Source organism: Oncorhynchus kisutch, linkage group LG22 (genome assembly GCF_002021735.2).
Source record: "Oncorhynchus kisutch isolate 150728-3 linkage group LG22, Okis_V2, whole genome shotgun sequence".
Lineage (NCBI taxonomy): Eukaryota > Metazoa > Chordata > Actinopteri > Salmoniformes > Salmonidae > Oncorhynchus > Oncorhynchus kisutch.
Window position 1 is genome coordinate 56,658,735 of NC_034195.2, and position 72,089 is coordinate 56,730,823.

Consider the following 72,089-nt stretch of genomic DNA (forward strand, 5'->3'; position numbering starts at 1 on the left):
CTTATGGCTGGGGGGATAGAAGGTGTTCAGGAGTCTTATGGCTGGGGGATAGAAGGTGTTCAGGAGTCTTATGGCTGGGGGATAGAAGGTGTTCAGGAGTCTTATGGCTGGGGGATAGAAGGTGTTCAGGAGTCTTATGGCTGGGGGATAGAAGGTGTTCAGGAGTCTTATGGCTGGGGGATAGAGGTGTTCCGGAGTCTTATGGCTGGGGATAGAGGTGTTCCGGAGTCTTATGGCTGGGGGATAGAAGGTGTTACAGAGTCTTATGGCTGGGGATAGAAGGTGTTACAGAGTCTTATGGCTGGGGATAGAAGGTGTTCAGGAGTCTTATGGCTTGGGGATAGAAGGGTATTCAGGAGTCTTATGGCTGGGGGATAGAAGGTGTTCAGGAGTCTTATGGCTGGGGGATAGAAGGTGTTCAGGAGTCTTATGGCTGGGGGATAGAAGGTGTTCCGGAGTCTTATGGCTGGGGGATAGAAGGTGTTCCGGAGTCTTATGGCTGGGGGATAGAAGGTGTTCAGGAGTCTTATGGCTGGGGGATAGAAGGTGTTCAGGAGTCTTATGGCTGGGGGGATAGAAGGTGTTCCGGAGTCTTATGGCTGGGGGATAGAAGGTGTTCCGGAGTCTTATGGCTGGGGGATAGAAGGTGTTCAGGAGTCTTATGGCTGGGGGATAGAAGTTGTTCAGGAGTCTTATGGCTGGGGATAGAAGGTGTTCAGGAGTCTTATGGCTGGGGGATAGAAGGTTTTCAGGAGTCTTATGGCTGGGGGATAGAAGGTGTTCAGGAGTCTTATGGCTGGGGGATAGAAGGTGTTCCGGAGTCTTATGGCTGGGGGATAGAAGGTGTTCAGGAGTCTTATGGCTGGGGGATAGAAGGTGTTCAGGAGTCTTATGGCTGGGGGATAGAAGGTGTTCAGGAGTCTTATGGCTTGGGGATAGAAGGTGTTCCGGAGTCTTATGGTTTGGGGATAGAAGGTGTTCCGGAGTCTATGGCTTGGGGATAGAAGGTGTTCAGGAGTCTTATGGCTTGGGGATAGAAGGTGTTCAGGAGTCTTATGGCTGGGGGATAGAAGGTGTTCCGGAGTCTTATGGTTTGGGGATAGAAGGTATTCAGGAGTCTTATGGCTGGGGGATAGAAGGTGTTCAGGAGTCTTATGGCTGGGGGATAGAAGGTGTTCCGGAGTCTTATGGCTTGGGGATAGAAGGTGTTCCGGAGTCTTATGGCTTGGGGATAGAAGGTATTCAGGAGTCTTATGGCTGGGGATAGAAGGTGTTCAGGAGTCTTATGGCTGGGGGATAGAAGGTGTTCCGGAGTCTTATGGCTGGGGGATAGAAGGTGTTCAGGAGTCTTATGGCTGGGGCATAGAAGGTGTTCAGGAGTCTTATGGCTTGGGGGATAGAAGGTGTTCCGGAGTCTTATGGTTTGGGGATAGAAGGTGTTCATGAGTCTTATGGCTGGGGGATAGAAGGTGTTCAGGAGTCTTATAGCTGGGGGATAGAAGGTGTTCCGGAGTCTTATGGCTTGGGGATAGAAGGTGTTCAGGAGTCTTATGGCTGGGGGATAGAAGGTGTTCCGGAGTCTTATGGCTTGGGGATAGAAGGTGTTCAGGAGTCTTATGGCTTGGGGATAGAAGGTGTTCCGGAGTCTTATTGTTTGGGGATAGAAGGTGTTCCGGAGTCTTATGGTTTGGGGATAGAAGGTGTTCCGGAGTCTTATGGCTGGGGGATAGAAGGTGTTCAGGAGTCTTATGGCTGGGGCATAGAAGGTGTTCAGGAGTCTTATGGCTTGGGGGATAGAAGGTGTTTCCGGAGTCTTATGGTTTGGGGATAGAAGGTGTTCCGGAGTCTTATGGCTTGGGGATAGAAGGTGTTCAGGAGTCTTATGGCTGGGGGATAGATGGTGTTCAGGAGTCTTATGGCTGGGGGATAGAAGGTGTTCTGGAGTCTTATGGTTGGGGATAGAAGGTGTTCAGGAGTCTTATGGCTGGGGGATAGAAGGTGTTCCGGAGTCTTATGGCTTGGGGATAGAAGGTGTTACGGAGTCTTATGGCTGGGGGATAGAAGGTATTCAGGAGTCTTATGGCTTTGGGATAGAAGGTGTTCCGGAGTCTTATGGCTTGGGGATAGAAGGTGTTACGGAGACTTATGGCTGGGGGATAGAAGGTGTTCAGGAGTCTTATGGCTGGGGGATAGAAGGTGTTCAGGAGTCTTATGGCTGGGGGATAGAAGGTGTTCAGGAGTCTTATGGCTTGGGGGATAGAAGGTGTTCAGGAGTCTTATGGCTGGGGGATAGAAGGTGTTCCGGAGTCTTATGCTTGGGGATAGAAGGTGTTACAGAGTCTTATGGCTGGGGGATAGAAGGTATTCAGGAGTCTTATGGCTTGGGGATAGAAGGTGTTCCGGAGTCTTATGGCTTGGGGATAGAAGGTGTTCCGGAGTCTTATGGCTTGGGGATAGAAGGTGTTCCGGAGTCTTATGGCTTGGGGATAGAAGCTATTAAGGAACCATTTGGACCTAGACTTGGCGCTCCGGTACCACTTGCCGTGTGGTAGCAGAGAGAACAGTCTACGGCTAGGGTGGCTGGAGTCCTTGGCAAATTTTAGGGCCTTCCTCTGACACCGCCCTGTATAGAGGTCCTGGATGGCAGGTAGCTTGGCCCCAGCGATGTACTGGGCCTTACGCACTACCCTCTGTAGTGCCTTGTGGTCGAGGGAGATTAGTTGCCGTACCGTCAGGATGCTCTCAGTGGTGCAGCTGTAAAACTTTTTGAGGATCTGAGGACCCATGCCAAATCTTTTTAGTTTCCTGAGGGGGAATAGGCATTGTCGTGCCCTCTTCACAACTGCCTTGGTGAGAATGGACCATGATAGTTTGTTGATGATGTGGACACCAAGGAACTTGAATCTCTCAACCTGCTCCACTATAACCCTGTTGATGAGAATGGGGGTGTGCTCAGTCCTCCTTCTCCTGTAGTCCACAATCATCTCCTTTTTCTTGATCACGTTGAGGGAGAGGTTGTTGTCCTGGCACCACACGGTCAGGTCTCTGACCTCCTCCCTAAAGGCTGTCTCATCATTGTTGGGGAACAGGCCTACCACTGTTGTGTTGTAGCCAAACTTAATGATGGTGTTGGAGTCGTGCTTGGCCATGCAGTCATGGGTGAACAGAGAGTACAGGAGAGGGCTTGTACTCCTGTACACTTCCTGCATCTGTGTCTGTGTTCCTGTACTCCTTTCTGTCTGTGTTCCTGTCTGTGTTCCTGTACTCCTTCCTGTCTGTGTTCCTGTACTCCTTCCTGTCTGTGTTCCTGTACTCCTTCATGTCACTGTTCCTGTACTCCTTCCTGTCTGTGTTCCTGTACTCCTTCCTGTCTGTGTTCCTGTACTCCTTCCTGTCTGTGTTCTTGTAGTCCTGCCTGTCTGTGTTCCTGTCTGTGTTCCTGTACTCCTTCCTGTCTGTGTTCTTGTAGTCCTGCCTGTCTGTGTTCCTGTCTGTGTTCCTGTACTCCTTCCTGTCTGTGTTCCTGTACTCCTTCCTGTCTGTGTTCCTGTCTGTGTTCCTGTACTCCTTCATGTCACTGTTCCTGTACTCCTTCCTGTCTGTGTTCCTGTACTCCTTCCTGTCTGTGTTCCTGTACTCCTTCCTGTCTGTGTTCTTGTAGTCCTGCCTGTCTGTGTTCCTGTCTGTGTTCCTGTACTCCTTCCTGTCTGTGTTCCTGTACTCCTTCCTGTCTGTGTTCCTGTACTCCTTCCTGTCTCTGTTCCTGTACTCCTTCCTGTCTCTGTTCCTGTACTCCTTCCTGTCTGTAATCCTGTACTCCTTCCTGTCTCTGTTCCTGTACTCCTTCCTGTCTGTAATCCTGTACTCCTTCCTGTCTCTGTTCCTGTACTCCTTCCTGTCTGTGTTCCTGTACTCCTTCCTGTCTCTGTTCCTGTACTCCTTCCTGTCTCTGTTCCTGTACTCCTTCCTGTCTGTAATCCTATATTCCTTCCTGTCTCTGTTCCTGTACTCCTTCCTGTCTGTAATCCTGTACTCCTTCCTGTCTCTGTTCCTGTACTCCTTCCTGTCTCTGTTCATGTACTCCTTCCTGTCTCTGTTCCTGTACTCCTTCCTGTCTCTGTTCCTGTACTCCTTCCTGTCTCTGTTCCTGTACTCCTTCCTGTCTGTAATCCTATACTCCTTCCTGTCTCTGTAATCCTGTACTCCTTCCTGTCTCTGTTCCTGTACTCCTTCCTGTCTGTAATCCTGTACTCCTTCCTGTCTCTGTTCCTGTACTCCTTCCTGTCTGTAATCCTGTACTCCTTTCTGTCTCTGTTCCTGTACTCCTTCCTGTCTCTGTTCCTGTACTCCTTCCTGTCTCTGTTCCTGTACTCCTTCCTGTCTGTAATCCTGTACTCCTTCCTGTCTCTGTTCCTGTACTCCTTCCTGTCTGTAATCCTGTACTCCTTCCTGTCTGTAATCCTGTACTCCTTCCTGTCTGTAATCCTGTACTCCTTCCTTTCTGTAATCCTGTACTCCTTCCTGTCTGTCTCCTCTGGGTACCTATAAATATCCCATCTTCTCCTCTTGAAAAAGCTGATTCTCATTGATTTAGTGATCTATATACACATCACCTCCCTCTCTCTTCCCTCCAGGTCTCTCCATCCCTCAGCTCCTTTCCATCGTGGTCCCTGTCAGTCTCTCCATCCCTCAGCTCCTTCCATCGATGGGTCCCTGTCAGTCTCTCCATCCCTCAGCTCCTTCCATCGATGGTCCCTGTCAGTCTCTCCATCCCTCAGCTCCTTCCATCGATGGTCCCTGTCAGGTCCTCTCCATCCCTCAGCTCCTTCCATCGATGGTCCCTGTCAGTCTCTCCATCCCTCAGCTCCTTCCATCGATGGTCCCTGTCAGTCTCTCCATCCCTCAGCTCCTTCCATCGATGGTCCCTGTCAGTCTCTCCATCCCTCAGCTCCTTCCATCGATGGTCCCTGTCAGTCTCTCCATCCCTCAGCTCCTTCCATCGATGGTCCCTGGTCAGTCTCTCCATCCCTCAGCTCCTTCCATCGATGGTCCCTGTCAGTCTCTCCATCCCTCAGCTCCTTCATCGATGGTCCCTGTCAGTCTCTCCATCCCTCAGCTCCTTCCGTCGATGGTCCCTGTCAGTCTCTCCCAATTCCCTCAGCTCGCTTCCGTTCGATGGTCCCTGTCAGGTCTCTCCATCCCTCAGCTCCTTCCGTCGATGTCCCTGTCAGTCTCTCCATCCCTCAGCTCCTTCCATCGATGGTCCCTGTCAGTCTCTCCATCCCTCAAGCTCCTTCCATCGATGGTCCCTGTCAGTCTCTCCATCCCTCAGCTCCTTCCATCGATGGTCCCTGTCAGTCTCTCCATCCCTCAGCTCCTTCCGTCGAATGGTCCCTGTCAGGTCTCTCCATCCCTCAGCTCCTTCCATCGATGGTCCCTGTCAGTCTCTCCATCCCTCAGCTCCTTCCATCGATGGTCCCTGTCAGTCTCTCCATCCCTCAGCTCCTTCCCTCGATGGTCCCTGTCAGTCTCTCCATCCCTCAGCTCCTTCCATCGATGGTCCCTGTCAGTCTCTCCATCCCTCAGCTCCTTCCATCGATGGTCCCTGTCAGTCTCTCCATCCCTATATTCCCTCCATCATTTTTTCTCTTTCAGCTCCTCTTACTCAAACTAATTTTTCCCTCTCTCCCCCTCTCCCCCTCTCCCTGTCTCCCCCTCTCCCCCTCTCTCTGTCTCCCTCTCTCATTCTCTCTCTCCTTCCCTCTCTCTCTCTCTTTCTCTATCTCTCTCTCTCTGTCTCCCTCTCTCATTCTTTCTCTCTCTCCTTCCCTCTCTCATTCTTTCTCTCTCTCCTTCCCCTCTCTCTCTTTCTCTTTCTCTTCCTCTTTCTCTTTCTCTTTCTCTTTCTCTTTCTCTTCCTCTTATCCCTTCTCTTTCTGCTCTCTCTTCTCTCTCCTCTCTCTCTCTCTCTCTCTCTCTCTCCCTTTATCTCTCCCTCCTCTCTCTCTCCCTTTCTCCCTCTCTCATTCTCTCTCTCCCTTCTCTCTCTCTCTCTCTGTTCCCTCTCTCATTCTTTCTCTCCTTCCTCTCTCTCTCCTCTCTCCCCCTCTCGCTCTATCCCTACCCTTTCTCTCTCTCTCACTTCCCTTTCCTCCCTCCCTTCCCTTTCCCTCCCTCCCTCCCTCCCTCCCTCCCTCCCTCCCTCCCTCCCTCCCTCCCTCCCTCCTCCCTCCCTCCCTCCCTCCCTCCCTCTCTCCCCCCTCTCTCTCTCTCCCTCCCCCTTTCTCTCTCTCTCTCCCTACTCCCCCCTCTCTCTCCCTCTCTCATTCTTTATCTCCTTCCTTCCCTCTCTCTCCCCCTCTCTCCCCTCTCTCTCACTCACTCTCTCCTCCCCTCTCTCTCTCTCCCTCCCTCTCTCTCTTTCTCTCTCCCGCTCTCTCTCTCTCCCCCTCTCTCTCTCTCTCTCTCCCCCTCTCTCTCTCTCTCGCCCCCTTTCTCTCTCTCTCTCTCCCTCTCTCGCTCTCCCCCGCTCTCGCCCCCTCTCTCTCTCAAGCCAGGTTAATAATAGTTCATGTGGAGACAAAGTAGAGTTGCAATTCAACGGCTCAGACACAAGAGGTATTACAAAAGAAAACCAGCCCCATCGCGGACCAGGATGTTTCCCAGGCAGACGAAATAACTTTTTTGCCCGCTTTGAGGACAATACAGTGCCACTGACACGGCCCGTGAGTAAAACATTTAAACGTGTTAACCCTCGCAAGGCTGCAGGCCCAGACGGCATCCCCAGCCGCACCCTCAGAGCATGCGCAGACCAGCTGGCTGGTGTGTTTACGGACATATTCAATCAATCCCTATCCCAGTCTGTTGTTCCCACATGCTTCAAGAGGGCCACCATTGTTCCTGTTCCGAAGAAAGCTAAGGTAACTGAGCTAAACGACTACAGCCCCGTAGCACTCACTTCCGTCATCATGAAGTGCTTTGAGAGACTAGTCAACGATCATATCACCTCCACCCTACCTGACCCTACCTAGACCCAATCCAATTTTCTTATCGCCCCAATAGGTCCACAGATGACGCAATCGCAACCACACTGCACACTGCCCTAACCCATCTGGACAAGAGGAATACCTATGTGAGAATGCTGTTCATCGACTACAGCTCAGCGTTTAACCTGTTGCGTCAAGCAATCCCGTATCCGGGAGCGTAATTATAGCCTCAAGCTCATTACCATAACGCAACGTTAACTATTCATGAAAATCGCAAATGAAATGAAATAAAAATATTGGCTCACAAGCTTAGCCTTTTGTTAGCAACACTGTCATCTCAGATTTTCAAAATATGCTTTTCAACCATCGCAAGCATTTGTGTAACCAAGCATTTGTGTAATAGTATTGATAGCCTAGCATAGCATTAAGCCTAGCATTCAGCAGGCAACATTTTCACAAAAACAAGAAAAGCATTCAAATAAAATCATTTACCTTTGAAGAACTTCGGATGTTTTCAATGACGAGACTCTCAGTTAGATAGAGACTCAGATAGCAAATGTTCAGTTTTTCCAAAAATATTATTTGTGTAGGAGAAATCGCTCCGTTTTGTTCATCACGTTTGGCTAAGAAAAAGAAAATGATAATTCAGTCATTACAACGCCAACCTTTTTTTTTTTTTTTTTCAAATTAACTCCATAATATCGACAGAAACATGGCAAACGTTGTTTAGAATCAATCCTCAAGGTGTTTTTCAAATATCTATTCGATGATAAGTCATTCGTGGCAGTTTGGTTTCTCCTCTGAAGCAAATGGTAAAATACACGCAGCTGGAGATTACGCAATAATTGCAACGGAGGACACCAACTGGAGCACCTGGTAAATGTAGTCTCTTACGGTCAATCTTCCAATGATATGCCTACAAATACGTCACAATGCTGCAGACACCTTGGGGAAACGACAGAAAGTGTAGGCTCATTCCTTGCGCATTCACAGCCATATAAGGAGACATTGGAACAAAGCGCATTCAAAATCTGGGTCATTTCCTGTTTGAAATTTCATCTTGGTTTCGCCTGTACATTAGTTCTGTGGCACTCACACATAATATCTTTGCAGTTTTGGAAACGTCAGAGTGTTTTCTTTCCAAAGCTGTAAATGATAGTCATATGATAATCATAGTCATAGTTTTCGTGACAAAATATCGCGCTTAAAACGGGAACGTGCGCCATCGTGCGCCACCGTGCGCCAACGTGCGCCACCGTGCGCCACCGTGCGCCACCGTGCGCCAACGTGCGCCACCGTGCGCCATCGTGCGCCAACGTGCGCCACCGTGCGCCATCGTGCGCCAACGTGCGCCACCGTGCGCCATCGTGCGCCAACGTGCGCCAACGTGCGCCACCGTGCGCCATCGTGCAAAAATGTATTTTGTCCCCCCACACCAAACACGCAGATTAATATATAAAAACGAAATCTGACCCAATTATATGGGGGCAGGTTGAAAAGCATAACCTCTCTGGGATATGTGGGATGCTAGCGTTAGCCAAAAGCCAGGGAAAATGCAGAGCGCCAAATTCAAATGAATTACTATTACTTTCATTAAATCACACATGCAAAATAGAAAATTAAAGCTACACTTGTTGTGAATCCAGGCAACATGTCAGATTTCAAAAAAGTTTTTTCAGTGAAAGCAAACGATGCTATTATCTGAGGATAGCACCTCCGTAATCAAAGAGAGAAAACATATTTCAACCCAGAAAGGCGCGACACAAGACGCAGAAATAAAAATATAATTCATGCCTTACCTTTGACAAGCTTCTTCTGTTGGCACTCCAATATGTCCCATAAACATCACAAATGGTCCTTTTGTTCGATTAATTCCGTCGATATATATCCAAAATGTCCATTTTATTTGGCGCATTAGATGCAGAAAAACACCAGTTCCAACTTGCGCAACGTGACTACAAAATATCTCAAAAGTTACCTGTAAACTTCGCCAAAACATTTCAAAGGACTTTTGTAATACAACTTTAGTTATTTTTTAACGTAAATATTTGATCAAATTGAAGACAAGATGATCTGTGTTCAATACAGGAGGAAAACAATCTGTTGCTAGCTTTCTGGTCACGCGCCTCTATCTAACAGGACACTTCAAGTGACCCTCGTTCAAGATGGCCGTACTTCTTCATTACACAAACCTCAACCAATTTCTAAAGATTGTTGACATCCAGTGGAAGCGATAGGAACTGCAAGAAGGTCCCTCAGAAATCTGGATTCCCAATGAAAAACCATTGAAAAGTGAGTGACTGTCACACTCTGACCATTATCTGCGTTGTTTGTTTCTATGTTTTGTTTGGTCAGGGTGTGATATGAGTGGGCATTCTATGTTGCATGTCTAGTTTGTCTGTTTCTATGTGTTTTGGCCTGATATGTTTCTCAATCAGGGGCAGGTGTTTGTCGTTGTCTCTGATTGGGAACCATATTTAGTTAACCTGTTTTGTATTGTGGTTCGTGGGTTATTGTCTATGTGTAGTTGCCTGTGTCTGCACTCGTTGGTCATAGCGTCACATTCGGTTTGTTGTTTTTGTTTAAGTGTTCTCCGTGTTCTTCCTTCAATAAAATAATGTATTCTAATCACGCTGCGCTTTGGTCTCCCCTTTACGACGATCGTGACAGTGACCATAAAAACAAAAAATCTGAATGGTTTGTCCCTGGGGTTTCGCCTGCTAAATAAGTTCTGTTATTCTCACATTCATGATTCAAACAGTTTTTGAAACTTCTGAGTGTTTTCTATCCAAATCCACTAATACTATGCATATCTTATCATCTGGGGATGAGTAGCAGGCAGGTGAATTTGGGCATGCATTTCATCCGGACGTGAAAATACTGCCCCTGTCATCAAGAAGTTTTAAACATTTATGGCAATTTAGCTAGTTAGCTTGCACTTGCTAGCTAATTTGTCCTATTTAGCTAGCTTGCTGTTGCTACCTAATTTGTCCTGGGATATAAACATTGAGTTGTTATTTTACCTGAAATGCACAAGGTCCTCTACTCCGCCAATTAATCCACAAATAAAACGGTCAACCGAATCGTTTCTAGTCATCTCTCCTCCTTCCAGGCTTTTTATTCCCTTGACTTTATATTGCGATTGGCAACTTTCATAAATTAGATGCATTACCGCCACTGACCTCGTTCGCCTTTCAGTCACCCACGTGGGTATAACCAATGAGGAGATGGCACGTGGGTACCTGCTTCTATAAACCAATGAGGAGATGGGAGAGGCAGGACTTGCAGCTCGATCTGCTTCAGAAAGAGAACTGACTTCTATTTTAGCCCTTGACAACGCCTGTGACAACGCTTGGCAACGCAGCTGCTCGTTGGCGTGCGCGAGCAGTGTGGGTGCAATAATTGAATAACATACATTTCTAAATATATTTTGCAACGGGTGTGTGGCCTGTGAGTGCAGAGATGAGACACTTAGGCTCAATCCCATTACCCCCCCCCCCCCCCCCCCCAACTACGTTACTTTAGCTGCAATCAAATATTTTCAATCTCTAACATTACTACAATAAAGAACAATGACAAGTCAGAATTATATATATATATTTATAATTAACAGTGAATCAAGCTTACAAAATTGTTTATTCAATTTGCATTAATGTTAAAACCTTTAGCTAGATTCTTTACATCCACTTAGATTCACTAGATGACAGCCTGATTTGCTCAGTTGACGTGGTTGGCTACATTTGTCCTGCAGGGATTGAAGAGCTGTGGTGTAGGGTCTGGCATCATGCATACAGGCCTTGGCCAGTTTGTGTGCACCTGGGAACTGGACATGATCCAAGAGGAACTGATATTTATATGGTTCAATGATGTGAGCATGATTGTTCAGGAGTCCAATGACATCTTGAGAAGTGTTCATCACTTTCCCTTCCACTTCTGAAGGTTCGTAATGAAGGCTTTGGTATCCCATAGGCTCAAATCAAATCAATCAAATTTTATTTGTCACATACACATGGTTAGCAGGCTGACGCTATGAAGGGGTCTACCACATTGGCAGCTAGCAGGTTTAGGTGGAGCCAGCACAGCTTGACTCGGGGCGAGTTGTGGTTGACCTGGAGATAGTTGTGGTTGACCTGGGGATAGCGGTGGTTGACCTGGGGATAGTGGTGGTTGACCTGGGGATAGTGGTGGTTGACCTGGGGATAGCGGTGGTTGACCTGGGGATAGTGGTGGTTGACCTGGGGATAGAGGTGGTTGACCTGGGGATAGCGGTGGAGCTAGAGCATCTCGAGCCAATCCAGACACATGCAATCCTGATATTACTGACAGTGTTTCTGGGTGTCTGTGTACAACATTACTGACAGTGTTTCTGGATGTCTGTGTACAACATTACTGACAGTGTTTCTGGATGTCTGTGTACAACATTACTGACAGTGTTTCTGGATGTCTGTGTACAACATTACTGACAGTGTTTCTGGATGTCTGTGTACAACATTACTGACAGTGTTTCTGAGGGTACCCTGGCTCGCACTGTTTATATGGTCCCTGGGTTTGTGTCCCTCCAGGCCAGTTCTCTCTCTCTCTCTCTATGCCTCTCTCTCTCTCTCTCTGTGGGCTGGGTGAGGCAAGGGGAGGGAAGGTGTTCCTCTCCTGGAGCCATGTCTCAGATGTCTGTTCCTGCGCTGTATGCCTTCTACAGAGCCTCCTCTGCTCTCCAAGCTGTCGCCTCTCATCAGTTTCAACCAAACCTCAATATGCCACATTCACTGTTTCCCAGAGAGAAAAAGAGGTGGAAAATTATATTATTTTGAACAACAATAAAACGAGTCAAGATGAACAAACCATTTCTTCCCCTCTGCGTGTCTGTTGTTCTTTTGCGGTTGCCTCTCTAACACTAGTGGTGATTTACTTTAATGAGGAAATGAAATACATCGGTCAGAACAAGTCTTTCATTTTAAATGTTTGAACTGAGCTACAGAAAATGTATGACCGTGCTTTCTTTAGTATGACTGGTCATGTCGACATGAACTGTAGCTTAGCCCGAGCTGTCAGACTACAGTGTTGTGGTTAATTATGTTCATAATGACAGTGCAGGTAGCCACGCAAACTGTGTTTTGTGAAAATGCTGAGTGCTTTACCATAGTAATCAACCCTCCACTTAATGTTGATGAAGTGAATTTATTACCTAGTTAATTATGTGAACAGAAAGCCACCACCTCACCTTGCCGAGATAGATTGTGTGGAAGCTACACTAAGGACTGGGGTTGTAGAGGTCTGCTTAAACACAACTGTGTTGCAACACCTCCATCTTGTGGTTGTAACCTGTAACAACAGTCTGTTGGCACAGGTGCCACTTGGGTGTTGCCTAATAATGTGTACAATCATTGCCAACATAATTGATGTCATAAGGTGGGTGTATAAATATATCCACAGGGAAAAGCACACCCAGGATATTATAGTAATATGCTTAGTATTTTAATTTATTTAAGACAGGCCCAGCACATAAACACCCAATGTGCTCCAGTAGGTTTTTTGCAATGGTGTTGTGTAAAAAGTGAGGCTAACGTATGCAGAGACGAGATGTGGCGCAAGTAAGGGAGAAATCGGATCTAAAAGTGCTGGTTGCAGTAGCTTCAGCTATTATCACGCTGGTTGTAGTAGCTCTTACATTATTCTAATCATGATAAATTGATCATTCATAAATTAAATGCCCTTTGATTTACTGGATACCTCAATCAGATTGATATATATATATTTTTTTTTAAATCATGTCATTTTACCGTAGCCAGCTTTAGCCTTAGTGTCAATCTGTTTGTGATTTCATGCCAACTCCTTGTCACACTAATTGTCATGCCAAACATGACAATGACAACAGCAACAGGCACAACAGGCACGAAACAGATCAGGGAACAAGCAGAGTGAGCTTAAGGTGCACCTGCAAGCTACTTGTATTGGGAGCAACGGTTTGCTTCTATGACTTCTCTTGTGACCTCATTTCGTCCGTCATTGTGAAGTGCTGCTGGCGCCACTTGGAGAATCACCGTAGCAACGGTCGGTATCATGGAGACGGCACGGGTCCCGGGCTATAAAACCTAACACGGCGAGAGGAGGCCGCCGGTACGCAGAAACACCGCTTCGACAGACAGGTAACGGTAGAGCGCGTGAGGAGGGGTCGCTTTTATCATAATGATGCAGATATTTTACTGAAATGAATGTCGACTAGGCATACTAGTTCTTAATATATATTTATAATTACAGAGATGATCATAAATGAATGAATCTGTAGGCTAGGCCTATAATAAGGGTATTTAGCATGTTATTCCTATACGTCTTCTGCTACGATAACTTTCCATTTCTCTTAATTCTTGATGAAAATACATGACTTGCATGATGACGAGTGTAAGCTACTGTGAGAAAGATATACATTTTCTAATAGTGTAAAAACAAAACAAACAAAAAAAACAGTTTGACTGTCAAAGTTCAACATGAACTAAAATCAGTCTTCTCTCCCGGTTACAGGCAGATTCTTTTTTCTCTGTCTATCGTTGTTGCTAGTGGAGTTAACTGTAGTATTTATCCATGATCCTGGTCCCTCACAGATGGTTAGTCAGGTAGACCTGGTCACCAGACCCTCTCTAAGAGGAACGGGAAGCCCAGGAGGCCGTCTGGCCAACACCTCTGTCAACCTCTACTGTACCTCCTACAGGGCTTCTTTTGGTGAGAACAAGATATCTGATATGACTTGATATAAACTCTCTATTGTATTGAATTGTATTTTATTCTACTGATGGTAAGATAGTATACACTACATTTGCCTGAAGTGTTCTGCTTTCTCAAGTTTACTCTGCTTTCACCCTCAATGATACGCCTGTGTGATTTTTAACAATGCAAAGCCAGATTCCCTAATGACTCACTCGCATGGCCACACACTGGTCCCAATTACCTCACTAAAATGTGTACTTGTTCACTTCCTTTCACTGATTTCAAAGGAAATTACTGGTATAAGAATTTCCCATAGGAAATATGGAGGAACTCTAGCCATCTTTTACTCTCATGTGTGCAAACTTCAGGAGAAGAGAGATATTGTTGGGAAGCCCCCCCCCCCCACCTATTCCCCCCCCCCCCCCCACCTACCCCCCCAATCCCCCCACCACCTATCCCCCCCCCCCCCCCCCCTATCCCCCCAACCCCTCCCCATCTTACTGTCATATCTTATCCAGGCAAAGAAGGCTTCAGTCCATGTCTAGGTCATCATTACGGGACAGGGTACTCTGCCAACCTGAGACCTGCTGTTTACTACAGCCCTAGTCTGGACCACACTGATAACCCACAGTTAGGGTAAGACTATACTATATTGTACAATACTATATTATATTATACTATACTATATTATACTACAGCCCTAGTCTGGACCACACTGATAACCCACAGTTAGGGTAAGACTATACTATATTGTACAATACTATATTATACTATACTATATTATACTACAGCCCTAGTCTGGACCACACTGATAACCCACAGTTAGGGTAAGACTATACTATATTGTACAATACTATATTATATTATACTATACTATATTATACTACAGCCCTAGTCTGGACCACACTGATAACCCACAGTTAGGGTAAGACTATACTATATTATACAATACTATATTATACTATACTATATTATATAATACTATATTATACAATACTATATCATACTATACTATATTATACTATACTACAGCCCTAGTCTGGACCACACTGATAACCCACAGTTAGGGTAAGACTATACTATATTATACAATACTATATTATACTATACTATACTATATTATATTATACTATATTATACAATACTATATTATACTATATTATATTATACAATATTATACAATACTATTTTATATTATACAATACTATATCATATTATACTATACTATATTATATTATACTATACAATATTATACAATACTATATTATACAATACTATATTATACTATACTATGTTATATTATACTATACTATATTATACTACAGCCCTAGCCTGGACCATATCGATAACCCACAGTTAAGGTAAGACTATACTATGTTATACAATACTATATTATACAATACGATACTATATCATATTATACAATACTATATTATATTATACTATACAATATTATACTATATTATACAATATTATATTATACAATACTATATTATATTAATCAATACCATATTATATTATACTATATTATACTATATCATATTATACAATACTATATTATATTAATCAATACCATATTATATTATACTGTATTATACAATATTATATTATACTACAGCCCCAGTCTGTCCCTACACCGTGCACTCTTTTATCAGATCCACATAGGGCTCTGGCCCAAGTAAAGAAATGAAATAGTCTTGACCGAGCCAGAACGACCCCCTGGACAGGACACTAGTAGCCTTGACCGAGCCAGAACGACCCCCTGGACAGGACACTAGTAGCCTTGACCGAGCCAGAACGACCCCCTGGATAGGACACTAGTAGCCTTGACCGAGCCAGAACGACCCCCTGGATAGGACACTAGTAGCCTTGACCGAGCCAGAACGACCCCCTGGACAGGACACTAGTAGCCTTGACCGAGCCAGAACGACCCCCTGGACAGGACACTAGTAGCCTTGACCGAGCCAGAACGACCCCCTGGATAGGACACTAGTAGCCTTGACCGAGCCAGAACGACCCCCTGGACAGGACACTAGTAGCCTTAACCGAGCCAGAACGACCCCCTGGACAGGACACTAGTAGCCTTAACCGAGCCAGAACGACCCCCTGGACAGGACACTAGTAGCCTTGACCGAGCCAGAACGACCCCCTGGACAGGACACTAGTAGCCTTGACCGAGCCAGAACGACCACCTGGACAGGACACTAGTAGCCTTAACAGAGCCAGAACGACCCCCTGGACAGGACACTAGTAGCCTTGACCGAGCCAGAACGACCCCCTGGACAGGACACTAGTAGCCTTGACCGAGCCAGAACGACCCCCTGGACAGGACACTAGTAGCCTTGACCGAGCCAGAACGACCACCTGGACAGGACACTAGTAGCCTTGACCGAGCCAGAACGACCCCCTGGACAGGACACTAATCTACCACAGAGCTCTGGCTAAAAGTAGTGCATTATTTAAATATGTTGCCATTTCAGATATGCCCCCCAGAGGTGCTTACTGGTAGTGATAGTATTTCTATACTATTATGTGGTCCTGTATGGCTCAGTTATCAAGAGTTTGGTGATAGGAATGCCAAGGTCATAGGTTCAATTCCTGCAGGGATGACATATACAGTGGATTATAACAGTGACATTAAGTGTGTGTTTTGGGTCTTCTCCAGGCGTTCTCTGCTAGATAGTTTCCAGTCTCAGACTAAGCGCCATTTCCAGCCCCTGACCAGACCTGATGGGTCAGAGACCCTGCCTTGCCCCAGTGGACAGATCAGAGAGAGTGGATATCTACAGCTGAAGACACGGCCTACAGCAGTGAGGAGAGAGGAGGGGAGGGATGAGGGAGAGCGACTCTGAGAATAAATGGATTTTAAGTGTCTTTCTGTCTCCCTTCCTTCCTCTCTCCCCCAGAATGTATCCATCCAGACAGAGTATAAGGAACACTTTGTTCCATATCGTCCCAGACCACCAGGTACAGTGTAATATACTGAGGAGCTGAATGATTTAGTAATACCCTTTTTTACAGAACAGCCCAGAACAGAACTGTACTGTGCTGGCTCTGTGCAGGCTCTGTGCAGGCTCTGTGCAGGCTCTGTGCAGGCTCTGTGCTGGCTCTGTGCTGGCTCTGTGCTGGCTCTGTGCTGGCTCTGTGCAGGCTCTGTGCTGGCTCTGTGCAGGCTCTGTGCTGGCTCTGTGCAGGCTCTGTGCAGGCTCTGTGCTGGCTCTGTGCTGGCTCTGTGCAGGCTCTGTGCTGGCTCTGTGCTGGCTCTGTGCAGGCTCTGTGCAGGTTCTGTGCAGGCTCTGTGCTGGCTCTGTGCTGGCTCTGTGCAGGCTCTGTGCTGGCTCTGTGCAGGCTCTGTGCTGGCTCTGTGCTGGGGGGGCATAATGAGGAGAACACAACTTGGCTCTGCTCCGTTTGTTGTGTGAAAAGGGTATTACTCCTCTGGCAAAACTGATTGCAATGACGTCACCCAGCTCTGCCCGCTGCAGCGAAGGGGCTGTTTAGAGAGCATAAATGACACATGATTGTCCTTTAGTTTCTCAGAAGCACCAGTTAGTGGGAGCCCAAGGAGAGAGCGGTTTCACTGAAGGGACGGCCCTGCAACCCAACACCTTTCTGCCCCAGTGCCACATGGTTAGTGTTGAGTGTTCAAATACTATTGGAAATCATTTCAAATACTCTACCTTGTTTGAGATTGCCTGGCACAATGTAAACACTAGAAAAGCCTAAACTGCAAACCCCGGCCATCTGTCACTCCAGGATAGAGACAACACTCAGTAACCCAGGTCTGGTCACATGGTTAGTGATGTCAGTAACCCAGGTCTGGTCACATGGTTAGTGATGTCAGTAACCCAGGTCTGGTCACATGGTTAGTGATGTCAGTAACCCAGGTCTGGTCACATGGTTAGTGATGTCAGTAACCCAGGTCTGGTCACATGGTTAGTGATGTCAGTATCCCAGGTCTGGTCACATGATTAGTGATGTCAGTAACCCAGGTCTGGTCACATGGTTAGTGATGTCAGTAACCCAGGTCTGGTCACATGGTTAGTGTCATATCTCTTAGGGTGCATCCTAAATGGCACCTATTCCCTATATAGTGCACTAATATTGACCAGGGCCCGTAGGGCTCTAGAATAAAGTAGTGCACTATGTAGGGAATAGGGTGCCATTTTTCACACAGCATATTCGTAGCCCAGAGCTCACCAAACACTGAGGGTGTTCAAGTTCACACTTTTGAGGTGTTTTTTATGTGAACCAAGAGAAAGCGTTGCCCTTTTAACACCAGTGGCATTAAAAGGTTGAAGTTACAGCATTCAGACCCATTCACCTTTCCCCTGCTTTGGTACGTTATGAAATGGATTTAATCAAAAACACCCCATAATGCCAAAGGGAAATGTGTACAAACTATTCAGACCCTTTGCTATGAGACTCAAAATTGAGCTCAGGTGCATCAAACCAAATCAAATCAAATGTATTTATAAAGCCCTTCGTACATCAGCTGATATCTCAAAGTGCTGTACAGAAACCCAGCCTAAAAACCCAAACAGCAAGCAATGCAGGTGTAGAAGCACGGTGGCTAGGAAAAACTCCCTAGAAAGGCCACAACCTAGGTAGAAGCCTAGAGGAACCAGGCTATGTGGGTTGGCCAGTCCTCTTCTGGCTGTGCCGGGTGGAGATTACAACAGAACATGGCCGAGATGTTCATAAATGACCAGCATGGTCAAACAATAATAATCACAGTGGTTGTAGAGAGTGCAACAGGTCAGTACCTCAGGATTAAATGTCAGTTGGCTTTTCATAGCCGATCATTGAGAGTATCACTATACTATATAGGGGAAGCCAGAAGGTCATACACAGGAGGAGGCAGGTAGCTGGGTCCAGGAGGAGGCAGAAGGTCATACACAGGAGGCAGGTAGCTGGGTCCAGGAGGAGGCAGAAGGTCATACACAGGAGGCAGGTAGCTGGGTCCAGAGGCAGGCAGAAGGTCAGAAACAGGGGGTCCAAAAAGGCAACAGTACAGGCAGGGAAAAGGCTAGTAACGTCGCCCGGGAGATAAGGCAATTGGTAGATAACAGGAAATCCGATATGCTGAAGTACAGGCAGGGAAGAGACAAAAGACGTCGTTAGTGAGGCGGACAGAAACTATCAAACACGGGAGGATTAAATGACAGGAAAACCAGCACTAAATAAACAGCGCTCTGAATAGCAGTGTCACAAAACCAACAAGACCTCACAATGATGGGGTGCAAAGAACTGAACTAAATAGTGTGTGATAATGACATACAGGTGTGTGAACAGGTGATCAGAATTCAGGTGATTGGGATCTGGAGAGTGAGCTGTGTTCAGGGATCTACGTGTTTTAGAGTGTGAGTTGGAAGCAGACATTACATTATCAGGGTGATTTTTCCAGTAGCAAGATCTTATCTAATTTGACTAACATTCAATTGTTTTTAATTTAACCTTTATTTAACTAGGCAAGTCAGTTAAGAACAAATTCTTATTTACAATGATGGCCTACCCGCGGCCAAACCCGGACGACGCTGGTGCAATTGTGCGCCGCCCTATGGGACTCCCAATCACGGCTGGATGTGATGGAATCGAACCGGGGACTGTAGTGATGCCTCTTGCACTGAGATGCAGTGCCTTTGACCACTCCACCCCTCGGGAACCCAAAATGTATTGTAGTGAGATGATTTCTTTATTTCCAATATGAATACAGAGTATTTCCACTGCGCTATCAGAAGGTTTTATTGGTAAACTACACGGTAATGTGAAGGCACTTTTTCGTCGTCGTCGTCGTCGTCGTCGTCGTTGTTGTTGTTGTCATCCAATACGTAATAAAGAACACTTAACATGATGAGGTTTTAATCCAGAGAGATCAGGGAAAGTAGATCCTCTATGAGGCTGTGGATCCAAATTGTGGATTTAGAAGAAAACATGAATCATCAGCGAACAATGATACCTTTGTCTTTACATGGTTATTATTATGATTTTAATAGTTAACATTTCAATGGCGATAAAGAATAGACTAAAAAATAATAAAGAATAGATTTGCCGATAGTGAACAACCATGTTTTACTCCTCTTGACATTTTAAATAATGGTTTCAATATAGACAAGAAAAATACAATCATTTGTGTGATAATAGTTTAAGCAGACTGTGTTAGTCTATTGTTGTGACTTAGATAAAGATCAGATCAAATTTGATGACCAATTTATGCAGATGTCCAGGTATTTCCAAAGGGTTCACATACTGTTTCTTGCCACTGTATAAGAAATTCTCCAAAAATGAAAAATATTCCAGGCATTTATATATAAATTCCAGTCTTACTTTATCAAATGCCTTTTCAAAGTCAACTAAGAAAACCAGGCCTGGTTTCCAGTACTTGTCTTATATTATCTCCATTGTATGGCTGTTTACATTCATCCATTTTCACTCGTGTGCCCTTCACCAAGTGAGATCCTAAGCGAATAAAATGATTCTGGCTTGCAAAGTGATGTGTAATTGCTATTGGAATGCAGGCAGAGTGGAGATATCGGATTAGTTTATAAAAATGTATGTTATTTGATATTCGAGTAGCATCAGATTATTAATCAATCAATGTACATGCAAAAAAAACATAGATATTGAGACAAACAATTCTAAAAATCAACCTGCAATAGAGCATGCTGGGAAATATGATAATGACGAGCGTGGTTTTGGTTTAACACTGGTTATTAAAATCTACACTGGGGTTCTTTTATAAACAAATAGTTAATTTAACACTTACAGATTTAATTTAACACCTGATTCAACACGAGAAATGTTACACTGAATAATCAACACTTACTAAGCAACTGTCCAGTTTGACACCCTGATTGAACAACAGTATTTCTTAAGAGCTTCAAAGCAACACCAGCTGGCATAGTAACACCACATCAACTCCAAAAAAACTGACCAAGACACTGACGGTTTTACTGTGCGTAAGAAGAAATTGTTAATCTGTTAATCAAAACAGGAACGGAGTAGAATGTTCAAATTAAGTGACGGCGTAACTCTGTGATATTCATGCCCTGAATAGTCTGTGCTCACCCCGAGGTTATCTCACTTTAGCATGAGCAGTCACTTAACCCCAGGGCAGTCTGCGTCCAATCAAAAGGGTAAACATCATGGGCGCGTCCCAAAACGGCTCCCTGTTCCCTATTTAGTGCACTACGTTTGACCAGAACCCCTAGGGATTTGGTCAGAAGTCATTCACTATACAGAGAATAGGGTGCCTTTTGGGACACACCCGATGTGAGGTAAACAACTTTACGTAGCACCTCGTTCATCCTCCATTTTGTTTTTATGTAGTATTCTATCAATGTAACCACACAGCTGATAATTATTCATCTTCGTTGTGTCTTTGTACCTGATATTAAAATGTGTGTGTGTGTGTGTGTGTGTGTGTGTGTTATTAGGTAAATCCTAGGAGGACAGAGAACTCTGTGATGAGACATGACTTCCTGCCTATTTCCTTTCTTCAGGTTGGCTCTAACATGTTTTTATTTGTCCGGTTCTCTATCTGCCAATATGTCACAGTAGATTAGAATATATGTCTGTCTCTCAAACCATCTCGTCTATTATTAGAGGATGAATGTGTGTTTATGTCTTGTCTTTTTGTTTTGTTTTGTGTGTTGTCTTTTTGTTTTGTTTTGTGTCTTGTCTTTTCGCTTTGTGTCTTTTTGTTTTGTGTGTTGTCTTTTCGTTTTGTGTCTTGTCTTTTTGTTTTGTTTTGTGTCTTGTCTTTTCGCTTTGTGTCTTTTTGTTTTGTGTGTTGTCTTTTCGTTTTGTGTGTTGTCTTTTTGTTTTGTTTTGTGTGTTGTCTTTTCGTTTTGTGTGTTGTCTTTTCGTTTTGTGTGTTGTCTTTTCGTTTTGTGTCTTGTCTTTTTGTTTTGTTTTGTGTCTTGTCTTTTCGTTTTGTGTGTTGTCTTTTCGTTTTGTGTGTTGTCTTTTCGTTTTGTGTCTTGTCTTTTCGTTTTGTGTGTTGTCTTTTCGTTTTGTGTCTTGTCTTTTCGTTTTGTGTCTTGTCTTTTCGTTTTGTGTCTTGTCTTTTCGTTTTGTGTGTTGTCTTTTCGTTTTGTGTCTTGTCTTTTCGTTTTGTGTGTTGTCTTTTCGTTTTGTGTCTTTTTGTTTTGTTTTGTTTTGTGTCTTTTCGTTTTGTGTGTTGTCTTTTCGTTTTGTTTTGTGTCTTTTCGTTTGTGTGTCTGTGGGTTTCAGAGCGGAGGACAAAAATAAAAATGTCCTTTGGCACAATAATCAAGACACATTCTTTGTGTTCCAGGGCTCTGAGATGCTCCCCAGGCTGGTCAGTAGAGTCCCCAGAGAAACAGGCTTCACCAGGGACACCTTGGACCCTCTGGCCTGTCTAGTATGTAGATGATCTCTCTCAATGTAACAATCCAAATTGGGATGTGGGTTTTAGCAGGTGGAATAGTGGAGAACAATGGGAGGTTTACTCAGTAGCAGTGCAAATACCATGGCTATATGGACACTCAATCACTATGGTACTTTCTAATTGTAAGTTTACAAACATATAATTGAAACTTGTATCTTATTATAGTAAATGGTGAAATAAGTATAGCCAATTATAATTGTAACAGCTTAGCAGATAATTTACCTGACTAAAAAAGAAGAAATATAATATATACTGTTTACAGGAAACTCATTCAACAATAATAGATGAAGTTGTTTGGAGAAAGGAAATATATTTTCTTCCTCGGTTCTGGCCTTTCTAGGGAGTTTTTCCCTCATAGCCTGGTTCCTCTCTAGGTTTCTTCCTAGGTACTGGCTTTTCTAGGGAGTTTTTCCCTCATAGCCTGGTTCCTCTCTAGGTTTCTTCCTAGGTTTTGGCCTTTCTAGGGAGTTTTTCCCTCATAGCCTGGTTCCTCTCTAGGTTTCTTCCTAGGTTTTGGCCTTTCTAGGGAGTTTTTCCTAGCCACCGTGCTTCTACACCTGCATTGCTTGCTGTTTGGGGTTTTAGGCTGGGTTTCTGTACAGCACTTTGAGATATCAGCTGATGTAAGAAGGGCTTTATAAATACATTTGATTTGATATTTCTCCCATAGCCAAAGAAATTCAAAATTGGTGATGATATTAATTAACATATATTTTGATATTTTGATCCAAATGTGCACACTGTCCAAACAGATCCACAAGGTACATGGATTATTTTGAGTTATGAACCATAAACAGATTTACTACATGGAGGTGTAATATCCTGACCTAGTGAGATATACATGGAGGTTTAATACCCTGACCTAGTGAGATATACATGGAGGAGGTTTAATATCCTGACCTAGTGAGATATACATGGAGGTTTAATACCCTGACCTAGTGAGATATACATGGAGGTTTAATATCCTGACCTAGTGAGATATACATGGAGGTTTAATATCCTGACCTAGTGAGATATACATGGAGGAGGTTTAATATCCTGACCTAGTGAGATATACACGGAGGAGGTTTAATATCCTGACCTAGTGAGATATACATGGAGGTTTAATATCCTGACCTAGTGAGATATACATGGAGGTGGTTTAATATCCTGACCTAGTGAGATATACATGGAGGAGGTTTAGCATCCTGACCTAGTGAGATATACATGGAGGAGGTTTAATATCCTGACCTAGTGAGATATACATGGAGGAGGTTTAATATCCTGACCTAGTGAGATATACATGGAGGTTTAATATCCTGACCTAGTGAGATATACATGGAGGAGGTTTAATATCCTGACCTAGTGAGATATACATGGAGGTGGTTTAATATCCTGACCTAGTGAGATATACATGGAGGTGGTTTAATATCCTGACCTAGTGAGATAGGAATCCCCACCCAGTTGACTACTTTTAAATGTTGGAAGTTCTCAACGGCAATGTCTATACTAAAACGACTCACTTCCTGTGTGTTACCTATAAGCTGCTCTGTTATACTGTATGATGTCACTTCCTGTGTATTACCTCTAGGTCTCTGTGTTACCTGGCTCTGGGACTCAGAAGATCAGCTCACCTGCTGACCAGAAGTTGATTGGGATGAAGGTTAGAGAGCTATATCATACACACCTTAACTAGACAATCTGAAAGCTCTTACATGCCTATTACATTTTCTAAAGCATTATACTGTTAGGGTAAATTGGCAGGGTAAAGTGTTACCGTTAGTTACCGGCAGGGTAAAGTGTTACCGTTAGTTACCGGCAGGGTAAAGTTTTACCGTTAGTTACTGGCAGGGTAAAGTGTTACCGTTAGTTACCGGCAGGGTAAAGTGTTACAGTTAGTTACCGGCAGGGTAAAGTGTTACAGTTACTTACCGGCAGGGTAAAGTGTTACCGTTAGTTACCGGCAGGGTAAAGTGTTACCGTTAGTTACTGGCAGGGTAAAGTGTTACCGTTAGTTACCGGCAGGGTAAAGTGTTACCGCTAGTTACTGGCAGGGTAAAGTGTTACCGTTAGTTACCGGCAGGGTAAAGTGTTACCGTTAGTTACCGGCAGGGTAAAGTGTTACCGTTAGTTACCGGCAGGGTAAAGTGTTACCGTTAGTTACTTGCAGTGTAAAGTGTTACCGTTAGTTACTGGCAGGTTAAAGTGTTACTGTTGGTTACCTGCAGGGTAAAGTGTTACCGTAGTTACCGGCAGGGTAAAGTGTTACCATTAGAGACTGGCAGGGTAAAGTGTTACCGTTAGTTACTGGCAGGGTAAAGTGTTACCGTTACTTACAGGCAGGGTAAATTGTTACCGTTACTTACCGGCAGGGTAAAGTGTTACCGTTACTTACCGGCAGGGTAAATTGTTACCGTTACTTACCGGCAGGGTAAAGTGTTACCGTTAGTTACTGGCAGGGTAAAGTGTTACCGTTAGTTACTGGCAGGGTAAATTGTTGCCATTAGTTACTGACAGGGTGAAGTGTTACCGTAGTTACCTTCAGGGTAAAGTGTTACCATTAGTTACTGGCAGGGTAAAGTGTTACCGTTAGTTACCGGCAGGGTAAAGTGTTACCGTTAGTTACCGGCAGGGTAAAGTGTTACCATTAGTTACTGGCAGGGTAAAGTGTTACCATTAGTTACTGGCAGGGTAAAGTGTTACCGGTAGTTACTGGCAGGGTAAAGTGTTACCGTCAGTTACTGGCAGGGTAAAGTGTTACCGTTAGTTACTGGCAGGGTAAATTGTTACCGTTAGTTACTGGCAGGGTAAATTGTTACCGTTAGTTACTGGCAGGGTAAATTGTTACCGTTAGTTACTGGCAGGGTAAAGTGTTACCGTAGTTACCTGCAGGGTGAAGTGTTACCGTTAGTTACTGGCAGGGTAAAGTGTTACCGTTAGTTACCGGCAGGGTAAAGTGTTACCATTAGTTACTGGCAGGGTAAAGTGTTACCGGTAGTTACTGGCAGGGTAAAGTGTTACCGTCAGTTACTGGCAGGGTAAAGTGTTACCGTTAGTTACTGGCAGGGTAAAGTGTTACAGTTACTTACCGGCAGGGTAAGTGTTACCGTTAGTTACTGGCAGGGTAAATTGTTACCGTTAGAGACTGGCAGGGTAAAGTGTTACCGTTAGTTACCGGCAGGGTAAAGTGTTACCGTTAGTTACTGGCAGGGTAAAGTGTTACCGTTAGTTACTGGCAGGGTAAATTGTTGCCATTAGTTACTGGCAGGGTAAGTGTTACCGTTAGTTACCTTCAGGGTAGTGTTACCGTTAGTTACTGGCAGGGTAAAGTGTTACCGTTAGTTACCGGCAGGGTAAAGTGTTACCGTTAGTTACCGGCAGGGTAAAGTGTTACCGTTAGTTACCGGTAGGGTAAAGTGTTACCGTTAGTTACCGGCAGGGTAAAGTGTTACCGTTAGTTACCGGCAGGGTAAAGTGTTACCGTTAGTTAGCGGCAGTGTAAAGTGTTACTGTTAGTTACCGGCAGGGTAAAGTGTTACCGTTGGTTACCTGCAGGGTAAAGTGTTACCGTTAGTTACCGGCAGGGTACAGTGTTGCCATTAGTTACTGTTAGGGTAAGTGTTACCATTAGAGACTGGCAAGGTAAAGTGTTACCGTTAGAGACTGGCAGGGTAAATTGTTGCCATTAGTTACTGTTAGGGTAAAGTGTTACCATTAGAGACTGGCAAGGTAAAGTGTTACCGTTAGAGACTGGCAGGATAAATTGTTACCGTTAGTTACTGGCAGGGTAAATTGTTGCCATTAGTTACCTTCAGGGTAAAGTGTTACCATCAGTTACCGGCAGGGTAAATTGTTACCGTTAGTTACTGGCAGGGTAAAGTGTTACCGTAGTTACCTGCAGGGTAAAGTGTTACCGTTAGTTACTGGCAGAGTAAAGTGTTACCGTTAGTTACTGGCAGGGTAAAGTGTTACCGTTAGTTACTGGCAGGGTAAATTGTTGCCATTAGTTACTGGCAGGGTAAGTGTTACCGTAGGTACCTTCAGGGTAAAGTGTTACCGTTAGTTACTGGCAGGGTAAGTGTTACCGTAGTTACCTTCAGGGTAAGTGTTACCTTAGTTACCTTCAGGGTAAAGTGTTACCGTTAGTTACCTTCAGGGTAAAGTGTTACCGTTAGTTACTGGCAGGGTAAGTGTTACCGTAGTTACCTTCAGGGTAAAGTGTTACCGTTAGTTACTGGCAGGGTAAGTGTTACCGTAGTTACCTTCAGGGTAAAGTGTTACCGTTAGTTACTGGCAGGGTAAGTGTTACCGTAGTTACCTTCAGGGTAAGTGTTACCGTAGTTACCTTCAGGGTAAAGTGTTACCGTAGTTACCTTCAGGGTAAAGTGTTACCGTTAGTTACTGGCAGGGTAAAGTGTTACCGTTAGTTTGGTTTCCAGGAGCTTTCAGGATTCATCCTCAACTCACCAAATCTGAAAACCCTGTCCCACACGCCATCTGACCCTTCACGCGTCCGCACTCACTACCAGTCCAAGTAAGTACGTCTCTTTTTACTTACATCATGTTGTCAAATGTCTTATGTTGTATTGTGTATTAATGTCATTATTGTTTTGGTCTGAATATATAAAAAACATAAGGGATTTGAGATGAAGAATGTTTGAAAATGTCTGCACTCACTAACTGACTCTCTGGATAAGAGTGTCTGCTAAATGACTAACATGTAGATGTAAAATGAGATGAACGTCAGTTGTGGTGAATTCAGGGGGTAGTCCTCATCGGGACTTGAACCTTGGTCCCTGTGAATGTCAGTCAACTGTTACATCTAGGAGGTCCAAACCTCTTGACAAGGTCTTTACGGGCTAGTTTCCCAGACACAGAATAAGCTTTATCCTGGACCAAAAAGCATTTTCAATAGAGATTCTTCATTGAGCTTTAAATCAAGGAAAAGGCCTGATCTGTGTCCAGGAAACGGCCCCTAGGTGTTGTATTGAGGTCGCTACAATATGTTCCAGGTTCTGTTGTCCAGGAAACCGCCCCTATAGGTGTTGTATTGAGGTCGCTACAATATGTTCCAGGTTCTGTGTCCAGGAAACGGCCCCTAGGTGTTGTATTGAGGTCGCTACAATATGTTCCAGGTTCTGTGTCCAGGAAACTGCCCCTAGGTGTTGTATTGAGGTCGCTACAATATGTTCCAGGTTCTGTGTCCAGGAAACTGCCCCTAGGTGTTGTATTGAGGTCGCTACAATATGTTCCAGGTTCTGTGTCCAGGAAACTGCCCCTAGGTGTTGTACTGAGGTCGCTACAATATGTTCCAGGTTCTGTGTCCAGGAAACCGCCCCTAGGTGTTGTACTGAGGTCGCTACAATATGTTCCAGTTTCTGTTGTCCAGGAAACCGCCCCTAGGTGTTGTACTGAGGTCGCTACAATATGTTCCAGGTTCTGTGTCCAGGAAACCGCCCCTAGGTGTTGTACTGAGGTCGCTACAATATGTTCCAGGTTCTGTTGTCCAGGAAACCGCCCCTAGGTGTTGTCCTGAGGTCGCTACAATATGTTCCAGGTTCTGTGTCCAGGAAACCGCCCCTAGGTGTTGTACTGAGATCGCTACAATATGTTCCAGGTTCTGTGACGTTCCAGCGCTGGAGAAGCTAAGAGAAGGCTGGACAAGGGGAAGCATCCACAAGCACAGGACCAATGGTTACACTGGTAGAGACACAGACAGGTAGACACAAGCACAGGGCCAATGGTTACACTGGTAGAGACAGACAGGTAGACACAGACAGGTAGACACAGACAGGTAGACACAGACAGGGAGACAAAGACAGGTAGAGACACAGACAGGTAGAGACAAGCACAGGACCAATGGTTACACTGGTAGAGGCACAGACAGGTAGAGACACAGACAGGTAGAGACACAGACAGGTAGACACAGACAGGTAGAGACACAGACAGGTAGAGACACAGACAGGTAGATACACAGACAGGTAGAGACACAGACAGGTAGAGACAAGCACAGGACCAATGGTTACACTGGTAGAGACACAGACAGGTAGAGACAAGCACAGGACCAATGGTTACACTGGTAGAGACACAGACAGGTAGACACAGACAGGTAGACACAGACAGGTAGAGACAGACAGGTAGAGACACAGACAGGTAGACACAGACAGGTAGATACACAGACAGGTAGAGACACAGACAGGTAGAGACACAGACAGGTAGATACACAAACAGGGAGATACACAGACAGGTAGAGACACAGACAGGTAGAGACAAGCACAGGACCAATGGTTACACTGGTAGAGACACAGACAGGTAGAGACACAGACAGGTAGAGACAAGCACAGGACCAAGTGGTTACATTGGTAGAGACACAGACAGGTAGACAAAGACAGGTAGAGACACAGACAGGTAGACACAAGCACAGGACCAATGGTTACACTGGTAGAGACACAGACAGGTAGACACAGACAGGTAGACAGAGACAGGGAGACACAGACAGGGAGAGACAGACAGGTAGACACAGACAGGTAGACACAGACAGGTAGAGACACAGACAGGTAGACACAGACAGGTAGACACAGACAGGTAGACACACAGACATGTAGACACAGACAGGTAGACACAGACAGGTAGACACAGACAGGTAGAGACACAGACAGGTAGACACAGACAGGTAGAGACCCAGACAGGTAGACACAGACAGGTAGACACACAGACAGGTAGACACAGACAGGTAGACACAGACCGGGAGACACAGAAAGGGAGAGACAGACAGGTAGACACACAGACAGGTAGAGACACAGACAGGTAGAGACAAGCACAGGACCAATGGTTGCACTGGTAGAGGCACAGACAGGTAGAGACACAGACAGGTAGAGACACAGACAGGTAGACACAGACAGGTAGAGACACAGACAGGTAGATATACAGACAGGTAGATGCACAGACAGGTAGAGACACAGACAGGTAGAGACAAGCACAGGACCAATGGTTACACTGGTAGAGACACAGACAGATAGAGACAGACAGGTAGAGACAAGCACAGGACCAATGGTTACACTGGTAGAGACAGACAGGTAGACACAGACAGGTAGAGACAAGCACAGGACCAATGGTTACACTGGTAGAGACACAGACAGGTAGACACAGACAGGTAGAGACACAGACAGGTAGACACAGACAGGTAGATACACAGACAGGTAGAGACACAGACAGGTAGAGACAAGCACAGGACCAATGGTTACACTGGTAGAGACAAAGACAGGTAGAGACACAGACAGGTAGAGACACAGACAGGTAGACACAGACAGGTAGAGACACAGACAGGTAGATACACAAACAGGTAGATACACAGACAGGTAGAGACACAGACAGGTAGAGACAAGCACAGGACCAATGGTTACACTGGTAGAGACACAGACAGGTAGAGACACAGACAGGTAGAGACACAGACAGGTAGAGACAAGCACAGGACCAATGGTTACACTGGTAGAGACACAGACAGGTAGAGACACAGACAGGTAGAGACACAGACAGGTAGACACAGACAGGTAGAGACACAGACAGGTAGACACAGACAGGTAGAGACAAGCACAGGACCAATGGTTACACTGGTAGAGACACAGACAGGTAGAGACACAGACAGGTAGAGACACAGACAGGTAGAGACAAGCACAGGACCAATGGTTACACTGGTAGAGACACAGACAGGTAGAGACGCAGACAGGTAGAGACACAGACAGGTAGAGACACAGACAGGTAGACACAGACAGGGAGAGACAGACAGGTAGACACAGACAGGTAGACACACAGACAGGTAGACACAGACAGGCAGAGACACAGACAAGTAGACACAGACAGGTAGACACACAGACATGTAGACACAGACAGGTAGAGACAGACAGGTAGACACAGACAGGTAGACACACAGACAGGTAGAGACACAGACAGGTAGACACACAGACAGGTAGAGACAAACAGGTAGACACAGACAGGTAGACACACAGACAGGTAGAGACACAGACAGGTAGACATAGACCGGGAGACACAGACAGGGAGAGACAGACAGGTACACACAGACAGGTAGACACACAGACAGGTAGACACAGACAGGTAGACACACAGACAGGTAGAGACACAGACAGGTAGACACAGACCGGGAGACACAGACAGGGAGAGACAGACATGTACACACAGACAGGTAGACACACAGACAGGTAGAGACAAGCACAGGACCAATGGTTACACTGGTAGAGACACAGACAGGTAGACACAGACAGGTAGAGACACAGACAGGTAAACACAGACAGGTAGAGACACAGACAGGTAGACACAGACAGGTAGATACAGACAGGTAGACACAGACTGGGAGACACAGACAGGGAGAGACAGACATGTAGACACAGACAGGGAGAGACAGACAGGTAGACACAGACTGGGAGAGACACAGACAGGTAGAGACGGACTGGTAGACACACAGACAGGTAGAGACGGACTGGGAGACACACAGACAGGTAGACACACAGACAGGGAGAGACAGACCGGTAGGTAGAGACACAGACAGGGAGACACAGACAGGGAGAGACAGACCGGTAGGTAGAGACACAGACAGGTAGACACATACAGGTAGACACAGACAGGGAGACACAGACAGGTAGAGACAGACAGGTAGACACAGACAGGGAGAGACAGACAGTTAGACACAGACAGGGAGAGACAGAGAGGGAGAGAAAGACAGGTATACACAGACAGGGAGAGACAGACAGGGAGAGACAGACAGGTAGGGCACAGACAGGGAGAGACAGACAGGGAGAGACAGACAGGGAGAGACAGACCGGTAGGTATAGACACAGACAGGGAGACACAGACAGGGAGAGACAGACAGGTAGACACAGACAGGGAGACACAGACAGGGAGAAACAGACATGTAGACACAGACAGGGAGAGACAGACAGATAGACACAGACAGGGAGAGACAGACAGGGAGAGACAGACAGGTAGACACAGACAGGGAGAGACAGACAGGGAGAGACAGACAGGGATAGACAGACAGGGAGAGACAGACAGGTAGAGACAGACAGGGAGAGACAGACAGGTAGACACACAGACAGGTAGACACAGACAGGTATACACAGACAGGTAGACACAGACAGGTAGACACACAGACAGGGAGAGACAGACCGGTAGGTAGAGACACAGACAGGGAGACACAGACAGGGAGAGACAGACCGGTAGGTAGAGACACAGACAGGTAGACACATACAGGTAGACACAGACAGGGAGACACAGACAGGTAGAGACAGACAGGTAGACACAGACAGGGAGAGACAGACAGTTAGACACAGACAGGGAGAGACAGAGAGGGAGAGAAAGACAGGTATACACAGACAGGGAGAGACAGACAGGGAGAGACAGACAGGTAGGGCACAGACAGGGAGAGACAGACAGGGAGAGACAGACAGGTAGACACAGACAGGGAGAGACAGACAGGGAGAGATAGACCGGTAGGTATAGACACAGACAGGGAGACACAGACAGGGAGAGACAGACAGGTAGACACAGACAGGGAGACACAGACAGGGAGAAACAGACATGTAGACACAGACAGGGAGAGACAGACAGATAGACACAGACAGGGAGAGACAGACAGGGAGAGACAGACAGGTAGACACAGACAGGGAGAGACAGACAGGGAGAGACAGACAGGTAGAGACAGACAGGGAGAGACAGACAGGTAGACACAGACAGGTATACACAGACAGGTAGACACAGACAGGTAGACACAGACAGGTAGACACAGACAGGGAGAGACAGACAGGTAGACACAGACAGGTAGACACACAGACAGGTAGAGACAAGCACAGGACCAATGGTTACACTGGTAGAGACACAGACAGGTAGACACAGACAGGTAGAGACACAGACAGGTAGACACAGACTGGGAGAGACACAGACAGGTAGAGACGGACTGGGAGACACACAGACAGGTAGACACACAGACAGGGAGAGACAGACAGGGAGAGACAGACCGGTAGGTAGAGACACAGACAGGGAGAGAAACAAACAGGGAGACACAGACAGGGAGAGACAGACCGGTAGGTAGAGACACAGACAGGGAGAGACAGACCGGTAGGTAGAGACACAGACAGGTAGACACAGACAGGGAGAGACAGACCAGTAGGTAGAGACACAGACAGGGAGAGACAGACAGGGAGAGACAGACAATGAGAGACAGACCGGTAGGTAGAGACACAGACAGGGAGAGACAGACAGATAGACACAGACAGGGAGAGACAGACAGGTAGACACAGACAGGTAGACACAGACAGGGAGAGACAGACAGGTAGAGACAGACAGACAGGGAGAGACAGACAGGGAGAGACAGACAGGTAGACACAGACAGGGAGAGACAGACAGGTAGAGACAGACAGGGAGAGACAGACAGGTAGAGACAGACAGGGAGAGACAGACAGGGAGAGACAGACAGGGAGAGACAGACAGGTAGGTAGAGAGACAGACAGGTAGAGCACAGACGGGGAGAGACAGACAGGTAGACACAGACAGGTAGACACAGACAGATAGACACAGACAGGGAGAGACAGACCGGTAGGTAGAGACACAGACAGGGAGAGCCAGACAGGTAGGTAGAGAGACAGACAGGTAGAGCACAGACAGGGAGAGACAGACAGGTAGACACAGACAGATAGACACAGACAGGGAGAGACAGACAGGGATAGACAGACAGGGAGAGACAGACAGGTAGAGACAGACAGGGAGAGACAGACAGGTAGACACACAGACAGGTAGACACAGACAGGTATACACAGACAGGTAGACACAGACAGGTAGACACACAGACAGGGAGAGACAGACCGGTAGGTAGAGACACAGACAGGGAGACACAGACAGGGAGAGACAGACCGGTAGGTAGAGACACAGACAGGTAGACACATACAGGTAGACACAGACAGGGAGACACAGACAGGTAGAGACAGACAGGTAGACACAGACAGGGAGAGACAGACAGTTAGACACAGACAGGGAGAGACAGAGAGGGAGAGAAAGACAGGTATACACAGACAGGGAGAGACAGACAGGGAGAGACAGACAGGGAGAGACAGACAGGTAGGGCACAGACAGGGAGAGACAGACAGGGAGAGACAGACAGGTAGACACAGACAGGGAGAGACAGACAGGGAGAGACAGACCGGTAGGTATAGACACAGACAGGGAGACACAGACAGGGAGAGACAGACAGGTAGACACAGACAGGGAGACACAGACAGGGAGAAACAGACATGTAGACACAGACAGGGAGAGACAGACAGATAGACACAGACAGGGAGAGACAGACAGGGAGAGACAGACAGGTAGACACAGACAGGGAGAGACAGACAGGGAGAGACAGACAGGGATAGACAGACAGGGAGAGACAGACAGGGAGAGACAGACAGGTAGACACACAGACAGGTAGACACAGACAGGTATACACAGACAGGTAGACACAGACAGGTAGACACAGACAGGTAGACACAGACAGGTAGACACAGACAGGTAGAGACACAGACAGGTAGACACAGACTGGGAGAGACACAGACAGGTAGAGACGGACTGGGAGACACACAGACAGGTAGACACACAGACAGGGAGAGACAGACAGGGAGAGACAGACCGGTAGGTAGAGACACAGACAGGGAGAGAAACAAACAGGGAGACACAGACAGGGAGAGACAGACCGGTAGGTAGAGACACAGACAGGGAGAGACAGACCGGTAGGTAGAGACACAGACAGGTAGACACAGACAGGGAGAGACAGACCAGTAGGTAGAGACACAGACAGGGAGAGACAGACAGGGAGAGACAGACAATGAGAGACAGACCGGTAGGTAGAGACACAGACAGGGAGAGACAGACAGATAGACACAGACAGGGAGAGACAGACAGGTAGACACAGACAGGTAGACACAGACAGGGAGAGACAGACAGGTAGAGACAGACAGACAGGGAGAGACAGACAGGGAGAGACAGACAGGTAGACACAGACAGGGAGAGACAGACAGGTAGAGACAGACAGGGAGAGACAGACAGGTAGAGACAGACAGGGAGAGACAGACAGGGAGAGACAGACAGGGAGAGACAGACAGGTAGGTAGAGAGACAGACAGGTAGAGCACAGACGGGGAGAGACAGACAGGTAGACACAGACAGGTAGACACAGACAGATAGACACAGACAGGGAGAGACAGACCGGTAGGTAGAGACACAGACAGGGAGAGCCAGACAGGTAGGTAGAGAGACAGACAGGTAGAGCACAGACAGGGAGAGACAGACAGGTAGACACAGACAGATAGACACAGACAGGGAGAGACAGACAGGGATAGACAGACAGGGAGAGACAGACAGGTAGAGACAGACAGGGAGAGACAGACAGGTAGACACACAGACAGGTAGACACAGACAGGTATACACAGACAGGTAGACACAGACAGGTAGACACACAGACAGGGAGAGACAGACCGGTAGGTAGAGACACAGACAGGGAGACACAGACAGGGAGAGACAGACCGGTAGGTAGAGACACAGACAGGTAGACACATACAGGTAGACACAGACAGGGAGACACAGACAGGTAGAGACAGACAGGTAGACACAGACAGGGAGAGACAGACAGTTAGACACAGACAGGGAGAGACAGAGAGGGAGAGAAAGACAGGTATACACAGACAGGGAGAGACAGACAGGGAGAGACAGACAGGGAGAGACAGACAGGTAGGGCACAGACAGGGAGAGACAGACAGGGAGAGACAGACAGGTAGACACAGACAGGGAGAGACAGACAGGGAGAGACAGACCGGTAGGTATAGACACAGACAGGGAGACACAGACAGGGAGAGACAGACAGGTAGACACAGACAGGGAGACACAGACAGGGAGAAACAGACATGTAGACACAGACAGGGAGAGACAGACAGATAGACACAGACAGGGAGAGACAGACAGGGAGAGACAGACAGGTAGACACAGACAGGGAGAGACAGACAGGGAGAGACAGACAGGGATAGACAGACAGGGAGAGACAGACAGGGAGAGACAGACAGGTAGACACACAGACAGGTAGACACAGACAGGTATACACAGACAGGTAGACACAGACAGGTAGACACAGACAGGTAGACACAGACAGGTAGACACAGACAGGGAGAGACAGACAGGTAGACACAGACAGGTAGACACACAGACAGGTAGAGACAAGCACAGGACCAATGGTTACACTGGTAGAGACACAGACAGGTAGACACAGACAGGTAGAGACACAGACAGGTAGACACAGACAGGTAGACACAGACTGGGAGAGACACAGACAGGTAGAGACGGACTGGGAGACACACAGACAGGTAGACACACAGACAGGGAGAGACAGACAGGGAGAGACAGACCGGTAGGTAGAGACACAGACAGGGAGAGAAACAAACAGGGAGACACAGACAGGGAGAGACAGACCGGTAGGTAGAGACACAGACAGGGAGAGACAGACCGGTAGGTAGAGACACAGACAGGTAGACACAGACAGGGAGAGACAGACCAGTAGGTAGAGACACAGACAGGGAGAGACAGACAGGGAGAGACAGACAATGAGAGACAGACCGGTAGGTAGAGACACAGACAGGGAGAGACAGACAGATAGACACAGACAGGGAGAGACAGACAGGTAGACACAGACAGGTAGACACAGACAGGGAGAGACAGACAGGTAGAGACAGACAGACAGGGAGAGACAGACAGGGAGAGACAGACAGGTAGGGCACAGACAGGGAGAGACAGACAGGGAGAGACAGACAGGGAGACACAGACAGGTAGACACAGACAGGTAGACACAGACAGGGAGAGACAGACAGGTAGACACAGACATGTAGACACACAGACAGGTAGAGACAAGCACAGGACCAATGGTTACACTGGTAGAGACACAGACAGGTAGACACAGACAGGTAGAGACACAGACAGGTAGACACAGACAGGTAGACACAGACAGGTAGACACAGACTGGGAGAGACACAGACAGGTAGAGACGGACTGGGAGACACACAGACAGGTAGACACACAGACAGGGAGAGACAGACAGGGAGAGACAGACCGGTAGGTAGAGACACAGACAGGGAGAGAAACAAACAGGGAGACACAGACAGGGAGAGACAGACCGGTAGGTAGAGACACAGACAGGGAGAGACAGACCGGTAGGTAGAGACACAGACAGGTAGACACAGACAGGGAGAGACAGACCAGTAGGTAGAGACACAGACAGGGAGAGACAGACAGGGAGAGACAGACAATGAGAGACAGACCGGTAGGTAGAGACACAGACAGGGAGAGACAGACAGGGAGAGACAGACAGGTAGACACAGACAGGTAGACACAGACAGGGAGAGACAGACAGGTAGAGACAGACAGACAGGGAGAGACAGACAGGGAGAGACAGACAGGGAGAGACAGACAGGTAGACACAGACAGGGAGAGACAGACAGGGAGAGACAGACAGGTAGAGACAGACAGGGAGAGACAGACAGGGAGAGACAGACAGGTAGGTAGAGAGACAGACAGGTAGAGCACAGACAGGGAGAGACAGACAGGTAGACACAGACAGGTAGACACAGACAGATAGACACAGACAGGGAGAGACAGACCGGTAGGTAGAGACACAGACAGGGAGAGCCAGACAGGTAGGTAGAGAGACAGACAGGTAGAGCACAGACAGGGAGAGACAGACAGGTAGACACAGACAGATAGACACAGACAGGGAAAGACAGACCGGTAGGTAGAGACACAGACAGGGAGAGACAGACAGGTAGGTAGAGAGACAGACAGGTAGAGCACAGACAGGGAGAGACAGACAGGGAGAGACAGACAGGGATAGACAGACAGGGAGAGACAGACAGGTAGGTAGAGAGACAGACAGGTAGACACAGACAGGTAGAGACACAGACAGGTAGAGACACAGACAGGTAGAGACACAGACAGGGAGAGACAGACAGGGAGGTAGAGAGACAGACAGGTAGACACAGACAGGTAGAGACACAGACAGGTAGAGACACAGACAGGGAGAGACAGACAGGGAGGTAGAGAGACAGACAGGTAGACACAGACAGGTAGAGACACAGACAGGTAGAGACACAGACAGGTAGAGACACAGACAGGGAGAGACAGACAGGGATAGACAGACAGGGAGAGACAGACAGGTAGGTAGAGAGACAGACAGGTAGACACAGACAGGTAGAGACACAGACAGGTAGAGACACAGACAGGGAGAGACAGACAGGGAGGTAGAGCGTTTAACACTATACCACTATATTCTTGTTATATGCTGTTATGACAGAAATGTTGTATCTCATATGCCTCCCTTTAAACTTCCTCTGTTCCTCTCTTCCACAGGTTTAACCTCAGACACTGACGGTCAAGGTACAGACAGCAGCTCGCCCATTAAATACCCATAATATCATTTCAACTGGCGAACAGAGATGGTGTGTAACATATTCATTGTAGAGATGACAATGACATGGGTGCTGCTATTTCCATCCAAATAAAACAGTTGATTTTTTATCCTTTTGGATTCAAAGACACAGAACTGTTGCCTCTGTTGTAAATCCACAGGATCTGTGTTGTTTAACCTCTATGTGACCTGTATTTAACTAAGTCAGTTAGGAACACATTGTTATTTAGAATGACGGCCGAGGAACAGTGGGTTAACTGGCCTAGGAACAGTGGGTTAACTGGCCTAGGAACAGTGGGTTAACTGCCTGTTCAGGGGAACAGTGGGTTAACTGCCTGTTCAGGGGAACAGTGGGGCTAACTGCCTGTTCAGGGGAACAGTGGGTTAACTGCCTGTTCAGGGGAACAGTGGGCTAACTGCCTGTTCAGGGGAACAGTGGGTTAACTGCCTGTTCAGGGGAACAGTGGGTTAACTGCCTGTTCAGGGGAACAGTGGGCTAACTGCCTGTTCAGGGGAACAGTGGGCTAACTGCCTGTTCAGGGGAACAGTGGGCTAACTGCCTGTTCAGGGGCAGAATGACAGATTACTATTATGTCAGCTCGGGATTCGATCTTGCGACCTTTCGGTTGCTGGTCCAACGCTCTAACTCCTAGGCCTAATCTGTGTAACCACTCGGGCTACCTGCCTCTAACCACTAGGCTACCTGACTCTAACCACTGGGCTACCTGACTCTAACCACTAGGCTACCTGCCTCTAACCACTAGGCTACCTGACTCTAACCACTGGGCTACCTGCCTCTAACCACTGGGCTACCTGACTCTAACAACTGGGCTACCTGCCTCTAACCACTGGGCTACCTGCCTCTAACCACTGGGCTACCTGCCTCTAACCACTGGGCTACCTGACTCTAACCACTGGGCTACCTGACTCTAACCACTGGGCTACCTGACTCTAACCACTGGGCTACCTGCCTCTAACCACTAGGCTACCTGACTCTAACCACTGGGCTACCTGACTCTAACCACTGGGCTACCTGCCTCTAACCACTGGGCTACCTGCCTCTAACCACTGGGCTACCTGCCTCTAACCATTAGGCTACCTGAGTCTAACCCCTAGGCCTAATCTGTGTCCGGGCACAGACAGGTAGACACACAGACAGGTAGACACACAGGCAGATAGAGACACAGACAGGTAGACACACAGACAGGTAGACACACAAACAGGTAGACACACAGACTGGGAGACACACAGACAGGTAGAGACACAGACAGGGAGAGACAGAGACACACAGACTAGGCTACCTGCCACTCTAACCACTAGGCTACCTGCCTCTCTAATAACTAGGCTACCTGCCTCTCTAACCACTAGGCTACCTGCCTCTCTAACCACTAGGCTACCTGCTCTAACCACTAGGCTACCTGCCTCTCTAACCACTAGGCTACCTGCCTCTCTAACCACTAGGCTACTTGCTCTAACCACTAGGTTACCTGCCTCTCTAACCACTAGGCTACCTGCTCTAACCACTAGGCTACCTGCCGCTCTAACCACTAGGCTACCTGCCTCTCTAACCACTAGGCTACCTGCTCTAACCACTAGGCTACCTGCCTCTCTAACCACTAGGCTACCTGCCTCTCTAACCACTAGGCTACCTGCCACTCTAACCACTAGGCTACCTGCCACTCTAACCACTAGGCTACCTGCCTCTCTAACCACTAGGCTACCTGCCTGTCTAACCACTTGGCTACCTGCCTCTCTAACCACTAGGCTACCTGCCTGTCTAACCACTTGGCTACCTGCCTCTCTAACCACTAGGCTACCTGCTCTAACCACTAGGCGACCTGCCTCCTCTAACCACTAGGCTAGCTGCCACTATAACCACTAGGCTACCTGCTCTAACCACTAGGCTACCTGCCTCTCTAACCACTAGGCTACCTGCCACTCTAACCACTAGGCTACCTGCCGCTCTAACCACTAGGCTACCTGCTCTAACCACTAGGCTACCTGCCTCTCTAACCACTAGGCTACTTGCTCTAACCACTAGGTTACCTGCCTCTCTAACCACTAGGCTACCTGCTCTAACCACTAGGCTACCTGCCGCTCTAACCACTAGGCTACCTGCCTCTCTAACCACTAGGCTACCTGCTCTAACCACTAGGCTACCTGCCTCTCTAACCACTAGGCTAACTGCTGCTCCAACCACGAGGCTACCTGTTCTAACCACTAGGCTACCTGCTCTAACCACTAGGCTACCTGCCGCTCTAACCACTAGGCTACCTGCCGCTCTAACCACTAGGCTACCTGCCGCTCTAACCACTAGGCTACCTGCCGCTCTAACCACTAGGCTACCTGCGTCTCTAAACACTAGGCTACCTGCCACTCTAACCACTAGGCTACCTGCTGCTCTAAACACTAGGCTACCTACCACTCTAACCACTAGGCTACCTGCTGCTCTAACCACTGGGCTACCTGCCTCTAACCCCTAGGCCTAATCTGTGTAACCACTCGGGCTATCTGCCTCTAACCACTAGGCTACCTGCCTTTAACCACTGGGCTACCTGCCTCTAACCACTGGGATATCTGCCTCTAACCACTAGGCTACCTGCCGCTCTAACCACTAGGCTACCTGCGTCTCTAAACACTAGGCTACCTGCCACTCTAACCACTAGGCTACCTGCTGCTCTAACCACTAGGCTACCTGCCTCTCTAACCACTAGGCTACCTGTAGCTCTAACCACTAGGCTACCTGCCTCTCTAACCACTAGGCTACCTGCCTCTAACCACTAGGCTACCTGCCTCTAACCACTAGGCTACCTGCCTCTCTAACCACTAGGCTACCTGCCTCTCTAACCACTAGGCTACCTGCCTCTCTAACCACTAGGCTACCTGCCTCTCTTACCACTAGGCTACCTGCCTATCTGGCAACCCGCGTGATATCAATCGAATGGAACAGTCCTAATCTCTGCCTATCTGGCAACCCATGTGATATCAATCGAATGGAACAGTCCTATATATTTTTTGCCTATCTGGCAACCCGTGCAGACTCAAGCAAACGCCCAGGAGAGTATTTGAAGGATTTTGAATAGTGTTTGAAACCAGGCCTGGGATGAAGAGACAGTATGCAGAACACTGACCCCTGTGAGGTCATGCCGCATCGGCGTCACAGTAGTGTAGCAGAATGTCATCATTTACCCCCAGTAGAGGTCGCCTCTCTCCCTACAGGCAACAGCACCAACCAAGCCTCCACAATTACATACAGTATTGCAGTCGTTTTTCCCCCCTTTTAAAATCTACAGTAGTTTCAATAAATACAGTCTTTACTGCGTCAAAAGACAAATGGGACAGTTTCCCGGGCAGACACAGATTCATCTTAAACCCAGTCCTAGACTAAAAGCATGCTCAATGGAAATCATCTCAAATCATCTGTGTCCGGGACTGGACTTCATCTCGTTATTTGTGTAAAATGATTTACTGTCTTCTCAATGAATTTACCTGTAATTAACAGCAAAATAGATAAATGAAAGTCTGGAAAACACATAAAACGTGACATTTCTAAAACATGGTTCATAGCTGTGGATCGGTGGTACACCTGTTCCTTTCTGAAGAGAGGATGCGTCCCAAATGCACCCTATTCCCTATGAAGCACACTACTTTAGACCAGGGCTTTTAAGGCTCAGTAGGTGTTCTAATGATGCGGTCCAATGACAGAGGGTGTTCTAATGATGCGGTCCAATGACAGTAGGTGGTCCAATGACAGCGGGTGTTCTAATGATGCAGTCCAATGACAGTGGGTGTTCTAATGATGTGGTCCAATGACAGTAGGTATTCTAATGATGCGGTCCAATGACAGTAGGTGTTCTAATGATGCGGTCCAATGACAGGGGGTGTTCTAATGATGCGGTCCAATGACAGTAGGTGTTCTAATGATGCGGTCCAATGACAGAGGGTGTTCTAATGATGTTGGTCCAATGACAGCAGGTGTTCTAATGATGCGGTCCAATGACAGAGGGTATTCTAATGATGCGGTCCAATGACAGAGGGTGTTCTAATGTTGCTGGTCCAATGACAGCGGGTGTTCTAATGATGTTGGTCCAATGACAGAGGGTATTCTAATGATGCAGTCCAATGACAGTTGGTGTTCTAATGATGCAGTCCAATGACAGTTGGTGTTCTAATGATGCAGTCCAATGACAGCGGGTGTTCTAATGTTGCTGGTCCAATGACAGCGGGTGTTCTAATGTTGCTGGTCCAATGACAGCGGGTGTTCTAATGATGTTGGTCCAATGACAGAGGGTGTTCTAATGATGTTGGTCCAATGACAGAGGGTGTTCTAATGATCCAGTCCAATGACAGCGGGTGTTCTAATGTTGCTGGTCCAATGACAGCGGGTGTTCTAATGATGTTGGTCCAATGACAGCGGGTGTTCTAATGATGCAGTCCAATGACAGCAGGTGTTCTAATGATGCAGTCCAATATACTGCTGTTGACCAGGGCCCTACCCTTCATGGGTAAGAGAGTATCATTTTGGATACAACCAGTATCTCTGGTTGTAACACACACACACACACACACACACTTATTTATTTAACTAGGCAAGTCAGTTAAGAGCATACTTATTTTTAATGACGGCCTAGGAACAGTGGGTTAACTGCCTTGTTCAGAGGCAGAACGACAGATTTTTACAACAGGCAGACATAAACAGCATCAGACACAGCAACAGTCCTAGAAACAGCAGTGACCGCCTGCCAAATGATTCACTGGAGTGAAATACAGGACCTGAGACGTAACCTGAGAGGTGATCTGAGACGTAACCTGAGACGTAACCTGAGAGGTGATCTGAGAGGTAACCTGAGAGGTGATCTGAGACGTAACCTGAGACGTAACCTGAGACGTAACCTGAGAGGTAACCTGAGACGTAACCTGAGACGTAACCTGAGAGGTAACCTGAGACGTAACCTGAGACGTAACCTGAGAGGTGATCTGAGAGGTAACCTGAGACGTAACCTGAGATGTAACCTGAGACGTAACCTGAGATGTAACCTGAGACGTAACCTGAGAGGTGATCTGAGAGGTAACCTGAGAGGTAACCTGAGACGTAACCTGAGAGGTAACCTGAGACGTAACCTGAGAGGTAACCTGAGAGGTAACCTGAGACGTAACCTGAGACGTTACCTGAGAGGTGATCTGAGAGGTAACCTGAGAGGTAACCTGAGACGTAACCTGAGAGGTGATCTGAGAGGTAACCTGAGACGTAACCTGAGAGGTGATCTGAGAGGTAACCTGAGCGGTAACTTGAGATGTAACCTGAGACGTAATCTTTATAGATAATGTTGAGGTCTTCACAAGAAATGCACTTATTTTCAATACGCAGTCAGACACAGTAACCAATCACAGTAACCAGACACAGTAACCAATCACAGTAACCCGACACAGTAACCAATCACAGTAACCAATCACAGTAACCAGACACAGTAACCAATCACAGTAACCAATCACAGTAACCAATCACAGTAACCAGACACAGTAACCAGACACAGTAACCAATCACAGTAACCAGACACAGTAACCAGACACAGTAACCAGTCACAGTAACCAGACACAGTAACCAATCACAGTAACCAGACACAGTAACCAGACACAGTAACCAATCACAGTAACCAATCACAGTAACCAATCACAGTAACCAGACACAGTAACCAGACACAGTAACCAATCACAGTAACCAGACACAGTAACCAGACACAGTAACCAGACACAGTAACCAATCACAGTAACCAGACACAGTAACCAGACACAGTAACCAGTCACAGTAACCAGACACAGTAACCAATCACAGTAACCAGACACAGTAACCAGACACAGTAACCAATCACAGTAACCAATCACAGTAACCAATCACAGTAACCAGACACAGTAACCAGACACAGTAAACAATCACAGTAACCAGACACAGTAACCAGACACAGTAACCAGTCACAGTAACCAGACACAGTAACCAATCACAGTAACCAATCACAGTAACCAGACACAGTAACCAGTCACAGTAACCAGACACAGTAACCAATCACAGTAACCAGACACAGTAACCAGACACAGTAACCAATCACAGTAACCAGACACAGTAACCAATCACAGTAACCAGACACAGTAACCAGACACAGTAACCAGACACAGTAACCAATCACAGTAACCAATCACAGTAACCAGACACAGTAACCAGACACAGTAACCAGTCACAGTAACCAATCACAGTAACCAGACACAGTAACCAGTCACAGTAACCAGACACAGTAACCAATCACAGTAACCAGACACAGTAACCAGTCACAGTAACCAGACACAGTAACCAGACACAGTAACCAATCACAGTAAACAGAACAGAGACTAGGAGAGACAGAGGGCAGAAAAGAGGCTAGGAGAGACAGAGATCAGAACAGAGGCTCGGAGAGACAGAGAGCAGAACAGAGGCTAGGAGAGACAGAGAGCAGAACAGAGGCTCGGAGAGATAGAGCAGAAAAGAGGCTAGGAGAGACAGAGAGCAGAACAGAGGCTCGGAGAGACAGAGAGCAGAACAGAGACTAGGAGAGACAGAGAGCAGAACAGAGTCTAGGAGAGACAGAGATCAGAACAGAGGCTCGGAGAGACAGAGCAGAAAAGAGGCTAGGAGAGACAGAGCAGAAAAGAGGCTAGGAGAGACAGAGATCAGAAATGAGGATAGGAGAGACAGAGAGCAAAACAGAGGCTAGGAGAGACAGAGAGCAAAACAGAGGCTAGGAGAGACAGAGAGTAGAACAGAGGCTAGGAGAGACAGAAAGCAGAACAGAGGAGAGACAGAGAGCAGAACAGATGAGAGACAGAGGCTAGGAGAGACAGAGAGCAGAATAGAGGCTAGGAGAGACAGTGAGCAGAACAGAGGCTAGGAGAGACAGAGAACAGAACAGAGGCTAGGAGAGACAGAGAGCAGAACAGAGGCTAGGAGAGACAGAGAGCAGAACAGAGGCTAGGAGAGACAGAGAACAGAAGAGTCTAGGAGAGACAGAGAACAGAACAGAGGCTAGGAGAGACAGAGCAGAAAAGAGGCTAGGAGAGACAGAGATCAGAAATGAGGCTAGGAGAGACAGAGAGCAAAACAGAGGCTAGGAGAGACAGAGAGCAGAGCAGAGGCTAGGAGAGACAGAGAGCAGAACAGAGGAGAGACAGAAAGCAGAACAGAGGAGAGACAGAAAGCAGAACAGAGAGATAGACAGAAAGCAGAACAGAGACAGACAGAAAGCAGAACAGAGGAGAGACAGAGAGCAGAACAGAGGAGAGACAGAGAGCAGAACAGAGGCTAGGAGAGACAGAGAGCAGAACAGAGGAGAGACAGCAGACATGAGCCACAGGTTAACCACACATTTCAGAGATGGAGTGCTGATCTCGGATCAGGTCCATCTTCTCATTCAGTCTAGGAGTGCTGATCTCGGATCAGGTCCACCTTCTCATTCAGTTTATGAATACTGATCTCGGATCAGGTCCACCTTCTCATTCATTATGGCTTGAAAGGCAAGACTCAACCCCACACTCCTACTCCAGGCGCTTGTGAATAGGGCCCTTGAAAGAAAGAGTAAAAGCTATCACTAAATAACACAATCAGGGGTCAGATGTGATGCCTCTCCTCTCCTCTCAGATGCAGAACCTCTCCTCTCTGATGCCAGCTGACCTATGACCCTCTCCTCTCTGATGCCAGCTGACCTATGAACCTCTCCTCTCTGATGCCAGCTGACCTATGACCCTCTCCTCTCTGATGCCAGCTAACATATGAACCTCTCCTCTCTGATACTAGCTGACCTATGACCCTCTTCTCTGATGCCAGCTAACCTATGACCCTCTCCTCTCTGATGCCAGCTGACCTATGACCCTGTCCTCTCCAATGCCAGCTGACCTATGACACTCACCTATCTGATGCCAGCTGACCTATGACCCTCTCCTCTCTGATGCCAGCTGACCTATGACCCTCACCTATCTGATGCCAGCTGACCTATGACCCTCTCCTCTCTGATGCCAGCTGACCTATGACCCTCTCCTCTCTGATGCCAGCTGACCTATGACCCTCTCCTCTCTAATGCCAGCTGACCTTTGACCCTCTCCTCTCTGGTACCAGCTGACCTATGACCCTCTCCTCTCTGATGCCAGCTGACCTATGACCCTCTCCTCTCTGATGCCAGCTGACCTTTGACCCTCTCCTCTCTGGTACCAGCTGACCTATGACCCTCTCCTCTCTGATGCCAGCTGACCTATGCCCCTCTCCTCTCTGATGCCAGCTGACCTATGCCCCTCTCCTCTCTGATGCCAGCTGACCTATGACCCTCTCCTCTCACCTCTGAGTGTAGGGTTGTTTTCTCTAATCTGCTTCCCAAATGGCATTCTGTTCCCTCTGTAGACCAGGGCCCATAAGGCTCCACGGGACAGGATGCCATTGGGATGCATGCTAAATGTACCTGCACAGTGGTCTCTCTCTCTTCTCTCCCTTGTTTTCTTGGTGACATTCCATCTTGTGTTTAAAACGTCTCTCCCTGCCTTTTATGGAGAAGTACCCCAGGCAACTATTCACCCCTCTCCTCCTCTCTCTCCCTTTCTCATCTCTCTCCCCCTCTCTTCTCTCCCCCTCTCTACGTCTCTCCCTCCCCTCTACCCCCCTGCCTCTCTCTCCTTCTCTCTCTCCTCTCTATCCCCCTCACCTCTCTCCCTCTCTCTCCTCTCTACCCCCCTGCCTCTCTCTCCTTCTCTCTCTTCCCTCTATCCCCCTCACCTCTCTCCCTCTCCCTTCCCTCTATCCCCCTCACCTCTCTCCCTCTCCCTTCCCTCTACCCCCTGCCTCTCTCTCCTTCTCTCTCTCCTCTCTATCCCCCTCACCTCTCTCCCTCTCTCTCTCCTCTCTATCCCCCTGCCTCTCTCTCTCCTCTCTATCCCCCTCACCTCTCTCCCTCTCTCTCCTCTCTATCCCCCTCACCTCTCTCCCTCTCTCTTCCCTCTATCCCCCTGCCTCTCTCTCTCCTTCTCTCTCTTCCCTCTATCCTCCTCACCTCTCTCCTTCTCTCTCTTCCCTCTATCCCCCTCACCTCTCTCCTTCCCTCTCTTCCCTCTATCCCCCTGCCTCTCTCCTCTCTATCCCCCTCACCTCTCTCCCTCTCTCTTCCCTCTATCCCCCTGCCTCTCTATCCCCCTCACCTCTCTCCCTCTCTCTTCCCTCTATCCCCTCACCTCTCTCCCTTCCCTCTATCCCCCTCACCTCTCTCTCTCTCTCTCTCCCTCCCGTGCCCCCCTCTCTCTATCCCCTTCTCATCTCTTTCTCTCTCTCTCTCCAACTCTCTCTCTCCCTCTTGGCACAGACATGCTCAGGAGAGTACTGATTGCACTCTTCGCCAGTGGGAAGGAAGGAAGTGAAGGTCTTGTTAAGGACTGGTAATAAATACTGTACAAATTATGCTGTTGGATTATGTACTTACAAAGAACACAGCCACTGTCTGCAAATAAAACAAAATGGTTAAGAAACATCAACAAGTAATGGACACATTTACAAAGACAATGAGGGAAAAGTTAGTGGTCTTGAATCCATGTTTGACTGTGTCTTGTTTATAACACCAATTAGACATAATATATGCTTCTAACTAGTGCAATTTTGAACAACTTAATTATTTATGTTACTCTCCACGTTAACAAAATAGATCTCTTTGTGCAGTTTTCAAAAAGCGTGCTGATCTAGGATCAGACCCCCCCCCCCCCCGTCCATTTAATCTGATTCATTCTGATCTAGGATCAGCCCCCCCCCCCCCCCCCCCCCCCCGTCCATTTAATCAGATTCATTCTGATCTAGGATCAAACCGCCCCCGTCCATTTAATCTGATTAATTGGGATCTAAAAGGCGAAACTGATCCTAAATCAGCACTCCTCCCCTCAGACTGTGTCAATGTGGACCCAATCAGCACTCCTCCCCTCAGACTGTCAATGTGGACCCAATCAGCACTCCTCCCCTCAGACTGTGTCAATGTGGACCCAATCAGCACTCCTCCCCTCAGACTGTCAATGTGGACCCAATCAGCACTCCTCCCCTCAGACTGTGTCAATGTGGACCCAATCAGCACTCCTCCCCTCGGACTGTCAATGTGGACCCAATCAGCACTCCTCCCCTCGGACTGTCAATGTGGACCCAATCAGCACTCCTCCCCTCAGACTGTCAATGTGGACCCAATCAGCACTCCTCCCCTCGGACTGTCAATGTGGACCCAATCAGCACTCCTCCCCTCGGACTGTCAATGTGGACCCAATCAGCACTCCTCCCCTCAGACTGTGTCAATGTGGACCCAATCAGCACTCCTCCCCTCAGACTGTCAATGTGGACCCAATCAGCACTCCTCCCCTCGGACTGTCAATGTGGACCCAATCAGCACTCCTCCCCTCAGACTGTCAATGTGGACCCAATCAGCACTCCTCCCCTCAGACTGTCAATGTGGACCCAATCAGCACTCCTCCCCTCGGACTGTCAATGTGGACCCAATCAGCACTCCTCCCCTCAGACTGTCAATGTGGACCCAATCAGCACTCCTCCCCTCAGACTGTGTCAATGTGGACCCAATCAGCACTCATCCCCTCAGACTGTCAATGTGGACCCAATCAGCACTCCTCCCCTCAGACTGTGTCAATGTGGACCCAATCAGCACTCCTCCCCTCAGACTGTCAATGTGGACCCAATCAGCACTCCTCCCCTCAGACTGTGTCAATGTGGACCCAATCAGCACTCCTCCCCTCAGACTGTGTCAATGTGGACCCAATCAGCACTCCTCCCCTCAGACTGTGTCAATGTGGACCCAATCAGCACTCCTCCCCTCGGACTGTCAATGTGGACCCAATCAGCACTCCTCCCCTCAGACTGTGTCAATGTGGACCCAATCAGCACTCCTCCCCTCGGACTGTCAATGTGGACCCAATCAGCACTCATCCCCTCGGACTGTGTCAATGTGGACCCAATCAGCACTCCTCCCCTCAGACTGTCAATGTGGACCCAATCAGCACTCCTCCCCTCAGACTGTCAATGTGGACCCAATCAGCACTCCTCCCCTCAGACTGTGTCAATGTGGACCCAATCAGCACTCCTCCCCTCAGACTGTGTCAATGTGGACCCAATCAGCACTCCTCCCCTCAGACTGTGTCAATGTGGACCCAATCAGCACTCCTCCCCTCAGACTGTCAATGTGGACCCAATCAGCACTCCTCCCCTCAGACTGTGTCAATGTGGACCCAATCAGCACTCCTCCCCTCGGACTGTCAATGTGGACCCAATCAGCACTCATCCCCTCGGACTGTGTCAATGTGGACCCAATCAGCACTCCTCCCCTCAGACTGTGTCAATGTGGACCCAATCAGCACTCCTCCCCTCGGACTGTCAATGTGGACCCAATCAGCACTCATCCCCTCGGACTGTGTCAATGTGGACCCAATCAGCACTCCTCCCCTCAGACTGTGTCAATGTGGACCCAATCAGCACTCCTCCCCTCAGACTGTCAATGTGGACCCAATCAGCACTCATCCCCTCGGACTGTGTCAATGTGGACCCAATCAGCACTCCTCCCCTCAGACTGTCAATGTGGACCCAATCAGCACTCCTCCCCTCAGACTGTGTCAATGTGGACCCAATCAGCACTCCTCCCCTCAGACTGTGTCAATGTGGACCCAATCAGCACTCATCCCCTCGGACTGTGTCAATGTGGACCCAATCAGCACTCCTCCCCTCAGACTGTCAATGTGGACCCAATCAGCACTCCTCCCCTCAGACTGTGTCAATGTGGACCCAATCAGCACTCCTCCCCTCAGACTGTGTCAATGTGGACCCAATCAGCACTCCTCCCCTCAGACTGTGTCAATGTGGACCCAATCAGCACTCCTCCCCTCAGACTGTCAATGTGGACCCAATCAGCACTCCTCCCCTCAGACTGTGTCAATGTGGACCCAATCAGCACTCCTCCCCTCGGACTGTCAATGTGGACCCAATCAGCACTCATCCCCTCGGACTGTGTCAATGTGGACCCAATCAGCACTCCTCCCCTCAGACTGTGTCAATGTGGACCCAATCAGCACTCCTCCCCTCGGACTGTCAATGTGGACCCAATCAGCACTCATCCCCTCGGACTGTGTCAATGTGGACCCAATCAGCACTCCTCCCCTCAGACTGTGTCAATGTGGACCCAATCAGCACTCCTCCCCTCAGACTGTCAATGTGGACCCAATCAGCACTCCTCCCCTCGGACTGTCAATGTGGACCCAATCAGCACTCCTCCCCTCAGACTGTCAATGTGGACCCAATCAGCACTCCTCCCCTCAGACTGTGTCAATGTGGACCCAATCAGCACTCCTCCCCTCGGACTGTCAATGTGGACCCAATCAGCACTCCTCCCCTCAGACTGTCAATGTGGACCCAATCAGCACTCCTCCCCTCAGACTGTGTCAATGTGGACCCAATCAGCACTCCTCCCCTCGGACTGTCAATGTACCCAATCAGCACTCCTCCCCTCAGACTGTGTCAATGTGGACCCAATCAGCACTCCTCCCCTCAGACTGTCAATGTGGACCCAATCAGCACTCCTCCCCTCAGACTGTCAATGTGGACCCAATCAGCACTCCTCCCCTCAGACTGTGTCAATGTGGACCCAATCAGCACTCCTCCCCTCAGACTGTCAATGTGGACCCAATCAGCACTCCTCCCCTCAGACTGTGTCAATGTGGACCCAATCAGCACTCCTCCCCTCAGACTGTCAATGTGGACCCAATCAGCACTCCTCTCCTCAGACTGTCAATGTGGACCCAATCAGCACTCCTCCCCTCAGACTGTGTCAATGTGGACCCAATCAGCACTCCTCCCCTCAGACTGTCAATGTGGACCCAATCAGCACTCCTCCCCTCAGACTGTGTCAATGTGGACCCAGTTACCAGCAGGTGTCTTGATAATGGTAAAATGCAGCGAGTCAGGGGTTCCTGGGCCACATGAAATTGTTAAAATACTGTGTTCATACTGTTTTGCTATGATCAATACATACATAATCTTGACCTAATAGCAACAGTATCTCTTGACAACGAGGCCTGTTTTCCATGACATGCCTAAATACTAATAACCACTAGGCCTAAATACTAATAACCACTAGGCCTAAATACTAATAACCACTAGGCCTAAATACTAATAACCACTAGGCCTAAATACTAATAACCACTAGGCCTAAATACTAATAACCACTAGGCCTAAATACTAATAACCACTAGGCCTAAATACTAATAACCACTAGGCCTAAATACTAATAACCACTAGGCCTAAATACTAATAAGCACTAGGCCTAAATACTAATAACCACTAGGCCTAAATACTAATAACCACTAGGCCTAAATACTAATAACCACTAGGCCTAAATACTAATAACCACTAGGCCTAAATACTAATAACCACTAGGCCTAAATACTAATAACCACTAGGCCTAAATACTAATAACCACTAGGCCTAAATACTAATAACCACTAGGCCTAAATACTAATAACCACTAGGCCTAAATACTAATAACCACTAGGCCTAAATACTAATAAGCACTAGGCCTAAATACTAATAACCACTAGGCCTAAATACTAATAACCACTAGGCCTAAATACTAATAACCACTAGGCCTAAATACTAATAACCACTGGGCTAATAAATAAACGTGTTTCTCTAGATTTTTTTACGACCTATATCAGTTTTTCCCCAAACTCGGTCGTCGGTAACTAACACTATACTCAGCTGATTAAAATAATCAACATATTAGGCAATAATTTAAGAGAAGTGATCGTGTCAGGGGGATACTATACCAAACGGGTTTATTTCGTATTGTTATCGGTATTTTCGTTTTTAAACTGCATTTGTTGGTTAGGGGCTTTTGTAAAGTAAGTATTTTTACTGTGAGGTCTACTACACCTGTTGTATTCAGCATTTCACTGTAAGGTCTACTACACCTGTTGTATTCAGTATTTTTACTGTGAGGTCTACTACACCTGTTGTATTCAGCATTTCACTGTAATGTCTACTACACCTGTTGTATTCAGTATTTTTACTGTGAGGTCTACTACACCTGTTGTATTCAGCATTTCACTGTAAGGTCTACTACACCTGTTGTATTCAGCATTTCACTGTAAGGTCTACTACACCTGTTGTATTCAGCATTTCTACTGTAAGGTCTACTACACCTGTTGTATTCAGCATTTCACTGTAAGGTCTACTACACCTGTTGTATTCAGCATTTCACTGTAAGGTCTACTACACCTGTTGTATTCAGCATTTCACTGTAAGGTCTACTACACCTGTTGTATTTGGCGCATGTGACTAATACAATCATTATTTGATTTGATGTACAGTAGACTTAGCTCCTGGCTCAGATATTGTCTGAACATCATCATAAACCTAAACCACCTGATCGGGAGTTGTACCAGACTCCTGAGAGACCTGGTGAACACAGCTTCGGTCTCCCTGTGTATGAATGATTCAGTCCAACCCGATAAACTCAATCATTATTTAATGAGGCAAGATTAGATTTCCTTTATACACATAATGGGTTTAACAAAAACAAACTATATCACATTACAAAGGTAATAAGTTTACCCCCCCACTTCAAAATACACACACTCAAAACGGGTACGCGTTCACACACACTTACTCAAGCGTGTACACGTTCATACACACACCCATATATACACACTTGCGTGTCCGCATTCACACACAACCACTCAAACACACACACACACTTACTCAATGCAGACACACACACACACTGACACACACACTGACACAGCGTCACCGGAGTCCTGCTCTGACTTGCCAATTTGCCGAGTTGGCAAAAACGCCGCTGCCTGCCATCATCTCCACAATGTGCAGTGCATGGATCTGTCTTCAGGTCAGTTTGAAAAACATCTAATGTCTTAGTTATTTAGTGGCTCAGCCCTGCTCTACTTCTAACTACGGACAGAGAATGTCAAAGTCACATATTATAGCAACAGGTTCAGGAGGCTAATCATTAATTCATTTCACACAGGATTTACTAAGTTAAACAACCCTCTGGTTGAGCGTTGTCATGACAGCTGGAGCGTTGTCATGACAGCTGGAGCGTTGTCATAAAAAAGGTCTAGCCTAGAAAGGCAGAAGAACAATATTTGAATCCACTTGAATGGATAATTAACTAACTAACATAGGCTATTAATCCTGGTGTTTTCCTTATATTGTCCACTTAGTTCTCATATCACCTCCTAGTGCAAATCAGGAAGCTGTCAAGTAGTCAGAATCTTAGGAAGGGGAGGGGTCCTAGGTTTAGGAAAGGGGAGGGGTCCTAGGTTTAGGAAAGGGAGGGGTCCTATGTTTATGAAGGGGAGGGGTCCTAGGTTTAGGAAAGGGAGGGGTCCTAGGTTTAGGGAGGGGAGGGGTCCTATGTTTAGGAAGGGGAGGGGTCCTAGGTTTAGGAAAGGGAAGGGTCCTAGGTTTAGGAAAGGGAGGGGTCCTAGGTTTAGGAAAGGGAGGGGTCCTAGGTTTAGGAAGGGGAGGGGTCCTAGGTTTAGGAAGGGGAGGGGTGAGAGGCTGTGTCTGAGAGCATCGAATCCGTGATGCATTGTTGGTCAATTGTGACTGACTGATCTACAAATAATTCTAAGTAGTTATTTATGATGCAAGGTGGCTTGTAGATCAGTCAGTAGTCTGCAATGTCTGCTGCAGGGTCAAACAAGTCTAGACTTAGGAGGGAAGGACTCAGAGCCTTTGCAGGAGGAGGAGTCAATCAGTCAGTCATCAATGCCGGCCCCCTTGTCTTCCTGGTTCCTCTAGCTCCTCCCCCTCCTCATACTCATAGTCCATATCTCCTCGTTCGTACTCCAAATCCCCAACCTCATACCCCTCCCCCTCACATATAAGCTCCTCCTTGTCATATTCTATCCCCTCCAGGTCATACTCAAGCCCCGCCCCGTAGTCGTTCAACGCCCTCTCTAACTCCGCCTCCATCTCCTCCTTCCTCCTCTCTTCCTCGGTTAGGGGCATCGCCACGGTTACCACCTCGTTGTACTTGTGCCCAGCGTGCGATGCACTGTTCTGTTTGGCCGTCTTTAGAATGCCTTGGATCACAGGCCCATCCCCGGCCAGCACAGCCTCTTCCGCATCCCTCACATCCTGCTCCTTCTTAGCCTTCCTGTCTGCCCGTTCCTGGAGCTCCTCCTGGGCCCCCTCCCCAACCAGCAGCACCTCCTCCCCCACACCAGGAGGCCCCTCCACTGGGTTGTGGTCGTAGGAGAAGAGGCGGAGGGCGGGGAGCCGGCTCAGATTAGGGAACACCTCGATCTTGTTCTTGTCCAAGTCTAAGATCTCCAGATCCACCATGCGGAGTAAGACACGGGGGAACTCGGTGAAACGGTTTCCGTAGAGCCACAGTCCCCGCAGGGCCTCCATGCGCCACAGGTCCGGGGGCAGTGTCCGTAGCCTGTTGTCCCCCATCTGGAGGGACCTGAGGTGGGGTAAGTCGTAGAGCTGGCGGGGGAAGCACGTGAAGTAGTTGCTCTCCATCCAGAGGCAGCGAAGGCTCTGAAGGTTGCGTAGCTCTGGAGGGAGAGATATCAGGCGGTTGGAGCCCAGGTAGAGACGTGTCAGGTTACGGAGCTGGCAGATGGCCAACGGGACGTCCTCCATCTTGTTAAAGTCTAGAGCCAGGATGCGGAGGCCCTTCAGTTGGACGATGTTCTCCGGGAGGGTCCGCAGGCTATTACCACACACATACAGCTTCTCCAGGTGACGTAGCCCACAGACGACACCGGGCAACCTGCGAAACTTCTTATAGCTCAGGTCCAAAACGGGATCTCCGCTCGCCAGCATCTCCTCCACCCCTAGGGGAAGCTCATCGTCCTCCATCTCCTCCTCTTTCTTCTTCTTCCTCCTCCTCTTCTCCTCCTCCATTACTTTCACTTTCTCCCCATCCCCATCCTTCTCTTCCTCGTCCTCCTCCTTCCTGGAGGAGTTGCCCATGCCGTGCCCGTTGCTACGCCCGTTGCTACACCCGTGGCCCGGCAGCCTGCCGTTGGATACTGGCTGAGTCAGGATGGAATCAGGGGATGAGGCTGAAGCCTTGTCTGAGACTGGGGTTGGAACTGAGACCGAAGCTCCAACAATGGCTGGGGTTGAGGCTGAAGCTGGTCAGGACAGGACAGTGTCTGAAGACGTGTCTGAGGCTGGTTCTGTGGCTGGTCGTGTCTGTGTCCGAGGCTGGTCTGGCTGGGGCTGACGCTGGTTCTTAGACTGGTCAGCCCGGTCAGAAGCTCCTACTCTGAGCTGAGGCTGGTGCTGGTCAGCCCGGTCGGAGGCTCCTACTCTGAACTGAGGCTGGTGCTGGTCAGCCCGGTCGGAGGCTCCTACTCTGAACTGGTGAGAAAGGATCCAGTGGCAGGACCCGCAGCAACAGGGGGCATTGTGTTCCTTAATAGGCCAGTGATTGCTCTCTGCTAGCTCAGCAGCCACAGACCAACACATGGTACTAGAAGTGGCACTGTCTGACTGCCCCACATTAGATGAAGTGTCAACTGACATCGACACATTACAATAATATTGATGGATTTGTAATTGTAATTGTAAAAAAAATAATAATAATGTTTACCCTTATTTTAGCAGGTAAGTTGACAGAGAACACATTCTCATTTACAGCAAGGACCTGGAGAACAGTTGAAAGGGAGAGGTGGGGAGATGGATAAGCCAATTAGAAGCTTATTAAGAACAACAACCAAAAGCAGCAGAGTAGTGTTTGAAGAAGTGATAATAATAATAATCCTAATAATTTAACTCAACAATATAAAGCTGAATGTTGATGATAAAACATAGTCTTTTCGTGTCTGTTTGGAGTCAGCCAGAGCAGTCAACCAATGTAAATAAGACTATAAATGTCTTCCCAGAACAGATAAAATGGCTCCACAAACTTCCAACAGAAGCCGACTTGCCATTTGGGTATCATATGTTCATTTGGATGCTGTCCGCGTCTTACTGTCGGCTACTTTACTCCATGGAAGTTTTCAGTAGATATGTTCTCAGTCCAGTGTGACAGACGACAACCGCAGGCTTTAGACATTTCATTTTACTTTCCATATGAGCTTGAATTCTGCTCGACAGACGGAGCAGATGTCAGTGTCACCTGTTCCACTGATCTTATGATGCGAGAACGCAGAACAAGAATTACACCCCCCCAAAAAGTGGATACGTTCGCGTTAGATGCCCTTTTTTCCCGTGATGACTGTATGTTCAGTCCGTCGAGCGAGAGAGCGAGTCGGAGCCCAGCTTGACGCGCAGGCGGCTACGCAGCTGTGTGGTGATGTGTTGACCTGGCCAGCGGCAAAGTGAAAGAGCGAAAAAAGGAAGTCCACTTTGGTGATCACTCACTCTTGCTTTGGTGATGACGGTTGCGCACTTAGCGCATTTCGGGCTATCGTTAATGTCGTCATCTTGCTGCCCAAAGTCACTAGACCGTTCGCCTGTATACAAAATGGAGAATTTTCAATTTGGCTACTATGAAAACTATCGGTTACGCGCGGGTCGCTCGGTCCGCTCTTCGCTGTCGCCTCACTGATATCTCAAACTAGTGTACGTTATCCGGTTTCTCGCGTCTCGGCTGGAGATTTGCGTACTACGTTGCCTAGGACTGTCTCCCATCCCTAGCAACCGAAACAGAGGGACACGAGAGAGCATTGTCAAACACGTACATCACATGGTTAGAGAGGGAGAGGGAAAGAGGGGGCAGGGGAGAGAGACAGGGAAAGAGAGAGACAGAGAGAGGGAGAGGGAAAGAGGGGGCAGGGGAGAGAGACAGGGAAAGAGAGAGACAGAGAGAGGGAGAGGGGAGGGAGCAGAGGAGATGGATGAGAGAGTGGGGGAGGAAAATAGGGAGAGAGAGTGATTGAAGAGAAATAAAGAGGAGACAGAGAGGAGAAAAGAGTGATGAGAGGGACCACTGATGTGATCTAGTATAATTAAGAGTTAAAGATTGGCACATAGCAGGCTATAAAATATTCCCAGATAAAGTCTGTAATTGACACAGGATTTACATAATAGCCTACGCTTCATATTGACCAATTATAAATAGGGAGTTGCATTCAAAATGGAAAAGTGGTAATATGATTGTGTGCATGGGCACACTGGCAGCTGTATTTATTTAGGAACATGCAACACACACCGATGATGGAATATAATACACACCAATGCATCTACAAACAAAGGTATTTTGTAAACCTTTGAATCATTCCAGATGAGCAGCTATGTTCAGGTTTCAGAACGTTCATGTAGCCTAACTAACTAACATAGGTTATTAGTTGTAATAGCTAGACTAACTAACAGGTTATTAGTTGTAATAGCTAGGCTAACTAACAGGTTATTAGTTGTCATAGCTAGGCTAACGAACTAACACAGGTTTTTAGTTGTAATAGCTAGGCTAACTAACAGGTTATTAGTTGTAATAGCTAGGCTAACTAACAGGTTATTAGTTGTCATAGCTAGGCTAACGAACTAACACAGGTTATTAGTTGTCATAGCTAGGCTAACGAACTAACACAGGTTATTAGTTGTAATAGCTAGGCTAACTAACAGGTTATTAGTTGTAATAGCTAACCTAACTAACATAGTTAGCCTAGCTATTACAACTAATAACCTAACTACGTAACAGGTTATTAGTTGTCAGCTAGGCTAGGCTAACTAACAGGTTATTAGTTGTCATAGCGAGGCTAACTAACACAGGTTATTAGTTGTAATAGCTAGGCTAACTAACAGGTTATTAGTTGTAATAGCTAGGCTAACTAACAGGTTATTAGTTGTCATAGCTAGGCTAACTAACAGGTTATTAGTTGTAATAGCTAGGCTAACTAACAGGTTATTAGTTGTCATAGCTAGGCTAACGAACTAACACAGGTTATTAGTTGTAATAGCTAGGCTAATTAACAGCTTATTAGTTGTCATAGCTAGGCTAACTAACAGCTTATTAGTTGTCATAGCTAGGCTAACTAACAGCTTATTAGTTGTCATAGCGAGGCTAACTAACTAACTAACACAGGTTATTAGTTGTAATAGCTAGGCTAACTAACAGGTTATTAGTTGTAATAGCTAGGCTAACTAACAGGTTATTAGTTGTCATAGCTAGGCTAACTAACAGGTTATTAGTTGTAATAGCTAGGCTAACTAACAGGTTATTAGTTGTAATAGCTAGGCTAACTAACAGGTTATTAGTTGTAATAGCTAGGCTAACTAACAGGTTATTAGTTGTAATAGCTAGGCTAACTAACAGGTTATTAGTTGTCATAGCTAGGCTAACGAACTAACACAGGTTATTAGTTGTAATAGCTAGGCTAATTAACAGCTTATTAGTTGTCATAGCTAGGCTAACTAACAGCTTATTAGTTGTCATAGCTAGGCTAACTAACAGGTTATTAGTTGTAATAGCTAGGCTAACTAACAGGTTATTAGTTGTCATAGCTAGGCTAACGAACTAACACAGGTTATTAGTTGTAATAGCTAGGCTAATTAACAGCTTATTAGTTGTCATAGCTAGGCTAACTAACAGCTTATTAGTTGTCATAGCTAGGCTAACTAACAGCTTATTAGTTGTCATAGCGAGGCTAACTAACTAACTAACACAGGTTATTAGTTGTAATAGCTAGGCTAACTAACAGGTTATTAGTTGTAATAGCTAGGCTAACTAACAGGTTATTAGTTGTCATAGCTAGGCTAACTAACAGGCTATTAGTTGTCATAGCTAGGCTAACTAACAGGTTATTAGTTGTCATAGCTAGGCTAACTAACAGGTTATTAGTTGTCATAGCTAGGCTAACTAACAGGTTATTAGTTGTCATAGCTAGGCCATGTATTATTTGGCATCTCATTATTATTACTACAGCAGGCACATTTTCAGCCCTATTTGGGAGAGGTCATATAGGCATGTGTCCCAAAAGGCACCCTATTCCCTACATAGTATTCCCTACATAGTGCACTACCCTATGGATCCCTGGTCAAAAGTAGTGCACTATATAAGAAATACTGTCGGGGCGCCATTTGGGATAGATCATCTAATTTCCCCTTGCATGGTGGAATATACAATTGGAGGCTGATTGGAAGTTTTGACTGTGTCCAATGGGATAAGAGGATTTACAGTATGAAAGGAACCTCCCAGTAAGCCTGAACACTGCTACAGTACATGGGGGATGAGATGTGTTATGACAGTACTATAGCAGTGTTCAACCCATACTGTAGAGGTAGAGAGATGCATGAATTTAGTTACAATAGTCAGTGTTGGTAAGTATCAAAGGAACCTCCTCCCAGTAAGCTTAAACAGTGTTATATGGAAGCAGAGATATGTTATACAGTGTTATAAGATATACATATGTTATACAGTGTTATAAGATATACATATGTTATACAGTGTTATAAGATATACATATGTTATACAGTGTTATAAGATATACATATGTTATTATAACAGTGTTATAATTAAGGAAAGAGGCATTATAAGGGTTTTAATATGGAGGCAAAGAGGTGTTATAACAATGGTATTCAGGAAGATAGACATGTTATAACTGTTATTACAGCGTTATGAAGACATGTTATAACTGTTATTACAGCGTTATGAAGACATGTTATAACTGTTATTACAGCGTTATGAAGACACATGTTATAACTGCTATTACAGCGTTATGAAGACATGTTATAACTGTTATTACAGCGTTATGAAGACATGTTATAACTGTTATTACAGCGTTATGAAGACACATGTTATAACTGCTATTACAGCGTTATGAAGACATGTTATAACTGCTATTACAGTGTTATGTGGAGGCAGACGCAAGTTATAACTGTTATTACAGCGTTATGAAGACATGTTATAACTGTTATTACAGCGTTATGAAGACATGTTATAACTGTTATTACAGCGTTATGTGAAGACAGACACATGTTATAACTGCTATTACAGCGTTATGAAGACATGTTATAACTGTTATTACAGCGTTATGTGAAGACAGACACATGTTATAACTGTTATTACAGTGTTATGTGGAGACAGACACATGTTATAACTGTTATTACAGCGTTATGAAGACACATGTTATAACTGTTATTACAGCGTTATGAAGACATGTTATAACTGCTATTACAGCGTTATGAAGACATGTTATAACTGTTATTACAGCGTTATGTGAAGACAGACGCATGTTATAACTGTGTTATATACAGGCAAAGAGTGTTATAAGGAGGCAGAGAGGTTATAACACTTAGGCTTAATAGGCTATCTATAGAGAGGAAATATTATAGTGTAGAATGTAGTAGCAGGTAGTCTGAGTTGGTGAGTCTCCTCAGATGCAGAATGAATTAGACTCATGCATAAAAACCCCTGGGCAGGAGAGATTACTGTTTTTTCTCTTTCACTTCGTGGAGGTACAGCCTTAGTCATGTCTTGTTATAGACACATTCTTATACTCACAGATGCTATCATTTTTCATAGAATTATAGGAATCTCCATGCTCATACTATTCAATAGTTACTGATTCATGTGTTAGTAGTATGGTTAGTAAAGTACTATTTAATAATATGTATGTTCTGACAATTTTTTTTTTAAAGAAAATGTGTATATTGATGATATTTACTTTGTGACTGTAGTACTGTTATGTACTAGGGGAGAGCCAAAGGGTTATTTGTGCCACAACCTTGTTTCTAGGAAACACAACATGAATCATGTGACCAAATATGTAGGAAGAGACCACACCATGGCACCTTTAAAACCACATGGAAATAGTGGTACGCAAGTTAGGTCCCCCCAAAAATTATTTTCACAAATGTTTATTAATTTATGGTGTTCTAGGTTTAATGCCGCTTGTATCTAAACAAAGGCAGATGGTTTTATGTTCTATACATCAGCTGGGAAAAGGGATCCTTGTAGCTGTGTGGGCTAATATAGTCAACATGTTTGCCTTGGGGAAGTTGAGCCAATGGACACCAGAGAACACCCCCCCCCCCCCCCCCCCACCTTGAGGTTCTTGAGAGAACAGCCCCCCCCCCCCACCTTGAGGTTCTTGAGAGAACAGCCCCCCCCCCCCCACCTTGAGGTTCTTGAGAGAACAGCCCCCCCCCCATCCTTGAGGTTCTTGAGAGAACAGCCAAGGCAGCGAGAGAACAGCCAAGGAAGCGAGAGAACAGCCAAGGAAGCGAGAGAATAGCCAAGGAAGTGAGAGAACAGCCAAGGAAGTGAGAGAACAGCCAGGGAAGTGAGAGAACAGCCAAGGAAGTGAGAGAACAGCCAGGGAAGTGAGAGAACAGCCAGGGAAGTGAGACAACAGCGAGGGAAGTGAGAGAACAGCCAAGGAAGTGAGAGAACAGCCAAGGAAGTGAGGGAACAGCCAAGGAAGTGAGAGAACAGCCAAGGAAGTGAGAGAACAGCCAAGGAAGTGAGAGAACAGCCAGGGAAGTGAGAGAACAGCCAAGGAAGCGAGAGAACAGCCAGGGAAGTGAGAGAACAGCCAAGGAAGTGAGAGAACAGCCAAGGAAGTGAGGGAACAGCCAAGGAAGTGAGAGAACAGCCAGGGAAGTGAGAGAACAGCCAAGGAAGCGAGAGAACAGCCAGGGAAGTGAGAGAGCAGCCAAGGAAGCGAGAGAACAGCCAAGGAAGCGAGAGAATAGCCAAGGAATTGAGAGAACAGCCAAGGAAGTGAGAGAACAGCCAAGGAAGTGAGAGAACAGCCAAGGAAGTGAGAGAACAGCCAAGGAAGCGAGAGAACAGCCAAGGAAGTGAGAGAACAGCCAAGGAAGTGAGAGAACAGCCAAGGAAGTGAGAGAACAGCCAGGGAAGTGAGAGAACAGCCAAGGAAGTGAGAGAACAGCCAAGGAAGTGAGAGAACAGCCAAGGAAGTGAGAGAACAGCCAAGGAAGTGAAAGAACAGCCAAGGAAGTGAGAGAACAGCCAAGGAAGTGAAAGAACAGCCAGGGAAGTGAGAGAACAGCCAAGGAAGTGAGAGAACAGCCAAGGAAGTGAGAGAATAGCCAAGGAAGTGAGAGAACAGCCAAGGAAGTGAAAGAACAGCCAAGGAAGTGAGAGAACAGCCAAGGAAGTGAGAGAACAGCCAAGGAAGTGAGAGAACAGCCAGGGAAGTGAGAGAACAGCCAAGGAAGCGAGAGAACAGCCAGGGAAGTGAGAGAACAGCCAAGGAAGCGAGAGAACAGCCAAGGAAGCGAGAGAACAGCCAAGGAAGCGAGAGAACAGCCAGGGAAGTGAGAGAACAGCCAAGGAAGCGAGAGAACAGCCAGGGAAGTGAGAGAACAGCCAAGGAAGTGAGAGAACAGCCAAGGAAGTGAGAGAACAGCCAAGGAAGTGAGAGAACAGCCAAGGAAGTGAGAGAACAGCCAAGGAAGTGACAGAACAGCCAAGGAAGCGAGAGAACAGCCAAGGAAGTGAGAGAACAGCCAAGGAAGTGAGGGAACAGCCAAGGAAGTGAGAGAACAGCCAAGGAAGTGAGAGAACAGCCAGGGAAGTGAGAGAACAGCCAAGGAAGCGAGAGAACAGCCAGGGAAGTGAGAGAACAGCCAAGGAAGTGAGAGAACAGCCAAGGAAGTGAGAGAACAGCCAAGGAAGTGAGAGAACAGCCAAGGAAGCGAGAGAACAGCCAGGGAAGTGAGAGAACAGCCAAGGAAGTGAGAGAACAGCCAAGGAAGTGAGAGAACAGCCAAGGAAGTGAGAGAACAGCCAAGGAAGTGAGAGAACAGCCAAGGAAGTGACAGAACAGCCAAGGAAGCGAGAGAACAGCCAAGGAAGTGAGAGAACAGCCAAGGAAGTGAGAGAACAGCCAAGGAAGTGAGGGAACAGCCAAGGAAGTGAGAGAACAGCCAAGGAAGTGAGAGAACAGCCAGGGAAGTGAGAGAACAGCCAAGGAAGTGAGAGAACAGCCAGGGAAGTGAGAGAACAGCCAAGGAAGCGAGAGAACAGCCAGGGAAGTGAGAGAACAGCCAAGGAAGTGAGAGAACAGCCAAGGAAGTGAGAGAAGGGATTCAATTAGAGCAGCAGCAAGGGATGGAAAAATAGACTGAATGACACTGAGGAGATACGCTGACACAAAAGAAAAGGAATATGTACCCGTGTGAAAGAGAGGCTATGAAAGAGTAGCAGAGGAACATAAGGTCGTATCTGATGACATGGGTCTGAATTTGATAAACATATCAAGAATCTCGCAGACCAGTTTCATGGGCTTAGTGGCATCAAATGCAGAGAACTTGCCTACGAATTGGCACATTGAAACAACATCCCTGTGGAAGGATGTGATGTTGAACAGAGAGATCTACATCAGAATGTAGGCATACATTGAAGAAATACAATATACCACACCCCCATTCCCATGAATGAATCGATTTTATCTCCTGTCACGCCTACTTCCTGTCCGGCACTCGACGTCGCCGATCTACCAACCACCGGCCCTGGCAACCATCATTACCTCCTTGATTACCCCCCCGCTCTTTATTTAGCCCTCAGGAGACAGCAGTCACTAGGAAGTATTGTTTTCATTCACGGCTTCTCATCTTTTATTTATTTGTATTTATCATGATTAAACTCACTTTCTGCACCTGCTTCCTGACTCCCGGCGTATCGGTAACACCTACTATACCAACATCATCAAATCAAATGTTATCACATACACGTGTTTAGCAGATGTTATTGCGGGTGTAGTGAAATGCTTGTGTTTCTAGCTTCAACAGTGCAGTAATATCTAACAAGTAATATCTAACAATACGCACAAATCTAAAGTAAAGGAGTGGAATTAAGAATATAGACATTTTTGGATAAGCAATGTCAGAGCGGCATAGACTGAGATACAGTAGAACTGGACCGAATACAGTATATACATATGAGATGAGTAATGCATAGACTGAGATACAGTAGAACTGGACCGAATACAGTATATACATATGAGATGAGTAATGCATAGACTGAGATACAGTAGAACTGGACCGAATACAGTATATACATATGAGATGAGTAATGCATAGACTGAGATACAGTAGAACTGGACCGAATACAGTATATACATATGAGATGAGTAATGCATAGACTGAGATACAGTAGAACTGGACCGAATACAGTATATACATATGAGATGAGTAATGCATAGACTGAGATACAGTAGAACTGGACCGAATACAGTATATACATATGAGATGAGTAATGCATAGACTGAGATACAGTAGAACTGGACCGAATACAGTATATACATATGAGATGAGTAATTTTTATTTTATTTTTTTATTTTACCTTTATTTAACCAGGTAGGTTAGTTGAGAACAAGTTCTCATTTACAATTGCGACCTGGCCAAGATAAAGCAAAGCAGTTCGACAGATAAAACGACACAGAGTTACACATGGAGTAAAAACAAACATACAGTCAATAATGCAGTATAAACAAGTCTATATACAATGTGAGCAAATTAGGTGAGAAGGGAGGTAAAGGCAAAAAAGGCCATGATGGCAAAGTAAATACAATATAGCAAGTAAAATACTGGAATGGTAGTTTTGCAATGGAAGAATGTGCAAAGTAGAAATAAAAAATAATGGGGTGCAAAGGAGCAAAATAAATAAATAAATTAAAATTAAATACAGTTGGGAAAGAGGTAGTTGTTTGGGCTAAATTATAGGTGGTCTATGTACAGGTGCAGTAATCTGTGAGCTGGCAGCAGAGAACTGGAAGGAGAGGCGGCCAAAGAAAGAATTGGTTTTGGGGGTGACTAGAGAGATATACCTGCTGGAGCGTGTGCTACAGGTGGGAGATGCTATGGTGACCAGCGAGCTGAGATAAGGGGGGACTTTACCTAGCAGGGTCTTGTAGATGACATGGAGCCAGTGGGTTTGGCGACGAGTATGAAGCGAGGGCCAGCCAACGAGAGCGTACAGGTCGCAATGGTGGGTAGTATATGGGGCTTTGGTGATAAAACGGATTGCACTGTGATAGACTGCATCCAATTTGTTGAGTAAGGTATTGGAGGCTATTTTGTAAATGACATCGCCAAAGTCGAGGATTGGTAGGATGGTCAGTTTTACAAGGGTATGTTTGGCAGCATGAGTGAAGGATGCTTTGTTGCGAAATAGGAAGCCAATTCTAGATTTAACTTTGGATTGGAGATGTTTGATATGGGTCTGGAAGGAGAGTTTACAGTCTAACCAGACACCTAAGTATTTGTAGTTGTCCACGTATTCTAAGTCAGAGCCGTCCAGAGTAGTGATGTTGGACAGGCGGGTAGGTGCAGGTAGCGATCGGTTGAAGAGCATGCATTTAGTTTTACTTGTATTTATGAGCAATTGGAGGCCACGGAAGGAGAGTTGTATGGCATTGAAGCTTGCCTGGAGGGTTGTTAACACAGTGTCCAAAGAAGGGCTGGAAGTATACAGAATGGTGTCGTCTGCGTAGAGGTGGATCAGGGACTCACCAGCAGCAAGAGCGACCTCATTGATGTATACAGAGAAGAGAGTCGGTCCAAGAATTGACAGCAGACCCTCCGATTTGACACACTGAACTCTATCAGAGAAGTAGTTGGTGAACCAGGCGAGGCAATCATTTGAGAAACCAAGGCTGTCGAGTCTGCCGATGAGGATATGGTGATTGACAGAGTCGAAAGCCTTGGCCAGATCAATGAATACGGCTGCACAGTAATGTTTCTTATCGATGGCGGTTAAGATATCGTTTAGGACCTTGAGCGTGGCTGAGGTGCACCCATGACCAGCTCTGAAACCGGATTGCATAGCAGAGAAGGTATGGTGAGATTCGAAATGGTCGGTAATCTGTTTGTTGACTTGGCTTTCGAAGACCTTAGAAAGGCACGGTAGGATAGATATAGGTCTGTAGCAGTTTGGGTCAAGAGTGTCCCCCCCTTTGAAGAGGGGGATGACCGCAGCTGCTTTCCAATCTTTGGGAATCTCAGACGACACGAAAGAGAGGTTGAACAGGCTAGTAATAGGGGTGGCAACAATTTCGGCAGATAATTTTAGAAAGAACATGTCCAGATTGTCTAGCCCGGCTGATTTGTAGGGGTCCAGATTTTGCAGCTCTTTCAGAACATCAGCTGAATGGATTTGGGAGAAGGAGAAATGGGGAAGGCTTGGGCGAGTTGCTGTTGGGGGTGCAGTGCTGTTGTCCGGGGTAGGAGTAGCCAGGTGGAAAGCATGGCCAGCCGTAGAAAAATGCTTATTGAAATTCTCAATTATGGTGGATTTATCAGTGGTGACAGTGTTTCCTATCTTCAGTGCAGTGGGCAGCTGGGAGGAGGTGTTCTTATTCTCCATGGACTTTACAGTGTCCCAGAACTTTTTTGAGTTAGTGTTGCAGGAAGCAAATTTCTGCTTGAAAAAGCTAGCCTTGGCTTTTCTAACTGCCTGTGTATAATGATTTCTAGCTTCCCTGAACAGCTGCATATCACGGGGGCTGTTCGATGCTAATGCAGAACGCCATAGGATGTTTTTGTGTTGGTTAAGGGCAGTCAGGTCTGGGGAGAACCAAGGGCTATATCTGTTCCTGGTTCTAAATTTCTTAAATGGGGCATGTTTATTTAAGATGGTTAGGAAGGCATTTAAAAAAAATATCCAGGCATCCTCTACTGACGGGATGAGATCAATATCCTTCCAGGATACCCCAGCCAGGTCGATTAGAAAGGCCTGCTCGCAGAAGTGTTTCAGGGAGCGTTTTACAGTGATGAGTGGAGGTCGTTTGACCGCTGACCCATTACGGATGCAGGCAATGAGGCAGTGATCGCTGAGATCTTGGTTGAAGACAGCAGAGGTGTATTTAGAGGGGAAGTTGGTTAGGATGATATCTATGAGGGTGCCCGTGTTTAAGGTTTTGGGGAGGTACCTGGTAGGTTCATTGATTATTTGTGTGAGATTGAGGGCATCAAGTTTAGATTGTAGGATGGCTGGGGTGTTAAGCATGTTCCAGTTTAGGTCACCTTGCAGCACGAACTCTGAAGATAGATGGGGGGCAATCAGTTCACATATGGTGTCCAGAGCACAGCTGGGGGCAGAGGGTGGTCTATAGCAGGCGGCAACGGTGAGAGACTTGTTTTTAGAGAGGTGGATTTTTAAAAGTAGAAGTTCAAATTGTTTGGGTACAGACCTGGATAGTAGGACAGAACTCTGCAGGCTATCTTTGCAGTAGATTGCAACACCGCCCCCTTTGGCAGTTCTATCTTGTCTGAAAATGTTGTAGTTTGGAATTAAAATGTCTGAGTTTTTGGTGGTCTTCCTAAGCCAGGATTCAGACACAGCTAGAACATCCGGGTTGGCAGAGTGTGCTAAAGCAGTGAATAGAACAAACTTAGGGAGGAGGCTTCTAATGTTAACATGCATGAAACCAAGGCTATTACGGTTACAGAAGTCGTCAAAAGAGAGCGCCTGGTGAATAGGAGTGGAGCTAGGCACTGCAGGGCCTGGATTCACCTCTACATCGCCAGAGGAACATAGGAGGAGTAGAATAAGGGTACGGCTAAAAGCTATGAGAATTGGTCGTCTAGAACGTCTGGAACATAGAGTAAAAGGAGGTTTCTGGGGGCGATAAAATAGCATCAAGGTATAATGTACAGACAAATGTATGGTAGGATGTGAATACAGTGGAGGTAAACCTAGGTATTGAGTGATGAAGAGAGAGATATTGTCTCTAGAATGCATAGACTGAGATACAGTAGAACTGGACCGACTTCGTCCTCGGCTCTTTCTCCCTCTCCGGTGGCTTCTACCTCGGTTTCAGATCCTCGGAGCTCCCATCCTCATCAGACCGTGAGGCTGCCTGAGAGACCGGCCCATTCAACATCACCAGCTGTCATCATAGGCAGCTCTATGGTGAGAAACATCTCGGTCCCCAAGGCAAAAACCCTGTGCTTCCCAGGAGCACGAGTACAGGACATAACAAGGCTGTTTCCTGACTGTTACCCAGGAGCACGAGTACAGGACATAACAAGGCTGCTTCAGACTGTTCTACCACAGGAGCACGAGTACAGGACATAGCAAGGCTGCTTCAGACTGTTCTACCACAGGAGCACGAGTACAGGAGATAACAAGGCTGTTTCAGACTGTTCTACCACAGGAGCACGAGTACAGGATATAACAAGGCTGCTTCAGACTGTTCTACCACAGGAGCATGAGTACAGGACATAACAAGGCTGTTTCATACTGTTCTACCCATGAGCACGAGTACAGGACATAACAAGGCTGCTTCTGACTGTTCTACCCAGGAGCACGAGTACAGGAGATAACAAGGCTGTTTCAGACTGTTCTACCACAGGAGCACGAGTACAGGATATAACAAGGCTGCTTCAGACTGTTCTACCACAGGAGCATGAGTACAGGACATAACAAGGCTGTTTCATACTGTTCTACCCATGAGCACGAGTACAGGACATAACAAGGCTGCTTCTGACTGTTCTACCCAGGAGCACGAGTACAGGAGATAACAAGGCTGTTTCAGACTGTTCTACCACAGGAGCACGAGTACAGGACATAACAAGGCTGTTTCTGACTGTTCTACCACAGGAACACGAGTACAGGACATAACAAGGCTGTTTCCAACTGTTCTACCACAGGAGCACGAGTACAGGACATAACAAGGCTGTTTCCAACTGTTCTACCACAGGAGCACGAGTACAGGACATAACAAGGCTGTTTCTGATTGTTCTACCACAGATGCCGGGAGCTGACACTGTCGTAGTCCATGTGGGGTCAAATGACATCAGGAGGGCTAGCTCGGGAACATTGGAAAATTGATTTTAGCATTAAAAGACTCCAAAATACAGGCAATGATTTCAGGTCCAGTACCATCGTTGGGCCGCGGGTGTGAAAGATTCAGCAGACTGCTGGAATTACCCATCTGGATAAAAGACTGTAGCTCTGCTGGAGTCTCTTTTATTGATGCCTTTGACACCTTCTGGAAACAGAAGATAATCTACAGGAATGACGGAGTCCATCCAAATCATCTTGGCTCCCGGACTCTGTCCACACATTTCAAGGCTGCGTTGAAACAATGACTGGTAAATGATCCAAGACCAGCTCAGTTAATCCCTACCATTGTGACAATGAGTCGTCATAATGCTGCATCAAATGTACATGATCTTAGGGGCATTGGTAATTTAAGTAATTTAATTTAAGTTCCCTTAATTGCACCGAATACATCTGTTTATCCTACAGCTATTGTACGCAGTAATCATGAGCCTATAAACCAGAGTTACACTGTTAGCACTGAGGCGGTGTGCAATAGTAGGAAGACCACTTTATGCAGCTCACCCTGCACTATCAGCTCCTATGTAAATAACATGAGTAAGTCTACCTCTGATAAGCTTCCCAGTAAAACATTAAAAACAACACAGAAAAGTGCTAAAAATAGCCCATATTAGCATATGCAGCCTAAGAAACAAGGTCCATGAAGTCAATAACTTGCTTGTAACAGATGACATTCATATTCTCACTATCTCTGAAACTCACTTAGATAATACATTTGATGATACAGTGGTAGCAATACATGGTTATAACATGTACCGGAAAGACAGAAATGCCAACGGAGGCGGTGTTGTGGTCTTTATTCAGAACCATGTACCTGTAAAGCTTAGAGACGATCTCATGTTAAATACTGTTGAAGTAATATGGCTACAGGTTCATCTGCCTCACCTAAAGCCCATTATTGTGGGAATCTGCTACAGACCACCAAGTGCTAACAGTCAGTATCTGGATAACATGTATGAAATGCTTGATAATGTATGTATCAACAGAGAATTATATTTTCTGGGTGATTTAAATATTGAATGGCTATCATCAAGCTACCCACTCAGGAAAAAACTTCAAACTGTAACCAGTACCTGCAACCTGGTTCAGGTTATCAGTCAATCTACCAGGGTCGTTACAAACAGCACAGGAATGATATCATCAACATGTATTGATCACAATATAATAGCCATATCTAGGAAAACCAAAGTTCCAAAGGCTGGGCCTAATATAGTGTATAAGAGGTCAGGCTGGGCCTAATATAGTGTATAAGAGGTCAGGCTGGGCCTAATATAGTGTATAAGAGGTCAGGTTGGGCCTAATATAGTGTATAAGAGGTCAGGCTGGGCCTAATATAGTGTATAAGAGGTCAGGCTAGGCCTAATATAGTGTATAAGAGGTCAGGCTGGGCCTAATATAGTGTATAAGAGGTCAGGCTGGGCCTAATATAGTGTATAAGAGGTCAGTCTGGGCCTAATATAGTGTATAAGAGGTCAGGCTGGGCCTAATATAGTGTATAAGAGGTCAGGCTAGGCCTAATATAGTGTATAAGAGGTCAGGCTGGGCCTAATATAGTGTATAAGAGGTCAGGCTGGGCCTAATATAGTGTATAAGAGGTCAGGCTGGGCCTAATATAGTGTATAAGAGGTCAGGCTGGGCCTAATATAGTGTATAAGAGGTCAGGCTGGGCCTAATATAGTGTATTAGAGGTCAGGCTGGGCCTAATATAGTGTATAAGAGGACAGGCTGGGCCTAATATAGTGTATAAGAGGTCAGGCTGGGCCTAATATAGTGTATAAGAGGTCAGGCTGGGCCTAATATAGTGTATAAGAGGTCAGGCTGGGCCTAATATAGTGTATAAGAGGTCAGGCTGGGCCTAATATAGTGTATTAGAGGTCAGGCTGGGCCTAATATAGTGTATAAGAGGTCAGGCTGGGCCTAATATAGTGTATAAGAGGTCAGGCTGGGCCTAATATAGTGTATAAGAGGTCAGGCTGGGCCTAATATAGTGTATAAGAGGTCAGGCTGGGCCTAATATAGTGTATAAGAGGCCATTCAATAAGTTTTGTAGTGATTCATATGTTGATGATGTAAAGAATATCTGTTGGTCTGTGGTGTGTAATGAGGAGCAACCAGACGCTGTTGGTCCGTGGTGTGTAATGAGGAGCAACCAGATGCTGCACTTGACACATTTATGAAACAACTTATTCCAGTTACTAATAAGCACCCACCCATTAAGAAAATGACTGTAAAAACTGTTAAATCCCCTTGGATTGATGAGGAATTGAAAAATGGTATGGTTGAGAGGGATGAGGCAAAAGGTATGGCAAATAAGTTTGGCAGCCCAACTGATTGGCAAACGACGAAATCATGTGACTAAACTAAAGAAAAATAAAAAATAAAGTATGCTATGAAACAAAGATCAATTAAATAAAGAATGATAGTAAAATGATTTGGGGCACCTTAAATTATATTTTGGGAAAAAAAGGCAACTTTGCTCATTTATTGAATCAGATGGGTCCATTCATGGTGGGCCCACTGATATTGCAAACTACTTTAATGACTTTTTCATTCGCAAGATAAGCAAACTTAGGGATGACACGCAGCAACAAACATTGACACTACAAATCCAAGTATATCGGACCAAATTATGAAAGACAAGAAGTGTACTTTTGAATTCAGTGTGGAAAAGTTGAAAAATCTATTGTTGTCTATCAACAATGACAAGCCACCGCGGTCTTGACAATCTAGATGGAAAATTACTGAGGATAATAGCAGATGATATTGCCACTTCTATCTAAGAATAGTAAAGCCCCCTTTACTGGCTCAAATAGCCAACCAATCAGCCTTTTACCAACCCTTAGTAAACTTCTGGAAAAAATTGTGTTTGACCAGATACGATGCTATTTTACAGTAAACAAATTGACAACAGAATTTCACCATGCCTATAGGGAAGGACACTCAACAAGCACAGCACTTACACAAGTGACTGAAGATTGGCTGAGAGAAATTGATAATAAAATGATTGTCGGGGCTGTCTTGTTAGACTTCAGTGCAGCTTTTGACATTATCGATCATAGTCTGCTGCTGGAAAAACATATGTGTTATGGCTTTACACCCCTTGCTATAATGTGGATAAAGAGTTACTTGTCTAACAGAACACAGGGGGTGTTCTTTAATGGAAGCATATCAAATATAGTCCAATTCAAATCAGGAATACCCCAGGGTAGCTGTTTAGGCCCCTTGCTTTTTTCAATTTTTACTAACGACATGCCTATGACATGCCTGTGTCTATGTATGCGGATGACTCAAAACTATGCACGTCAGCTACTACAGTGACTGAAATGACTGCAACACTCAACAAAGAGCTGCAGTTAGTTTCAGAGTGGGTGGAAAGGAATAAGTTAGCCCTAAATATTTCTAAAACTTAAAGCATTGTATTAAGTCATACAATTTGGTCATCACCAAACCCTAAACCTCAACTAAATGCAATGCAATGCTCAACAAGGTAAGTCCTACAGGCCCTAGTTTTGTCACACCTTGACTACTGTTCAGTTGTGTGGTCAGGTGCCACAAAAAAGGACTTAGGAAAATTGCAACTGTCTCAGAACAGGGCAGCACGACTGCCCCTTGGATGTACACAGAGAGCTAATATTAATCATATGCATGTCAATCTCTCCTGGCTGAACGTGGAGGAGAGATCGACTTCATCACTACTTTTAT

General features: G+C 46.5%; 2 protein-coding genes across 3 annotated transcripts; one reads left to right on the forward strand and one right to left on the reverse strand.

Moving 5' to 3' along the window:
- The first annotated feature begins 12,882 nt into the window (after positions 1-12,882).
- saxo4 (stabilizer of axonemal microtubules 4) lies at positions 12,883-37,692 on the forward strand. Of its 2 annotated transcripts, XM_031802169.1 has the most exons (12): positions 12,884-13,129; positions 13,583-13,700; positions 14,204-14,321; positions 16,351-16,495; positions 16,592-16,652; positions 17,218-17,315; positions 21,122-21,187; positions 21,985-22,071; positions 23,669-23,740; positions 26,517-26,611; positions 27,695-27,796; positions 37,503-37,692. In XM_031802169.1, the coding sequence occupies exons 2-12, from the start codon at positions 13,583-13,585 to the stop codon at positions 37,519-37,521; spliced, it is 981 nt and encodes a 326-aa protein (XP_031658029.1). In that variant the 5' UTR covers positions 12,884-13,129; the 3' UTR covers positions 37,522-37,692. The 2 variants fall into 2 exon arrangements, with proteins under 2 accessions (XP_031658031.1, XP_031658029.1); XM_031802171.1 differs by lacking the exons at positions 21,122-21,187; positions 21,985-22,071 and having other exon boundaries at positions 12,883-13,129.
- A 14,409-nt stretch (positions 37,693-52,101) lies between these two features.
- LOC109866869 (leucine-rich repeat-containing protein 10B) lies at positions 52,102-56,427 on the reverse strand. Its single transcript, XM_020455750.2, has one exon. The coding sequence runs from the start codon at positions 54,596-54,598 to the stop codon at positions 53,378-53,380; it is 1,221 nt and encodes a 406-aa protein (XP_020311339.1). The 5' UTR covers positions 54,599-56,427; the 3' UTR covers positions 52,102-53,377.
- Positions 56,428-72,089: the final 15,662 nt, after the last annotated feature.

Bases quoted from the DNA above. Each gene is read 5' to 3' on its own strand.
- saxo4 (XM_031802169.1), top strand. From the start codon at position 13,583: ATGGTTAGTCAGGTAGACCTGGTCACCAGACCCTCTCTAAGAGGAACG. The intron at 16,653-17,217 runs GTACAGTGTAAT...ATTGTCCTTTAG, and splicing joins ATATCGTCCCAGACCACCAG to TTTCTCAGAAGCACCAGTTA. The intron at 21,188-21,984 runs GTTGGCTCTAAC...TTTGTGTTCCAG, and splicing joins TGCCTATTTCCTTTCTTCAG to GGCTCTGAGATGCTCCCCAG.
- LOC109866869 (XM_020455750.2), bottom strand. From the start codon at position 54,598: ATGGGCAACTCCTCCAGGAAGGAGGAGGACGAGGAAGAGAAGGATGGG.